The sequence below is a fragment of the Nuphar pumila genome, chromosome 6, assembly GCF_984573655.1.
Source record: "Nuphar pumila chromosome 6, dmNupPumi1.hap1.1, whole genome shotgun sequence".
Taxonomy (NCBI): domain Eukaryota; kingdom Viridiplantae; phylum Streptophyta; class Magnoliopsida; order Nymphaeales; family Nymphaeaceae; genus Nuphar; species Nuphar pumila.
In genome coordinates this window covers 643,769-715,857 of record NC_143254.1, presented here as the reverse complement: position 1 = coordinate 715,857, position 72,089 = coordinate 643,769, and the positions used below count along the sequence as shown (strand labels likewise).

General features: G+C 40.0%; 3 protein-coding genes and 1 long non-coding RNA gene across 4 annotated transcripts; all 4 read right to left on the bottom strand.

Moving 5' to 3' along the window:
• Positions 1 to 4,366: 4,366 nt before the first annotated feature.
• Positions 4,367 to 4,702, bottom strand: LOC149833591 (uncharacterized). The gene has a single exon (XM_090009180.1). It carries the CDS (start codon positions 4,700 to 4,702, stop codon positions 4,367 to 4,369), a length of 336 nt encoding a protein of 111 aa, XP_089865306.1.
• A 12,524-nt stretch (positions 4,703 to 17,226) lies between these two features.
• Positions 17,227 to 41,959, bottom strand: LOC149833590 (uncharacterized). Its single transcript, XR_016432459.1, has 2 exons — positions 41,845 to 41,959; positions 17,227 to 17,464 (listed from the first exon to the last, which is right to left on the bottom strand). It is a non-coding gene; the product is annotated as an uncharacterized LOC149833590 (long non-coding RNA).
• An 812-nt stretch (positions 41,960 to 42,771) lies between these two features.
• On the bottom strand, positions 42,772 to 48,169 carry LOC149833589 (putative serine/threonine-protein kinase PBL8). Its single transcript, XM_090010886.1, has 6 exons — positions 47,605 to 48,169; positions 46,582 to 46,916; positions 46,312 to 46,447; positions 45,101 to 45,237; positions 44,854 to 44,977; positions 42,772 to 43,578 (listed from the first exon to the last, which is right to left on the bottom strand). The coding sequence occupies exons 1-6, from the start codon at positions 47,654 to 47,656 to the stop codon at positions 43,118 to 43,120; spliced, it is 1,245 nt and encodes a 414-aa protein (XP_089867012.1). The 5' UTR covers positions 47,657 to 48,169; the 3' UTR covers positions 42,772 to 43,117.
• Positions 48,170 to 50,328: 2,159 nt separating this feature from the next.
• LOC149833588 (ethanolamine-phosphate cytidylyltransferase-like) lies at positions 50,329 to 71,760 on the bottom strand. The gene is made up of 9 exons (XM_090010885.1): positions 71,039 to 71,760; positions 70,686 to 70,921; positions 70,330 to 70,514; positions 68,704 to 68,775; positions 65,383 to 65,450; positions 52,392 to 52,512; positions 52,166 to 52,231; positions 51,877 to 51,999; positions 50,329 to 50,851 (listed from the first exon to the last, which is right to left on the bottom strand). The coding sequence occupies exons 1-9, from the start codon at positions 71,365 to 71,367 to the stop codon at positions 50,780 to 50,782; spliced, it is 1,272 nt and encodes a 423-aa protein (XP_089867011.1). The 5' UTR covers positions 71,368 to 71,760; the 3' UTR covers positions 50,329 to 50,779.
• Between the last annotated feature and the right edge of the window lie 329 nt (positions 71,761 to 72,089).

The following is a 72,089-nucleotide window of genomic DNA, read 5'->3' as shown; positions in this document are numbered from 1 at the left end:
CGTGCATGTTAGGAGAATTAATTGAATAAAAATTGATGTTTATAATTTTCTTGTGGCTTACAATGAGAGGGTAAGAAGTACACTAGGCTCCATAGGGTTTTGTTAAACACAGAAGGTTGCTTCCCCAGACATGGAGATAGGGGATAGATATCACTGATGTCATGGGGTGGTAGTGAGAATATTTCAATTGAAAATAAATTCTGATATATCAGGTTGAAGGTGTTAGGGTTTCTCTGTTGATAAAAATTGTCTCACTCAGGGCTGGAGAAGATGTGTAAGGTTAGTGTAATAAGAGATAAATTGATTGAATATACCCCCTGGTCATGCCTCTAATCTTGATATTGTTTGTGTTGTACTCTCAGAGTATTGTGTAAAGAGAAACGTAAGTGCATTATGCACGTAGTGAAGTATAACATGTATCATCTAAGAAAAAAAATATAAATAAAAGATATAAGTTACCCATGCATATGATGGATGTTTCACTTGCACTGGTAAGTCATGCATAAGTCAAATGACCATGCATATGATTTAGAATTGTGTTACAATTATTTTGTAACCTATTTATAAGCTGATGATTGTTTATTTGTTATACATATATGAAAAAATATTGTTTCATGTATGTATATCTTATGCATGTATGTTTAGCCATTGTATTCCTAGGAGGCTATTCATATTGACCCCAACAAAATTTCAGGTAATGAATAGTCGATTGGAGTGGTGTCAAGTAGCTAAGACGACATCAAATAGCCAATCATTTTTTTCTTGAAAATTGAATTTTGAATACATGTTATTGATGTTTTGAGAACACATTATTGTTTATTTTGTGTTTGCAATACTCTATTTATGAGAAGTGAATTGTTATGAATAAGAAATGTTCTCCATACTCAAATTTAGTAATATTATATTTGATCGATCTGCTTATGCGCTGATGATTGTTTATTTGTTGTACATATACAAAAAGAATATTGTTTCATGTATGCATGTATGTTTAGTTATTGTATTCTTATGGGGGCTACAAAATTTCAGGTAATGAATAGTCGATTGGAGCAGTGGTAGGAAGCTAAGGCAGCGTCAAAGAGCCAATCATTTTCTTTCTTTGAAAACTGGATTTTGAATATATTTTATTAATGTTTTGAGAACACATTATTGCTTATTTTGTCTTTGTAATACTCTATTTATGAGAAATGAATTGTTATGAATAAGAAATGTTCTTTGTATTCAAATTCAGTAATATTGTATTTGATAGATCTTTAACCTGCCTAAAGTTTTGATGCAAAGATTAAAAAGGTTTCCGTTGGCGATTTAAAAAAAAAAAATCATGTATTTTTTGGGTTAAAATTCTTGGGGGCGTTACGACTATCTTGTTGATTACACTCAATATGCAAGGGCTTGGCCAACTGTGGAATTCTATATAGCAATGGGGGTGCCACGGGCTTAAAAGCAAAGCCTCCCTAATGTTGGAGGCAGGTCTTTCAAATGCACAAGCAATCGCTGGACAAGCTCATGGGCGCAGTAGCACAAGCACGAGGGATCACATAGAGCAAGAGAGAGAAGAATGCAAGAAGACAAGTATAAAACTTGTATTAGCAAAAGAAGGCGTGTACAAAGGAAAGGGTCCCGTATCTCTTATTTCATGGGGAACATAGGGCAAAACTCATTACAAGAACTTAAAGACAGTGAAGAGGTAGGTACATCAGATGAAACAAAGTGAAAAGCATGGCGGCCCGAAACCGGGAGATTGGGCTTTTGAAAAGATGATTAGCTTTCAAGTATTCCAAACTAAACCTCCCCAAGCTATACAGTAGTAGTGTGATCGTCGAAGCACCATGATCTCTGTTTGGGGTGCTGAGTTTTCCTTGTCATTCGTTGAAGGTAAACAAACGTAAGTTTCCCTTGTGATACTAATTAAGTCTATACCGTAAGATTGCCAAAGAAGGTATGAGTCTTCAAGTCGGTCATATATAGTGATGGGCATACATGAGGGGCTTTTGGGTTAATTAGAACGGCACATACTGGCTGTCTCCTAGCTAATGTTGTGGTTGTGCAATGGGGCTTACCCTATTTATGAAAGTGGAATGATCAAGCAAAATTGGAGTTGTTAATGACAACAATGACGTCAATTTAGCATACGGAGAAGCTAATTTAGGAATGCCTACGCTGGTATTTGAACGTCGGTGAGCTCCTAGGAATGAACTTACCTCACTCCCCACCATGTCCAGCACTGCTGCAATGTTATCATCCGATACACATCGTATCAGCAGAAATTTAATACGCTGCAAGCCTGAATCTGCTCTTTTTTAATAAATGTAAAAAAATACCAAAAAACAATTTTTTATATTATTTTAAATTTATTTTAATGATTTTAACACGTGTCACGTTATGATTGACATGTAATAATTTTTTATTATTTTTGGGCCGATACAGAACGATTCAATTGAGTATCGGTATCCGGCCCGATACAGCTGAATCCGTGGCCAAACGATTCAGGGCAGTTAGTTCGCAGCAAAGCAAAGGTGGGGTTTGGTGGAATGGGAAGTAACAAAATGATCTGATGGAGATCGGCCGGCATGTGGGCTTCTTCTTCAAACTCAGAGACAGGTCACATTATCTTTCTTTTTGCTTTTATTTTTTCGTGTATATTCATGACCAAACACATATATTTTAGATGGCACCTAATTTTCAACGCCTTTAGAGATAGTGATTGGAAGCTAGCTTCCTGCTAAGGCTGGTCAATGTTATGAGATGTTCGTGGTTTGCTCAGCTCAACTCGTTAAACCGGGGCTACCCGGCCCTGCTACCATTAGGGGACTATATATTACATCTAATGTATTGATTTTGTGAATGAGCCAGTTTGAGCTTAACTCAATAGGTTTAGAGTTCAGTTTGCTTTATATTTTTTAAATTCAATTTTTAGAAAATGTTTTTTTGGTTAAAGATCCAGCTTGATCAGCTTGGCTCAGTTCAGTTCTTGAACACCCTCTGTTCGGTTTGTTTGGATCTTTTACCAACCCTACTTCCTGCTCTAGGGAATTCTTTGAAAACATGAATAGATTGAAGTGCCAACACATTTTGATAGATATATATATATATATATACTTAGCCGGGCATCTGAATCTAGATTTTGAGAAATTTGGAAAAGTTGCTTTAAGGCCAACCTGATTGCCTTTGGTTCTTGTGAGGTCTTATGCAAACCACAACACGAAACAAAAGACACGTACTTTCACGTTCAGGCACGAGGTACAGAACTCTCAAAACCTAGAAAGTCTAAACTCTGGTAACCAAATCTCGAAAGGAATGAGCTCTATATATGACGAAGGGCATAAAACCCTAGCTGGTACAAAAGGAAAAACTTACAATACTAACCTCATTGTACGGTGGCCAAAACATTTTCTGAATGGGTCATGAATCGGGGAGGGTACAGAATTCAAGGCCCTCACAACAGCAGGGTTTTGGATTGCTGGCCCAGCTAATGTGCAACTACTCGTAGGCCATAGCTTCCATTAATGTAACGAATGGTTTTAACGGAAACGTGGCCCTAGGGATGCCGGATATGCGACAGTCTATGGTTACCAGCAAGAGAATTTGACGTGACTCCAATACCTTCTCTGGCTTTTTCCCAATATCGACAGTCTTAAGCATGTGCACTAGACACATACCATGGATCTCTTGCATAGTCTTTTGAAGAAAGCAAAGCCACAAAATCAAAACAAGCTCTCGGTCCACAACATCGTCGATTATATATATACACACGTTTTTCTGCGATGAAATATTACCCTGAAAGAAAGGAAAATCATAGAATAAATCAGGACCTGCAATTCACCGTTGGAGGAGCGAGGGATGAACGTTCCCCACGAATTATGACAAATTAAGAACGTTCCCCACGAGTTATGACAAATTAAGTAGGAATCTGGTATCACACATGTTTTAACCATCTCAATAAACACCTATATGTCTCTCCTGAGGAAACCAAATACACACACGCACTGAGAGAGAGAGAGAGAGAGAGAGAGAGAGAGAGAGTTTATACAAATGGTTAATAGCACAACCCGAATCCAGAGCACTTATCATTCAATCAATCAATGGTAACAAGGTCGATTTTCTTACCCATCAATTTACAACAAGACTGGAATTGATATATTACCTACACCACCAATCCAAATCCATCTGCATGTGAAACTTAGGAAGGGCTTACAGATGTATATCAGGAAAGACATAATTGTCGTCTCTTAGTTTTTCCCCTTCTCCTATCTTCCACCGCCGCACCTGAAGCTTGACGATAGAACCGGGGGACCTACGCACCAACAAGCTCAAAAGTCTAATTAAGGAGAAGAAAGAGGCCTTTTCTTTTTTCCTTTTTTTTGGATGGTCACACGCCACAAGCCGTGCAGTTGCATGATTTAGGGACGAAGGCACAGACGCCGTAAGGCTTGTCTGGAAGAGCGCAATCTATGCCGAAACAGCAAGGCAGCGTCGCACAAGAGCTGGGGTCTGTGCTACCGGCGCTGCAGCACCTGCATGCCAAGCACAGCTGAAACGGCGCCAGCCGACGGCGGCCATCCGATGCAGCAAACACGCGGTACTTCACCTCCTCAATTGGCCTGTAATCGATCATCGGCGCCCCACCTGACTCCACGGATAGACTCGATAGCATATAAGCGGTGGCGTTGAGACCAGCTGCTAACCGCGAAGGTGTCGACAACATAGCCAGTATGATGGTCAAGACCAGGGCATGCTGAGCTCCAAGGGCACCCATAGAGAGAGAGAGAGAGAGAGAGAGAGAGAGAGAGAGAGACTGAACCTTTCAGTTGGGGAAAGTATTGACGGACAATATTCCTTGTGTTTCCTTAGTGGATTAGTGCGGGATGCACGGCACTAGGAAAGAGTCTATATATATATATATATATGTGTGTGTGTGTGAGAGAGAGAGAGAGGCCTTAAACAAATCACTCTTTAAATACTGGCTTCCAACGATGCCTATCTACTTGGTCCGTTACCTATTTGTTTTGCAAGTGTGGGCTTCGGCCAATGTTGTCTGGCCCTGAATCGTTGGGCCACCGGTTTCAGCTGTATTGGCAGATATCAATACTCAACTGAATTGTTCTGTATCGGCCTAAAAATAATAATAAATTATAATGTATCAATTACACATGTTAAAATCATTAAAATAAATTTAAAATAATAATAAAAAGTAGTTTTTATTATATTTTACAATTATTAAAAATAGCCGATTCAGGCCTGCAGAGTATCCAAATTATGCTGATACTGATAACGTTGGCTCCGGCAAGTCCGTACCTTTCCTCGATACTAATGGCCGTTCTCTCCCTTGAATGGGAAGGTGAAAACTGAAGCGAGTCCTTAGCTAGCCATGTTTTGTAAAACAACAACCAAGCTATCGACTGGATCAACGTTTGCAGCAACTGAAATAGAAAAGAAATTAAATAATTTAGTCAACGCAGATAATTCATACATAGTTTAAGTAGACAAAAACAAGTATTATACTTGTGGATAACGTGACAAGAGGGAAGGCGCCGTTGTTACTGCTTCTTTTGTCTTTGTGACCTTCGGGGTACCCTTCCTCTGTCACCAAAATAAATATAAACGGATTTTCTTCACCATACCTAAGCAGCCACTCCACGAGCGTTTTTGTCGACGTGTGAGGACGCCTTTTTCTTTTTTGCTTTTTTGCGGCCGTAACAAAGCGTGGGTTATTCATGTCTAACATTATCATGATGGCGACCTTTTCTTATATCTTTAACACCACATTCCTTGGTTTGGATGCTCTGAAACGCAACCAAGAAAAGTAAAATAATCATTTCAAAGCTGTCCAGCTCTTGAAAACAGGGGCGTTTTAGGACTGAAAAACTCTCTCTCTCTCTCTCATATTATTTAACTTGCTCACATGCCCGCTGTGATCGAGATCATTTGGACTTTTGGTTCACGCAGTCTGCATTGACACTCCGCTAATCACGATTTCAGAAACCCCTTGTTGCGGAGGAACAAAAGAAAAACAGACGAAAAAAGAAAACCCGAAAGAATCCATCTTCTTCGTACGGTAAACCTCGTCCACAGACTATCCATCATCAGATTGACAAATATGACATACCACTTATTGCTTCGCAACATTTTGATGAGACATTAAAACTCTAAACAACCCGCTATTCGTTGAAAACATTGCAAATTTACCAGCATTCAACCATGTACATACTCGGAAGTATTTCCTTTTTCGAAACATTCTTCAAGTGTTATTGCGTACTACAGTTGTATTCTACACAGGCAGGAAGACGACTTCCTCAAAATGAAGCTAAACTCAGCCAAACCCTACGAAAGGTGGCTCCGACTTGTCTGGTAGCAACAGCTAGTGCACGTCACCTTTTGTTGGGACGTTGCTGGTTCAAAACCCAATGGTTAGTGTGTAACTGGCCCAGCTTGCCTTTCAAAAAAAAAAAAAAGCTTTATCTAACCCTCTCACACGCTTCTTAATTTCGTTGAGGTCTACCGTTTTCTCCCCAACCACACCCCTCTCTCTCTCTCTCTCATCAACAACTTTGAGACTTTAACTCGGGTGCCCAACTTAAGACTGAGAAAAGCAAAACTAGAGATGGATTTTCCCTTGACTAAATTGAATAATTGACATCTCAATCTATAAGGTTTTTTTATATATAAAATTCTTTCAGGTTTTACATATGCAAACTTGGTGTTTTATACTACTTTTTCTTTTAAATTTATTTTAATTATCTACAAGCTTCAAAAGCGAAAGCTTTCAATGCTTTAGGGTCAAAAAGGCTCTCATAACTAGGCTTTGGTGAGTAGTTACAGTAGATAAGGCAGAAGAAATCTGTTTTTTATTAACCAAGACAATTGGATGTGTCATGGGCTAAATTTGAAGGCCAAATCTTTAGCCTTTCAAGCTAAGAAATGCAGCACTACTCCTCACTACCTAGTCAAACTACTTTGCCACAGGTATAGAATGCTTCGTAAACCAACGATGCGCCAAACTGACCAACCTAACGGCCAAAGGCCGCGTACCAATACTTTTTAATGTGCTGAATCATTTCATTGACCCTGCACACCACCTCATGTGCAGTTGCCTAACGGAAGCTGATCAAACATATCTCCAAATACGTATTCTATATAGTCCATGTCACTTAATGCATAGTCATCCCATACTAGTTATCACTTCCGAAAAATGATACAAACTTTGCCTTAGCCTTGTGTGTCATGAAGCGTATTACGACTCCATGCACACGCTACATCAAACATCACCACTGAAGGAATAAGACCTTGCGGCCCTCAGTCCGAAGACTAATTGATGATTGAATACCATAACGAAAAAAACTACCTAGACTCATTCGTCGACGCCTAGGCATGAGTCACCACACTCGATTGAAATCACCTAAGGTGATTCCTGAGGGAATTAGCCCTAATCCACACACACACACACATACATCCAACTGCTATGCATGAGAATTCCTGCAAGCCAAGAGGTCCTTAACCAAATCTCCAAAGGAAACATCCTCTGAACTGCTGTCATTGCTTAATTAAACAATGTTTCACGTCTGTGCCGCCACACAGTGATGCACTAATGATGATATTGTTGCCTATTGCGTGTTGTGCTACCACCACATGTCACTGATCAAGCCAACGCATACCACATATTCCTACACTCAATGCATTTTCCACTCCGTAGAGCTCCACACTGCACATGCCCCATTCTGAAGGCTTGGTCTAGGACATTCTCTCCAACCCAAACCATTGTCATCATCGACAATGCCAATGCAAGTAAGAACACGGTCTCAACTGATATGTCAGTTTTCCTTTGTACTTATCTTTGGTCTACTTCTTTTCTTTACCCTACTCAACTTGTTCTAGTTTCCATCCACCATCGTCGCAACCTTTAACATGCCAAGTCGCATTCCTTAATGCGCCTTTGATCACTTAGACAGAGTCTTCCGCTTCACCAACATCAAACATTCTTTACTCAAGGGACCTCACTGCAGTCCCATACACAAGTGAGTCATCCTCGCCCGTACGACAAACTTGTCATCTTTATGCTCATGGTTGGGGTGTCTTTCGACCCCAGTAAGGGCAATTCTAAGCCCTTCATAGTCCTCGCAGAGAAGAACGACCACCAACACGTGCCGCAGGGATATCAACTCTCTTAAGGCACCAACTTGCAGTTTTTCAACAGTCCAAACTAGTCCTTAGGTAGGGAACGCCTACTTGCGTATCACCCCAAAGCAATCTTTTAAAGTGTCTTCCTGGGCACTCATCCTCACAAGGGCACCTTGAACCAACGCTGCAACTCTCATCCAGAATCAGGACATTTTAACTGTCCCCCAGAGCCAGCAAAACGTTCCAGCATGAACCAAACCAATGAGCCACGAACAACAACTTTTTTTTGTACATGCAATCCACAGAGGAACTGCCAACTCGAGGGACCAAAACAATGAGTATTCTGCTCAAGATGGGCACTCCGCTAACCCACAATCTTGAGAGAGAATATAGAAGTTTAGTTGAGTCTCCCATACTCAAAAGTGTAAATCCATCCCGCTGAATCCAACGTGCATTCTCTGCATGCATAAGGAAAACGTCACACTCTACTTGTGAGCCAAATACACAACTGGTAGGAATCTTTGGCTTATCCACATTTCCTTAGCTAACTGAACAACTTTATACTTCTGCTTACCATGGTCAAGATGTCTCGTACCATCCTGCCAACATCTTGCTTTTGTGTTCGATCAACAACACTTTAGTTGTACAAATTTGTGTAACCAAGATAAATCATTCATATCCACTGTAGTGTCGCACACAATGAACAATACAGTCTCTGTGAATCTTTCTGCTCTGATGTCAATCTGTTACGGGCTAAATTCCAAGGCCAAATTTTTTGCCTTTCAAGCCAAGGAACGCCCATGCGGCACTAGGCCTCGCGACCTAGTCAGCCTACTTTGTCATGGGCATAGAATGCTTTGCAAACTCGTGACATGTCGGACTGCTCAACCTAACGGCCAAAGGCCGCGTACTAAAATTTTTTCATGTGTTGAATCATTTTATTGGCCCTGCGTACCACCTCATACGAAGCTGCCTAGCAAAAGCTGATCAAGCGCATCTTCAAATGTGTATTCTATATAGTCGAGGCCACTTAGTGCATAGTAGTCCCATACCAACTATCACTTTCAAAAAGGGGCACAAACTTTGCCTTAGCCTTGCGTGCTATAGAGTGTATTGCGACTCTATGTGCATGCTACATCAAACCTCGCCACTGAAAAAACAAGACCTTATGGCCTTCAATTCGAAGACCAGTTGATGATTGAACACCATAGTGAAGAGCATCACCCAGACTCATTCGTCGGTGCCTAGGCATTCTCTCGCCTAGCACTGAGTCACCATACTTGGTTGAAATCACCTAAGATGACTCCTGAGGGAACTAGCCCTAACCCACACGCACCCTCATGCATCCAACCGCTACACATGAAAATTCCTGCAAGTCAAGAGGTCCTTAACCAAATCTCTAAAGGCAGCAACATCCTCTGATCTACTAACACTGCTTAATCAAATAATGCTCCACGTTTGTGCCACCATACAATGATGTACTAATGATGATATCGTTGCCTATCGCATGTCGTGCTACCACCGCACATCATCGATCAAGCCAATGTATACCGCATGTTCCTACAATCGATGTATTTTCCACTCAGTAGAGCTCCGCACTGCACGTGCCTTATTCCAAAGGCTTGATCCATGACAGGATGCATCTTTGACAAAAATCTCCTTAGAAAATGAAAGAAAATTTATCTTCCAAATACAAAAAATAAATTAAAAGAAATAGGGACACTATTTATTCCAATTATGCTAAATTAATCTAATTCAAATGATAATTGGTCAGCTTCTGCCTAACCCACACTTATCAAATTAGTAAACAAAACAATGATGACAAAACTGAAAATTTTTCATCTCAAATAAGAAATATATTTCAAGAATGAAGCAACTTACCCATCAATGCAATTCTCCCTCCAAAGGCTAAAGATACATTACAAACACATCTTTTATCCCATATGAGAAAATCAAATTGTTGTTTACAAGCGGTTTAATAAGCAACTGAATAATCCAACAATCTTCTGATGAATTAATCATGATCCTTTTATCATATCAGCAATGACTTGCTGACTCAAAGGCGATTTAGCCAATGAATTCACTGACATCTCATGTTAGTGATCGGTGCATGAGTTCAATTTAGGGGTGGTCATCGGGCCGGGCCAGCCCAATAAGGGCCCGATAGGCCCAAGCCCACCCAACCCAGTTGTAATCGGGCTCCAGCCAAACCCTTTAAGCATGATTTAGTTAACGGGTTGGGCCTGTGCATTTTGCACATGGGCCTAACCTATTTTGGCCCGACCCAAAACTATCCAGCCAGACAACCCTTCCGGCACCAGGCCTGATGGCCACTCCTGGTTCAATTCCATATCAGGGCATACAAAAAAAGGACTAATGCAATAATATTGTCATTAGTACATCTCAAAGGACACACAAGTGAAGGCAAATTGTTACTTGTGATGCCCAAGCAAGTACGTGGAATCGCTACTTTTACGTTCGCCCAACGCACAAGTTTGATGACAAATTTCTTAGATACTCTCATTGTCACGAGCCTATTTCTTCAATAAGTCAGTGCAGCACGATGGTCCTTCCTTACCATCGCAAGCCTTCCGGTCGCTCACTTGCTTGCTGTTGTGGAAGCTTTGATAATTAAGAGTGCAAGAGAGCGATAGAGAATAGAGAGGGAGAGAAATTGTAATCACTTGAAAGCAATCACAACAAGGGTGAACAAAAGAAAGTTCAACGTATTTGCATTCATTCACAATTTTGCTTGCAAGTAGCATTACAGTTCAGATCTACGAGCTAACCCTTCAGGGTATTGATCAACTTAAACCAAAGTACAAGGGTGGCCCAAAGAAAGTTACAAGTGACTCGACACTTGACATCAAGACTCAACCAAAACACAACAGGCTCTAGACAAATTGTACAAAGTAGGTTACAGGGGAACAAGCTCCCCATTCAAATCATGTGCCACCCTCGGCGCTATCTGCATCAAGGTAGGCCCTAACTTCATTTGGATAGTGGCTCTTCATCTGGAATGTTGGCTCCCACGTTGGTTCTGTTGTCTCCTCCCACTACACCAGATACTTCTTCGCTTCACCCAAGTAGTTGACCTTGTGGCAAAGAATCTTGCTGAGATGCTTCTCGGCACGCTATGCCGTCGGGGCCCACTGCATGATAGGAGTGTGTTGTGACACGCTATGTTCTGAATCCCCCTCATCCGCATAGAATGGTTTTAGGTTGCACACGTGAAACACCGAGTGCACCTTGAAGTATGTGGGCAAATCCAGCTTGTACGCTAGGTTGCCCACTTTCTTGGTGATGGTGAATGGTCACTCATACTTCTTAATCAGTCTGCGGTGTCATCCATGAAAGATGCTTATACAATTTAGGTAAAGTTTCACCAACACCTAGTCCCTAACACAGAACCTAGCAAGCCGACGATGCTTGTCCACCCACTTCTTCATCCTCTTAGCCACCTTGTGTAGAAACGCCTTCGTCAGTTCGGTCTGCTTGTGCCAATCTTGAACAAACTTATAGGGAAAGGATGGCCTTCCCTTCTCCTATGCGGCTATAGTGTGCGGGGTTAGTGGTTGCTACCCCGTGACTATCTTGAACGGGTTGTGACCTGAAGACTCATTATTCTGAAGATTGTAGTAGAATTGGGCTACATCCATGAGCTTCACCCAGTCTTTTTTATTAATACTAACAAAGTGCCTGAAGTACTGTTCTAAGAGTTCGTTGATGTGCTCTGTCTGTTCATCGATCTGTGGGTGAAAACTTGTTGAAAATAACATATTAGAGCAGAGTAGCCGAAACACTTCATGCTAGAATTTTCCCATAAAGCAATCATCACAATCGCTCACAATGCTTCTTGATACACCTCAGTGCTTCACAACATGCTTGCCAAACAGCTCTGAAGTCTTCTTTGCAAGACACTCTTTGGAAGCTAGGATGAAGGTGGCATATTTAGAGAAATGATCCACCGCCACCAGGATGAAGCTGAAGCCATCTACCTTCGGCAGGCTAACAATGAAGTTTATGAAAATGCTTTCCCAAGGACATTCTAGGATAGGTAGAGGCTCAAGGAGGCCGACAGTCTTTTAGTTGGTCTCCTTGTCTTGCTGACAGATGAGGCACGCTCGCACATACCCCTCCACATCATCTATAATCTGCGGCCAATAATAGCCGTGCTCAAAGAGTGCTAAGGTTCGCTCTTGACCTGGATGACAGACCCATACTGTATCATGACACTCCTTGAGCAATTCGTTGCAAAGGCTTCCCCCAGCACAAAGATGTGTCTTCCTTTAGTCACGAGGAGGTCATCCTGTAGCCAAAATCGTTGAGTCTTTCTCGTCTGTGCCAGAGAGACAAGGTATAGCGCTCTCATATCTTATTGTATTCCTTCGTGGGTGCAGTCCAACAACGCATCCTTTAAGAGAACTTCAGAAGGTTCTGCCAGCACAACCGCCAGTTCTGCCTGGTGACTCAGAGCGTAAGCGACAATATTGGTCTTCCCCACCTTATACTCTAAAGCGAAGTCAAACTCAATAAAAAACATTTGTCATCGAGCTTGCGTTTCTTCTGCGTCTGAAAATAGCTCGTGGCAACATTGTCTATCTTGATGATGAACTGGGCATCCAGAAGATAGTGCCATCAGGTCCTGAGGCAGTGAACGATGGTCGTCATCTCACGCTCGTGCACAGTATATCACCTCTCTACATCCTTTAGCTTTCGACTCTCGTAAGCAATCAGATGTCCCTCTGATATAATAACTCCGTCAATGGCAAAGTTTGAAGCATCTATGTGGACTTCAAAGGGTCTTGAGTGGTCCCGCAACCGCAACATTGGTTCCCTCACTAGGGCCTTTTTAAGTCATCGAAAGCATCTTGGCAGGCTCCTGTCCAGAGCCATACCCGATTCTTCTTCAGCAAATCCATGAGGGGCGCAACAATGAGGAAGTAGCCTTTGATAAATTGCCGATAGTAGTTTGCCAAGCCAAGAAATGACTACAACTCTGGCACCTTGTTTAGCAGATTTTATTCCTAGATAGTTCTTATCTTTTGCTTGTCCATGCGCAGCAAACCACGCCCCACGATGTGGTCTACGAAATTGATCTTTTCCTGGCCGAAGATACACTTCTCTCACTTGATATAGAGGTTATTCTCTTTCAGCACCTGGAACACTGTTCGCAAGTGCCCAACATATTTCTCTATGTCGCTTTGTAGATCACGATGTCATCGAGATAGACTATCACGAACTTGTCTAAGTAAGTGTAGAAGATGTTGTTCATCGATATTGTGAATGTGGCTAACGCATTAGTCAACCCAAATGGCATCACTAGGAATTCATAGGCACCATAGTGAGTGACACAAGTCGTCTTAGGCTCATCACCATCAATAATCCTCACTTGCCAGTAACCCGATCACAGATCTAGCTTTGAAAATACACGGGTATTGCCTAGCTGGTCAAACAAGTCCGCTATTAGTAGCAACAAATACTTGTTTTTTACTGTGACCTTGTTCAATGTATGGTAATCCACAAATAGCCATTTGGAACCATCATGCTTTACCTGAAAGAGCACTAGGGCATCAAAGGGTGCTTTAGAAGGATGAATAATGCCTGCCTCTAACATCTCGTCTAGCTGCCTACGCAACTCTTTCAATTCAGCTGACCCCATGTGATAAGGGACCATGACAGGGGGCTTTGCTCCAGGGGTCAACTCTATTATGTGGTCGACCTCGCGTCTCGGTGGAAGATGCTTCAGCAATGTCAAGGGCATCACTCTCCAAAACTCAGCCAATAGTGGGGCAAGGGTCGGCGATACTGCTGCTTTCACCTTCCCTTCTTCGGTGCGCACAACAACTAGAAATGTTTGCTCTTTCCACTTGACACCCTTCTTCAATTGCATAGTTCATAGCATTGAAGACTTGCCTCCAAGAGTAAGGCATTGCACCGTGTGTGAAGATTTTGGCCTCATGATTGTCAATGAGTTAACTTTCGGTAGCATCATCATATTGCGACTGCAAAGAAACTTCATGCCCAAAATCATCCAAAAATCGTCTAGGGACACTACTGAGAAGTTGGCTTTGTCGGCCTAACTCCCAATTTGGATAGCCACATCCCTTGCTTCACCAATGATTGACTTAGCCTCAGAGTTCACTGTCTTGATGGTCCTCTTCTTTGGCCCAGACTTCAAGCCCAACTGCTTCACCTCTTCCTATGAGAAATGCTTTCAATTACGCAGCTTCTAACTGCGTTGATGGTCTGCATGGCTACCATCCTAGACTGCACGACTTCGACATCACTACTCTTTGCCTGCACTGCATTGGCCTACCCGTCGTCTCTCACGAGGAGCTTTAGACATTGCTTAGCGATATGCCTATCATCACAGAACCAACAAGTCACAATCGGTCCTTTATTGTCGTTAGTGTTGTACTTTTTATAATTCTGCCTCTTGTTAGAATGGTATTGGGTCGACGCCTCACCCTTATTGTCGCATCGATCCTCCTTCTTGCCCCCGAGGTATGGCTTATTCTCAGCCTTAGTCGATAAAGTGAAGGATTTGCGTTGTGTATCCACTAGTCCCTCAGCCGTCACATATACATCTTCCAAAGTCTCAAGATTGCTCATTTTTGCTTCAGACTGTGCCCAAGGTTGTAGTCCCACAATAAACCAGTTAAGTTTATCTTCATCTGGCATATTGGGTACGTCTAACATGAGCTTCTGAAATGTCCTGATGTAGTCTATCAAGGCTCTAATGTACTTTAATTTCGACACCATCTGATAAGCTTGATGTTATACATTCCTCAGCATAAAGTAGTTTCGTAACTTAGTTTTGAAGGCCTCAAAGATATCAATCACACAATGCCCTCTTTCCATGTCGCTACGTTTCCTTCTCCACTAGGCTATGGCATCTCTATCAAGTAGAGTTATTATTGTCTTCACCCTGAGGTCCTCGGCCAATACATTCTGAATATTCAAGTAGTCTTTCACATGAAACATAAAATTCTCTATGGCCTTGCTATCTCTGAAACCATTGAACTTCGCTAGCCTCGGCATATCTAGCTTTGATGGCCTATCGCCTTTACCGCTATTTAGGGTCACTGTCTGCTACAGAGTATGGTTCTTCAACTGAAGCTCCCCTACTTCAGTCTATAGGGTGGTCATTTTCGGATTCAGTGAAGTAACATATCCCATCAACAAGTTCACCAGCTCTCATTGGCTCGTCACCTTGTCGTCCAGTCCTTCGAACGACTCAACTGCACGTGAAATCGCTTTCTCATGAGAAGTCACATCAGTCACCAGTCTGTTGACAATTCCGGCCATCTGCTCATGGTTCCAAGGTGAACCCATCTCCTCGGTTTCGGCAACTGCCTTACCTTTGGTGCTACACAAGTTGTATTGGGATGCCACAATATCTTGCTCACAAATCGTGGCCTGTTGTCACGTCTCTCAACACCAACTCCTGAGTCCCTTTCTCAGCTTGATAATGGGCTTTGGTACCACTTCTCATGCACCTATTTTTTCAATAGGCTAGTGTGGCGTGATGGTCCTTCCTTACTGCTACAAGTCTTTCGGTCGCTCGCTTGCCACTGTGAAAGTTTTGATAATTGAGAGTGCAAGAAAGCGAGAGAGAATAGAGAGGGAGAGAAATTGCAGTCACTAGAAAGCAATCATAATGAGGGTGAACAAAAGAAAGTTCAATGCATTTGCATTCATTCACAATTTTGCCTGTAAACAACATTATAATTTAGATCTACGGGTTAACCCTTCAGGGTATTGATCAATCTGAACCAAAGTACAAGGGTGACCCAAAAAAAGTTATAAGTGACTCGACACTTGATATCAAAACTCAACCAAAGCAAAAAGAACTCTGAACACAACTGGATAAAGTAGGTCACAGGAGAACACTCATACTATATTTATTAAATGTTGCTTGGGCCACAAAAAGAATGATCGAGTGTGGTATATCTGCAACTTCATATATCCAGTGTAAGCCTTATGTGGGACCATGTTATCAAGCCAAAGGGTTGTGGGTTACAATGCTAAGCCACAACCTCCTTTTCCTTTAGTCAAGTTTAGCAGCCCACTATTACGCTAATCGCTCGATTTTGTGGTGGCTTTTAAATTCCAATGTTGGATCTAGGTTTTAGGCCCAAAAGAAATTCCATTTCAGAGACTAGATGTCAAGAATGTTAGATTCTAGATCAGCCAATACTTGGTTCTGACAGTGTCAACTCGATCTGAGACCCAATCAGCACCTAAATAAATCTAAATCTGGCCCATTTGTCAAAATTCAAGCCCAATAATTCTAATACGTGATTGGCTAGGGATGGGCACTGACCAGGGTCTAATTGCAATACCGACGAGCTATCAGGCCATAAGGAAAAACCAGCTTGGCCGGGTTTATACCGAGTTTTATGGGGCTCAAGCCTATGTCCGGACCTGAGCAAGCTTGAAAAAAAGAATAACGATAAATAAATTATACTGGATCTGGACAACAGAAGAAGGGCGAAGATTTGTGTTTGTGTGAACCGATCCTCTAATTAATCATCCATACAATGCCTTTTATCATGGGTTTAATGCCCTATCCAACCCAATATTCTCGCAGTTGACTATTATAGGCTCAATGCCCAATGAATTGGATGCTCTCAACCATAGTTACCGGAATCTTCTAAAATCCTTGGAAACTCACTTGAGGAGTGAAACCAGGTGCCTGTTTCATGCTTCCAGAACTTTTATAGGAAGCTACACTTCCTCCATTTTCAAATTAAACTTCGGTTGATGTTTTTTTTTTGTCTCACGTTAGAAGAATTATATTTTCTTTGAAAGACTTAATTTTTGTAACAAAACCTACACATAATTGGTCATTTTAGATCAAGATGCGTTAAAATAAAATTACATGATACAATATATTTTTGTGTTTTTATCACAAGAAAATATCAGCAAAAATAAAATAATTAAACAACAAAGCATTTTATGTCCTTTTTCTCTTATGCTAGGTATGGCTTGACACATGGGTGATAAAATGAGCATCTAAATCAGCCATGATATGGTTTTCTAACATAATTTTCGTCCAAAAATATTAGAATAGGATAAGGTGAGAAGAAACTTGGATTGATCCATATTGTCAAATGAGTTTTCTCTTCATCAACTTCAAACATGGGGCAACATGTTTCTCAGGAATGTGTTTGGAATAGGGTTACAGAAAAAATTCTGAAAAATCTTGCAAAAATATAACAGCTAACATAAAGAACTGATGAGATGTAAAAGACATAACAAGCCACAACATTATATACAAAAACTCACTTGCAAAAACAAAAGCAACGGGTTTCACTGGATGGATCATCCATGCTTCATCTGTGCCCTGCAATTTGACGGACAGAAAATAGAACATCAAAGAATCATCCGATTTTTCAACCTTAAAGCATTAAAAATTGAATGCCTCTCTCATATGCTATTAGAAATGGCATTTCCAACCTTAAAACATCAAGAATCCTTGCCAAAAGAACAAAAATGGATTCATAAAGAAATTAATTAGGGAAACGAAAAACACATCAATATTTTTTTGTACAGATGATATTTTCCTTTTTTTCTAATAGGACTTCTACTTCTTTATGGTAACAGCAAAATTGATCCCATATTCTGCTATGCCATCCTCCATCAGCTTAAACTTCAACTGTGACTTCCATGACACTCCTCGTCGTCTTCGCAAAGATATGCATATCCTTTTGCACTTATTGTAAGTAAGCTTGTCTCAATCAAACTCACAAAAACAAACTACCTGTTATAGAAGACCTAGTTGACTGCAATTATTGAAAGTTAAAGACATGGGAGGCTTTCATCAATGGTAACTTTTCCATGCTTGACAAGTTTATATCGATTCTCGACTCTAATGAAACCAAGCAAACAGAAAATCCAAACATTTAACCTGGAAAAGCTCTGATGGACTACCCAAAGGATGCATAACAGGGGAAATACTTGGACTCCTAGTTAGACTTTGCTTGGCATCCGAGGTCTGGAAAGGCACTTGAAGATGCCTTTGCATAAGATTCCCAAGAAAGGGAATTATGCCAGAAGCAATCGATTTGAAGCATATCAGAAGGCGTTACTGATCTAGTAGAATTTATTAGGGTTTTCAGAGGCTAATGTGAGATGAACTTGCTGTCATTGGAAAGCCCATGAGCGATTCCATAAAGGTTTTCCATCTCCTTAATGGATTAGAGCCAAAATACGATGCCTTCTCTACAATGGGAGCGGAACCATTAATTCGGTCATATGAGGTTTTATTGTTACTTAAGGGTTCATTTATTTCATTCCCATGGAAGGGAAGCTTCTTTCATGCAATTTCTAAAAACTCCTATCAGCTCAGATTTCCCATGAAAGTTCTTTCGTGTGGATGGAGGAATGAAGAATTTACAAATGAAAAGAGGAAGAAGGTGACAAAAACTGGATATACTTGTACCAGTGTAGCGCTTTCTTACTATGATGCTTGGATGTTTGTCAACCACGGTGGGGGAGGGAAAGGGATGCCGACTCAGCAATTTCCCAATAAAACTACATAAAACCTTCATCAATATTCATGGATATGAAGTAGCTCTGTGAACCAAAATGTTTCATTTGTAAGAGAAAAAGGGTCACTCTAGGATATGCACGTGGATTCCATCAAGCAGGTTGACGACCTCCAAATACTGTTAATTCTCATAGGAATAGTACTACGCCTCCCCCAAACGAGGGATATGAAGATCATTCATCAAGAAAATTGGAGCAAGGACAAACAAATTTTTCAAATTTGTAAGCGGCCAAATTAGCTGTCCGATGGTTGGTATTACTTCCTAAAGGGAAAGCATACAAAGTTTATACAGAGAAAACATGGCTAAAAGATTTTTTCATTCTTTTTCTATTAACTCACTTTTTTCTACAAAGTCCATCATTCATAATAAAAGAAAATAACAAATGCATAAGTGTTCAATGACAAAACAATAAAAACTATTAAGTACTCTGCTAAAGTAGTCGATCACGTCCTGCCAGCGCTAGTGTGCCTGAAACATATAGTTGTAATTATACAGGGGGTGAGTCTACAACCCAATAAAAAATATTTATAAGCAAATAAGAACTTTAACTTACAACTGTAGCGGGCTCTAAGCCCCTAGTCTGAGTTTAGTTTTTGACACACCACATAAGGTTTATATGTTTTAATTTTCCTTCTTTAACTCTCTCAAACGCTCACTTACACTAACTATAATACTAAGTCAGATATACCGGTCATAATCGTCTATGGGCATATTAACCCACTTAAAACACCCTAATTCTACAATGTTGGCCAGACTATGAACCATATGCACTTAGTGATCCCTAGATCACCAAGTACTGCAGTGAAATAAAAAGAAGACCCCACTGGTAGCTAGCCGAGTGGTTAGACTCAAACAAAATCTCCGTATGGTTCGTGCTACATCCTAACCATGATAGCTTTCAACCATCCATGGTCGTCTAGAATCCCAAGTACAATGTGTATATAACCTTAAGTCACATTTTAAGTTCATTACATTGAACCTTATTCTCAAGCTTGTATTTCACTCGTTCTCTTACGAGTGATATCGTGAAACGATCACGAAGGATCTTACTCTCAATCTCATAACGATATTAGGGTTTACACTTATATCATATTAAGCACACAATGATGTAGAGTCTCTACATCATTAAATCACTGGCGGCTCACTCTTCATGGTGGTTGTAGTCTGTCCGCGAACCAGGTAGACATTTTCACAAGTCACCACTTTCGAAATTTGAGTGTTATGCATGCTAATCTCAATGTAAAATTTACATGACATTACTAGAATAAAAGGACTCAAGTCTAATCAAAATTTTATCACAATGTATGTTATTTGCAAATTATAACATAGATATGCTATCGCAAAAACAATCTCTTTCTAATATGCATGACATATCACGACTAATATGTGCATATAAACATCTCATTGCAATGCATGATCATTTTATGCATATCATGCTCACACTCAAGAGCTATCTTTTTAATCATACTAGCACACAACATCAACAATAACATCCAACGCAAAATAGTTTGTTCACAACTAAGATTACTTATAGTATCTCTTACCTCAAATATGAATGTTGTGCTCTGGTCGCAATCGAGTATCAAGAGGCTCTAACAGTAGAATCTAATCATCACATATACATATTCATATTAACACACATAACTTCTTATATTTTAACAAAATTATGAAAATACCTCTTTATAGTTGGCTCATCAGACCTCGCTTTTTGTGCTCCTAATTTAACCAAAAATAGATGACAAAAAGATTTTTCTCTATGATATGAGTCTAATGCAACAAACCTCACTCAATTCTGAGTTCAGAGTTCAAAGTTACACTACAAGAAAAACATTAATTAGCGACAAAAATTTGCAATAGATTATTTTCGTCGCAAATTTATGACGGATTAGCTAGAGAAAACTAGTCGTCCCTAAAATTGGAATTAGCGATGAAAATATTCTGTCTCAAAATCTAACGCTAATTAGCAACGGATTAGCGACGAAAACATTTCGTCTCAAAATCCGTCGCAACTTAGTGACAGATGAGCGACAAATTTCTTCTGTCGCTACTTAGCAACGGATTTTGAGACAGAATTTTTTCCGTTCCTACTCTTCGATTTAAACTGGCCCATCTAGGGCGCGAAATTCTCCCTCGCTCTCTCCCCCTTTCCCCCATAAAATCCCTAATCGAGCCTTCTCTCTCCCACCCCCCACCCCACATTTCATTTTGTTCTTTCATTGTCACTATGACGCCTCCTCCCCTTCCCCTTGTTCGCAGTCGACCGGAGCGAGGTGCTATCGCCTGCACCATTTCATTTGGTCTTCAGCTTGAAGAAAGAAAAGAGTTCATGTTTTCTTATTGAGTGAGTTGTTTAGAACAAAGGCTTCCTTTCTTCGTTTCTATCTTCTCCCTTTTAGCCTCTTTTATTATTATTATCTGGGTGTGTGGGAGATTCATGAAGGTGTGTTACGAAAACTCTAGTTTCTTTTCTCATTCAATACTATGATTATAATGAGTCACCCTTTTCCATTTTTGTGGATTTTTTTTCTATTTTTTCTTTGCGGATTTTTTTTTGCAACGTTGCTCCATTACCAGATGTTCCAGGGGGATCTGCCTGCCACACGCTTCTCACCATCTTCTTTCGAAGTTCCGCTTTTTTTTTCCTTTTTTTCATTCAATATTGTGGGTATAATGGTTCACCAACTTTGATTTTGATGGGTTTTTTTGTGGATTTTTATTTTTATAGCAGAACATTTCAAGGGGCTCTATCTTCCATCGGCTTTTCACCATCATTCTCAATGAAGGTATGTTGTGGAAGTTCGCCTAGTTTTTTTTTGTTAAATATTATGGGTGTAATGCGTCACCCATTTTGATTTTGCTGGACCATTTGTTTCTATTGCTTTTCTCTATGGATTTTGTGGTGAATTAAGTGTCATTGATTTCTTTTAAATTAATGTATTGGTTTTTTTTGTATTACTGTAGGAAAATGAAGATGGTGTTGACCCTTATCTTTTGTTGGGGTTCTTAATTTATGGCATATGATGAAGTTGAAAGAATGATGGAATGCCCAAATTTGAGTGGTTGGTGGCCTTTTGTGGTGTTTGATACAGTTATGTGAAGGGTGCAGATGTTTTCTTTTTGTCCATTCATTGAGATGTACAAATTTTCTCTTATTTATCTATGAAGTTGCTAAAATTGAAAAAACTTGTTTATTACAATTTGAACAAATAAATTGTGTTTTTGTTTGAGGACATTTGGTTTAGTTTCTGAAGTCTTTTTTGGTATTAAATAATTTAAAATGGGGCATCAAAAGCATCAGGAAATCACATTAATAACATTTCTTGTTGATGTTTTTTTATTCAGTTGCATAGTAACTGCTTTCCATATTCAGGAATTCAATATCAAAGGTGTATCCAGCTATGTATATTGAAAATGTTACAGACCTTGCGTTTGATGATATTGCTCCTCAGGACCCTGACTTTACATCAATTCAAGTTGATCAATAAGATTTGCTTCTAGGACTCAAGGAAGTTCCACTGGGCTTGTTGAAATTTGAAAGTTTTTTATTTTTATGTATATGGCATGGTCACCTAACTGATAATGCACAATACCGGCTTGGCAAAAGCAAGACTTATCTCAAGCAAACTTTCGTGTGAAGGGGAGCAAGATAATTTTTTATTTTTCCCTGACAGGTAGCTTACTTGGTATCTCATAGATATGGTCCTTGTCAATGTGCATTTCTCGTAATCTGCACCTGAAGTTCATAAAACATGCTAGATGATATAACAATCTTCTTTTTTCTTTATTGCATAAACTGATGTGTCTTTTGCTTCCTAACTTTTTCCTTCCACCCAAAGATGCATTACAACCCTCTCTCACGTCAGGACCTAAACATAAGTTATACAAGATTATTTCAACCTGATAAACCAGTTGCAAAAGCACAAGCTGCTATTGCTCTTGCTGTTGGTGATGTTGCAGAAGTTGTTATCGAGGCCCCATTAACTATTTGAGCCTCTCAAGTTTTGTGTGGTTTTTCTTTCTTCATCCTTCACTTCCACTAATTAATAGACCATTTAGTGTTGACTGTTCTCTGAGAACAACTCTTCCCTGTAAAAATGTCCCTTGTGTTTCTTTATTTCATTTTTTGTTAAAGATCTTTTTTTCAGTTACAGCAAAGCATCTAGTTTAGTGATATGTAGATTATCATTTTACAGCGGTAAATATTTCAGGGCCCATTCAATATTCTGTGAGGAAATTTATTTGCCAATCACAATCATTGTTATATTGAAATATTCTTCTTCCAAAGTGATGATAGACTTCATGAACTAAAGGTGAATGCCTTTTTCCTCTGAGCACTTCCAAGTTTCAGCTTTTTTGGATATGGTTTTGAGCATGATTACTTATATTAGGATATTAAAAATGGAGAAAACTTTATTATGGAAAGGGATTTTAGTATTTTTTGAAATCATGAGTACAACACGGCAACTTTGCAAGCAGTCATTGGTCCTAGTACTGCTGTTAGCAAGGGACATTTAACTATGTATTATTGTGGATCTTGTCAACTGGTTTTAGTTGGTTGTTTGTCCAGAACATCAGATGATATTGATAGGTGCATGACCAACTTAGGTCATTGAATCTGGAACTATTTGTGTTTGTATCTTCCTCTCTGTGTGCACAGTAATATTATAGTTTAAGGGATAATTACAAATTTTGACTTTTTCTTTAATTCATCACAGTTTTAAAAGATTTCTTTCAAAAACAATAAAAACTTAAATAAATTGTATAATGCAAGGAAGCGGCTCACTGAAGAATGCAAGGAAGTATACGCAACTTATATAAATTGTATAACAAGAAATTTTTTCTCGATATTTATATTTCAAACATTTTTTTATTTTTTTAAAATTTTGCGACCAATAATATCTGTCGCTAATATTTGGTTTTGTGTAAACACCCCAAATTTTCCTCATCCATTCTCATACACACACCCCTCGTGCAATGCCAACCCTGGTAGGACAGTGTAGGAGTCCAACCCCAAGTTTATGTCAGAAAATTATCATTTTACCCACTTTTATTATGAAAATTATCAATTTACCCCTAGGTCATCCCGGACCCCAGTCAGTCGGAGTCAACCAAGCTCGTTAGTCAGTTCAGAACAGTTAAAATATCAGTCATTTCAAGCTCATTTGAGCTCACAATAAATAGACCATTTCCATTTCTGACCATTCTTGCCAAAACGGGATCATTTCTTCATAAATGAGCTCATTTCTCACTCAAATCCAAGCCAATTGTCTCCGAGTCAGTCATTCTCAGTCAGTCATATTCTCTTGAGTCGAGTTTAAGTTCACCAGGAGTTCAAGTGCTCCAGTTTCAGTTTAAAACCATTTCCAAGTGTCTAAGAACCCATTTCAGCTCATTCAACTGGAATTGAGCTGAGTCCAGTCAGTTGAGCTAGTGTTCGAGCTTCGATTTTAGTTTATCTCAGTATTACTGATCTTTATTTCATCTCAAACCCAGCTCTGGTCTGTGATTCACTTCACTCCAGTAACCATTTCTCTAGAAATGGTAACTTTTCTTGATAATTCAGTCGGGGAGTCTAGTTGAGGCAGTGTCTTATCAATTCACTTGAGTTCTGAAACCCTAAAACCCAACTCAATCTAGTTCATTTTAGTTCAAATCAATTCATACCTCAATTTTCAGTGTCACTCTGGCCCGGTAGAGCCCGAAAACCATTTCTTGAACAATTTTACAAATTTTATCAATTTTAACACTCTTTGAACTGTTACAAGTGTCAATCAAAGTCCAATGTCCAAAATTCTTTATTCAGGGTTTGCATTTCGTATGGCATTTCATATCATTTCTCATCATTTCATCACATTTTATTTCATTTTCAAGATCCAAAACTCCAGTTTTGAAAATTCCAATCTAGATTGAGTTTTTAAAGTTTTCAGAAATCAATTTCAACCCCTGGATTTCCAAAATTAACATTTTTACCCCCAAGATTTTAAATTTGGAAATATTCTCTTGAAAAAAATAATCTAGGTTTCTTTCAAACTCAAATTTTCAAAATCTAAACTGAATTTGCTTCGCAACGGGGTATGAAATTTCAAATTCGGAGCTCATTTCAAAAAACTACCAAAAATAGCTCGTTTTGTCTAGAAAATTTCTAAAAACACTATTTTATCCCTATGATCCTCAAAATGAATTTCAAATTTGAAAAGTGAGCTCACTCTGAGATGACTCCTTCATTTACATTTACATTTTCATTTTAAAATTATATATATATATATATATATATCTTTTTTTTCTTTGTTTTCTTTTATTTTATTTTTTTTAATTTGTTTATTTTTTTATAAGAGGTGGTGGGACCCACAAAAGGGTCGACCCCCCCCCCCCCTTCCTCCTTCTCTCCTTCTGTCCTTTTCTTTCTCCCTTTTCTTTCTCTTCTTTCCTTTCTTCTTTCTTTTTTTTTCCTTCTTTCTTCTTCTTCTTTCTTCCTTTTCTTTCCCTTTTTCTCATTCACGTATCACTCTTCCCTCTCTTCCTTCTTCCTTCATTCTTTCTTCCTTCTCTTCTTCTTCTTTCCTTTTCTTTCTTTCTTCTTTCTTTCCTTCTTTCCTCTTTCTTTCCTTTCTTCTTTCCCTCCTCCCTTCTTATTCCTTTTCCTTCTTTCTAATTTCCCTAACAAGAGACTCTCTCACGGTGGATTCTCTCCACCTCTCATCTCCCATTAACCCTCTCTCATTAGAAACTTAGGTTTTGATTTATTTTTCCCTAAGTTATTAAAAAAGAAAAAGAAGACACACACCATACGGTGGATGATGCTGAGGAATCTCATGCCCAGCCCCTTTTTGGCTCTCTCTCTCTCTCTCTCTCTCTCTCTCTCTCTCTCTCTCTCTCTCTCTCTCTCTCTCTCTCTCCAGCCACAGCCGGTCCAGCATCACCCAATTATGCATCATCATCCTCATCAAAACATCAACAAAGTTGCAGCCACCTCCTCTTCCAACAACAACCCTCCTCAAGCCACAGCTCTAGCCGGATCTCCATCCTTCCAACCACCTACAACAACACCATTAGTCGCTCACACACAGTAGCAACAAACTGCTTCAACTCCCTTCAACTTCAAGCACCTCCAGCAGAATCCATTTCCAAGTTGACGCCCAGCCTCCTTAAGCATCACTACGTCTCCCTTCTCTATTACAATCCCCTGCAGCATCCAACCCCTTTGGAGTATCACCTCTTCCTTGGCTACAGTCCATCAACCTTCATCCACATCTTCTTCAACCGGTGGTAACTAAATCCTCAAATCGCAGCGAGACCAAGGCTACTTACCTCCCTTTCCAACCGGTCGAAGGTAAGATATCCACTTTGCTTTTTCTCGTTTTTCCTTTGTTTCATGCTTTTGCTGTTGAGAGAGAAGGATCCATCCAATCAATGGACTGAACCCTCCTTTCTTATAGCCACAAAAATAAAATAATATGATTCGTATCTCCCTAAGTTTTCATGTTTTATTCCAGGTTTTAGATAAACTTTTATGTTTTATGTTACTTATTTCAATTTATATTGATAGTTTGTTATGTTCTACCTTAGGCATCCAGTCCAATCGTAATTTCATGTTTAATTTCCCACCAATAAATCTTAAAATTTTTGTTGAGAATGTCTATCTATTTGTGATCTATTGTCAAAATCTTGGTTCAATTTGGGTTTTGAAACCCTTTCTAATAAATCGAATCCCAAACTGGGATTTTACCCTTCTGGAAATTCCAGGTTTTGTTTTAGCAGACAAAAACATCTGAGCTCGCCCAGAGAGACGATCCAAATCCTTCTCACAAAAATACAGCGGATACCTGTTGAAATCCATTGTTTTGCAATATTTTTTTAGATTTTTCTAATAAGGTTTAGTTTCTGCCTAAAATCAAATTTCCCAGGCCCCTGTGAAAACCTTGATTTTTCCTTATCAGGGTCTAGACCGACCCTAATCCGTTGTGATGCTTCAATCTGTAGGTTGGATGTCAAAACTTTTAACAGTGAAATTATTCTTCACTATTCCCTCTGTCATTCCCCAAAATTTGAGAATTTTAGGAGCATGCTAGGTATTTTTCCCGAAATTAAACTCCCTGCCTGTCAAATTCCAATGTCTAAGAATTACAGAGATCTAGATCTCAGATAATCCTCTGCTCTCTTCCAAACCATAGCCTGAATCTTAAAACTGTAAAAAGAGGAATTTTTCCTCTGTCTGTCAGGGACATTTTTCCAAAATTTAAGTTATTTCCTCCATTGTCTGCTATTTTTTCTATAATTTTTCCCGAAACCTGTCAGTCTGCCCTAAGTCCTAAAGTCGCTGAATTTCGATCCGACTTGCTGGAGCTGTCAAGCTTTGACCATAGGTCAAAACCAGAATCTGTAAAAGGAAAAAATCTTTGCCTAACTGTCCTCTATCATCCCATAAAATTTGGGGAATTTCTATGGTAGTTTAGTACCCGAAATTCAGTTTAGAGTTAGAATTTTAGGCAAAATCTTGATTTTTAGGATTTCTAGTTAAGTTTTCATATTAAAAAAATATCAAAAATATAAATTTTTGAGCTTAATTCTGTTTTTAGGGTTAGTCTAGGTGTCCATGCAAAATTTGGCTCAATTTCAAGCTCTTTTGCTATGTGTGTTAGTTAATCTTTAAATTCAAAGGCGAAAATCAAGTCAAATTCAGTAATTTATGATATTTTGCAATTTTAGGATTTTTATCATGTGAGTAAGCATATAGAATCATATTAGGGTTAATTTTTATATCATTTGCATCTCACATTTCCCATTTTTGCAAAATTTATTTCATAAAACCCTGGTTTCAAGGCCATAGTCTTGTTATCATAGGCATTTTGGTCATTTCAACCTCAATTTCGAAATTTCAATCTTTAATTCTCTAAATTTTCATACATATCATCATATTGCATCATATTGTGTTTAATTTTATTTCATTTGATTTTCAAATTTCCAAATTTTATAAAAATTCTCTCAGAAAACCTTGATTTCAAGGTCATTAGGGATATTTTGGTCATTTTTACTCCAATTTCGAATTTCCAAGTCTATTTTCGAATCTTGTTACTTATTTGTCATGTTTATATCAAAAGGGGTATGAATCAGGGTTTACATTTGGATAATATCCAATAATTTCTAATATTTTAGGATAAATCCAAATAAACCTACATTTCTGTGCTAATATGTTTTCTAGTTTTGCAGGAACATTCAAGAAGAAGATTTGGTTATTTTATTTCTTTTCTTTTGTTCAATTCAATGTAAAAAGCAATTTAAATAATTTGGAATAAGAGTTACATTTCCTGCATAGAATACGACTGCATTGCATATAGTTTAATTTATGCAAATTTCAATACCTGATATATGACGCATATGCACATTTTTCAAAATCACTATGGTTGACACGAATGGCACATGCACAAGCTCTTAGGGAGTTCATAAACTCGGTGGGATTCGTATTTATGGTCATAGTCAGAATACGAAGAAAACCAAGATTTGTGATATTTGTATTAGCCACATTCAGCCTACACTCTTAGGCTGATTTCAAAAAAATGCACTGCATTTCTCAAAATTTCAAAAGAATTTTCTCAATTCCTCAATGAAATATCTTTCAAATTCATATTTATTCATTCAATTTGCATCATTTTCAAACTCTTTTCCAAATTCCATTTCAGAGAAATTGATTTTCCTAAAAATTTCCAAGTCTTTCTCAGAATTTGATTTTCTGAGAACTTTGAATTTTCAAATGAGATTCCAAATATTTTCCAAGTTCAAATTATGATTTCTCAAGATTTCCACATTCTCAATTTCATTTTAAAATCCCAAAATCGATTTTCTCAAAAACTTTGAATTACTTCTAAAATTGATTTTCCCAAAATTCTCAAATCCTATTCAGAAATCAAATTTCTTAAAAAAAGTAATTCTAATCTCAAAAATCGATTTTCTCAAAGTTCCCATTTTCCTGAGAATCCAGTTTCCAATACAATTTCTGATTTTCAATAAAATTCAATGAGTTTCCCAGAAATTTAATTTTCAAGCACTTTTCCAATCATTTTCCAAGTACATTTCAATTTTCCAAGCAAACATCATCCTTTCAAAACTTGCATCTTTTCAAAATTCCATAACACATGCCTGATTCTCTATGCATTCTAGGAAAATATAACATGATTTAGATATTTGAGTCAAGTTAAAGCACACATTTGATCATTGGTTCGATTACCCCTGGTAAAGGCGCCAGGAACGGTTGAACCTCATACCGATAGGTGGATCCCATTCCATGAAATTTTCTCACAAATTTTCAAAACAGAGGTGAGTAATTTTCAAAACCATTTTCAAAACTTTGGTCGAGTTTGACTCGCAGAATCGTTTTCTCTCTCTCTCGTAGAGGGAGGGAAATTTTTTTTGCGATGATAACATTTTGCGAAGGAATGTAATCCATCGCTAAAATAGTGACGGATGTGTATCTGTTGCAAAACCAAATTTGTGCTTATTTAGCGACGGACTCGCGATGGATCACGTATGTCGCTAATCCGTCGCAAATTAGCGACAGATCAGTTCTGACGCTAATTAGCGACCAAAAAATTATGACGGACGCTATCCGATGCTAACCCATCGCCAATTCGTCACTAAATTGTTTAGCGACGGATAGCGTCCGTCGCTAATCCACATTTTTCTTGTAGTGTTATGCCCATTTTACTTAATCGAATCTTGGGTACACATAAGGGTAATTTGGTCATTTCAACTCTTATGATTTAACCTGACTCATCCTAGGTCAAAACAGGTTTGGTCTAAGCTTAGAGTACTAGGTTTATTGAACCTAGTCTCAACCCATCTGGGTTTGGTTCAAAACCTCAATTGGATTCTCAAAATAAGTAATTAATCACAAACTGGATCCAGATCCATTTCTGATATGGATTCAAATCTCTTAGACTGGATCCAGACCTAGTTCTAATATGGATCCAGAACTGATCCATCCAGTTATGAGTTGGATCTAAATCCAGCTCTGATCCGGATCTAGAACTATCAGACTTGATCCAGACCTAGTTCCTATCTGGATCCAAAACTGATCCATTCAGTTGGATCTAGATCTAGTTATGATCTGGATCAAGCATTGATCCAAACTAGATCCAATTCTGTTCTGTATTCAACACTGATCCGAACTAGATTCAATTATTATCTGGATTCAAACCCAGATTTATTTAAATCCAATTCTATTTGAATTGATCCAGACTGACTGGACCCAGATTTGGTCTAGTCTATATTAGACCAGATCCAAACAGAGAACTGAGACCCAATCAGACCTGACTCAGTCTGGTTCACACCCCGACCAGTTTGGTTCAATTCGGTCTAGGCCAGTTCGGTCTGAACTGATTCGACCCGATACCTTTTTTTTTACTTACCTGGTTTGGTCTAGGTGCGACCCAAACTGCCTGGTTCGATCTGGGTCGCACCCAGACTGACTCGGTCTTATAATATATAAAAAAAATGAAAGGGGGGTCAACAGCCACATCCAGCCCTCACTGTTCCTCTCTGTTACAGAGGGGCCGACCAGCCCTCTCTCTCTCTTCTATTGCAGAGGTTTTTTTTCTTCACCTGTAACTCTTCGACAACCATGGCTATCGGCCTTCTGCTCGCTCAAAAAAACAAGAAGAAGAAGTGCCTTACCTGGTGTCACTGGCAGAGGTTCCGATAAACCTCTCTCCTCTCTGCAACTTTCTCGTTTGTTTTTCTTCACACCTCTCTCCCTCTATCGCTCTCTTGCTTGATCAATGGGTAGAGGAGACACACCGTTTATAGCCCTCACCACCCCACGTGATAAGGGGGAAGGTAGTTTCCGATTTTGGGGGAACCGTCTTCCCCTGTTTGTTTGTTTTTCATTATCTTCCTACTAATGCTAGGTGGTTTTACAATTAGGTTCCAAGAGAATGAAGAGGCTTTGTGTTAGCTCAATTTCAGACAACTAGTGTCGATGCATGGCAACAAAGGCTAATGACGATGGCAACATTCTAGGTGTGAATGAAGGACCTGCTAAAAATAATACCAGTGTAGATAAAGGCAATAACAAAACAGAAGATAACGTTGGAGCTACTGATAAAGGCAATAACAAAATCCCAGCAAAGATACGAGATGACCAAAGAAGAGAATCTCGTTCACCTCATATCTCTCAATGAGATTTATTGGTGATTGGCTGTTGCCATTTCTGTTAATGTAAATTCTGTATTCTATGAATAATGTTCTAAACATAAGGCAACAATTAGAGAGCTTCAGTGCTCCTTTTAACTATGGATGTAGGTTTAACTATTGCACTGAACCATAATATATCTTTGTTCCTCTCCATTGTTTGTTCTGCATATTCTTGCAGTGTTTTTCACATGGTATCAAAGCTCTGTAGTAGTTTCTGATTCACTGCTCATTCGAAGATCCTATTTGTTCTCTTGTTGAATTATTATTCTCTGTGCATTTTTCCATGGCTCAGTTATCAGGTACCACATATCCATATCCAGCTACTCTAAACATATCAAATTTTGTCTCTTTGAAATTAAATCACAGCAAGTTTTTGCTGTGGCGCACCCAAATTCTAGCTCTGTCGAAAGCTAAGACATGCAAGGCTTTTTAAACAGACAGATTGTCATGCCTAGTCTCACTGTTGAGAATGCTCAAAAGCAAATTGTTCCTAATCCCGATTATATCGCAAGGAAGAAGTCGGATCGCCTTCTAAAGGGATGGATCATGGCAACTCTTTCAGAATCAGTCCTGAGCCTTGTTGTAGGGATTGATATCTCCAAAGAGATATGAGAAATTTTGATAAATTCATTTGCTCAAGATTTGCAAGAAAGAGAATTTTGCCTCATACAACAACTCTCAACCCTTAAGAAAGGTTCAGATTCCTTAAATGATTACATCCATCATTTTAAGAATCTCTGTGACGATCTAGCTACTATTGGAAAACCAATTGAGGATAAGGTGAAGGTTTTCTGGTTGCTTCAAGGTTTGGGGCAAGGTTTTGAGCATTTTGTTACTAGCATGCTCAAACCACTTGTTCCCTCATATCGGGACATTGTGGCTCTTTTCCAAAGTCACGGGACAAGAAATAACTTGCATACAACTGAATCTCAACTCAAGTTGCATATTTTGGAAATCGAGGGTCCTTCAACAATAAAAAAAGGAACAACTATCGGTTCAATAGCAAAGGGCAAGGTTTCAATCAAGGAAAAAATTCTAAGACTGTTAACAATAGCCATAAAAAATAGTCTCACTCGACTAATGAAGGAAAAAATAAGTTTCATGGAACAACATGTCAAATCTACGGCAAGAAGAACCATTCTGCCTTAAACTGTTATCATAGGTTTAACCACTCTTATCAAGCAGATGACATACCTCAAGCCCTCACCGCCATGACCGGTTTTTATCCGCAAGAGTCTGAGTGGTTTGTAGACAGTGGGGCATCATAACACATCACTAGGGATGTTGGTAAGCTATCCAATCTTAAACCCAGTAAAGGTCAAGATTTTGTTATGATAGGAGATGAAAAAAAATTGCCTATATCGCATATTGGAGATGCTACTTCACAATCTATCTCAACTAATGCTCCTATTGTTTTAAAGGATGTCTTATGTGTGCCAAAAATAAAACATGATTTGCTCTCTGTTAGTCAACTCACATCAGATTTACCTTGTTTTTTTTAATTTAGTGTTGTTGATTGTGTTGTTAAGGACAGGAGAAAAGAGAAAGTGATGGCAACGAGAAGTAAGAAGGGCAATCTTTACTCGATGGATCAAGGCCCAATGGTGTTTTTCTCAAATCGCAATAAGCAAGCTTCATTTGCACAGTGGCACGCTCACTTGGGCCACCCACAATCATGCACAGTCTCTTTTCTGCATTCAAATAAGATGATTGATGTTTTTAGAGTTAAAAGCAAAAACATTTTTTGTTCTAGTTGTCAAATGGAAAAGGCATGTCGCCTTCCTTTCATTTCAAATAATGAAGTTTGTCATGAACCTCTTTTCAAGATCCATTCAGATCTATAAGAGCCAGCCCCGATTGCTTTAAAGAAAAACTTTTGTTTCTATGCTATTTTTATAGACAACTATAGCATGTTCACTTGGTTCTATCCTCTCAAATGAAAGGCAGATTTTTTTGGAGTTTTTCAACATTTTCATAAATTAGTTGAACGACAATTTGAGAAGAAGATAAAAATCTTTCAATGTGATGGAGGTGGCGAGTATTCTAGCATGATTTTTTTGAAATATCTTGGAGAACATGGAATCAAGAGTCAAGTCTCATGTCCGCACACACATGAGCAAAATGATGTTTCCGAACGAAAACACAAAAATATCACTGAATTGGGTTTAACTATGATGCACCATGCCTCTCTACCAAAATGATTGTGGGTTGAGATTTTCTCTACTGTTGTTTTTCTCATAAATAGACTACCATCCACTTCTTTAAAAATGGATAATCCATATCACCGATTATATCGAAAACAACCAGATTATACTAATTTTCGAGTTCTTGGATGCAGGTGCTTTCCTTTTTTGTGTGACTACAATAATAACAAATTTCAGCCGAAGTCATTGCCTTGTGTTTTTATTGGCTACAACATTGAGCACAAGGGATACAAATGCTTGTATCCACCTACAGGCCGTGTGTATATCTCTCATCATGTCATCTTCGACGAGAATACCTTACCTTATCTCAATCTCAGTTCATTGTTTAAATGTTATTCTTATTGCAATGACTCGGCTTCTTTTGATGAGATACAAAAATTTCAGGACTCTCCCAAGTCGGTGACTAGTGAACCATTTGAGTCAAATAAAGAGGGACAAAATGCTGAGTTATCGTCCACTGATATGCATTGTCAACCTGAAATGGAGACTGCACTTCATCACGCTTCAGCTGATACTCCTCATGACAATACCAATTTTGAGGCATCACAATCTCATGAACAAGATAATGCTCCTTCTAATGAGCTACTTGAGGATCACATGCAACACGAGGATCAGACATCTCAACACCAAAGTGTTTGTCATTCCATTGTCACTCGGAGTATGCACGGCATACACAAACTGAACCCTAAGTATGCTCTTACTACTCTCGATTTGTCAATTCCCAAGGAACCCTCTAATGTCAAACAAGCTCTTGCATATCCTGGCTGGCGGCAAGCCATGAATGATGAGATTTATGTCGTACAACAAAATCACACTTGGGACTTAGTCGACAAACCTCATCATGTCAATATTGTTGGATCGAAGTGGTTTTCAAGTCCAAACGGAAAGTTGATGAGACTTTGGATTGTCTTAAAGCTAGGCTCATGGCTCAGGGATTCACACAAGTTGAAGGTGTTGATTTCCATGAAATATTTGTCCCCGTGATTCGTCCAAGTACCATTCGCATTGTTCTCAGTCTAGCTACCCTTAAAAATTGGGGCATACGACAACTTGATGTAAAAAATGTTTTTCTTCATGGGACACTTCATGAGAATGTTTACATGTCTCAACCACCTGGGTATGAGCATAAGATCCATCCAAATAAGGTGTGTCATCTCAATAAGGCCTTATACGGTCTTCGGCAAGCCTCACGAGCATGGTTTGACAAGTTGAGCTCCTTTTTAATTTCAAATGGGTTCTTTTGTAGTATAGCATATCCGTCCATGTTTGTTCAACATGTTGATTCAAATATCATCATTTTATTACTTTATGTTGATGATATTATATTGACTGGAAATGATCCAAAATTACTTTGACCTTTTATTTCTTCTCTTCAGAGTCAGTTTGCCATGAAAGATCTCGAGCGACTTCATTATTTTCTAGGCATAGAAGTATGTCAGAATCACATGGGTATTTTCTTATGTCAACAAAAGTATGCATGTGATATTCTTAACAAAGCTCACATGCTTGACTCCAAACCAATGAGAACTCTGCTTCCTCAAAAATTCTCTGCTGCAGAAAGTAATTTCATGCCATTCTCTAATGTCATTCGGTACCGCAGTCTTGTTGGGGCACTCCAGTATCTTACCATCACACGAGCAGAGCTTGTCTTCAGTGTTAACTTCATCAGTCAATTCATGCACAAACCGACCGTGGGTCATTTTCAGTTAGTAAAAAGGATATTGTGACATATCAAAGGCACATTGAATCTTGGGATGCAAATTCACTCTCATAGTGATCTTAATCTTTATGCCTTCTCAAATGTAGACTAGGTCGGATGTCTTCTTACTCGTAGCTCCACTATTGGATTTGTCACTTTTCTTGGCAGCAATTCTATTTCATAGAGCGCAAAAAAGCAACCCATTGTTGCTCGCTCCAGCATTGAAGCAGAATATCGAGCTCTAGCATCCATTGCAGCTTAATTGACTTGGATCTCCTTCATTCTTCGGGATCTTGGAATTGCTCAAAGCCAGTCTCCTACTATTTATTGTGACAATATCAGTGCCCTTCAGTTAACCGTGAATCCAGTATTTCACAGCAAATCCAAGCATATACAAATTGATTATCATTATGTGAGAAAAAGTTGCTCAACGATTACTTTTCACCAAATATGTTCCATCACATCTTCAACTTGCGGACCTCTTCACCAAGCCTATTGGGATGGCTCAACTTGCTTCTTTTTTTACACAAATTTAACCTCCACACTTGGCTATGTTTGAGGAGGGGTAATGACAATGGCAACATTCTTGACGTGAATCAAGGACCTGCTAAAAGTAATACCAGTGCAGATAAAGGCAATGACAGAACAGAAGATAACATTGGAGCTACTGATAAAGGCAATAACAGAATTCCAGCAAAGATCTGAGATGACCACAGAAGAGAAGATCCGAGATGACCACAGAAGAGAATCTCGTTCACCTCATATCTCTCAATGAGATTTATTGGTGATTGGCTGTTTGACATTTCTGTTAATGTAAATTCTGTATTCTCTAAATAATGTTCTAAACATAATGTAACGCCCCAAATTTCAAACTTGCGAACCTTTTCAGAAAAACAGGCAAGAGACTACAAATATCTCTTTCCTTCAGAGTTGTTTTATGAAATCAGCGGAAGATTTTGCTTTTGATAACTCATAAGGCAAGCTGGCAACTTTGGGCACGTTAGCTAAAAGAACCAAAACTCACAAGATTCGGATATCCCAAGGAAAATCCGATACAAACCCATAGCATCCAGGACGCGAGCTAAGAGCAGGAAGAAGAAGTCTTGAAGCCATCTTGCAATCGCGTCATCGCCCGTAGTGTACCTAATCATCACCTGTACCCATAGAATGGGTTAGTTTCACGAAAAACTAGTAGGTGCACAAGAGAGACTACGAGAAACTAAATTAAGTACATTTAATTCAGTAGGCTACGCAGTTTAAAGCAGATATGCAGTTAAACAGGTAAGCAATGCAAGCAGGTGAATAGTGCAAACATGTAAGCAGTACAAGCGAATAAGGCGTGCAAGCGAGTAAGCAGTGCAAATGCGTAAGTAGTGCAAACAGTAAGCAGTTCAACGCAAGTAAGCAGTGCAACTGACCAACGCAGCATACGATCCATTTGATCGTAAGCTGTGAACTACTACGCAACTAGCTTGTTCTCGTTCCTAGAACGAGGTCACATCATCTAATCACCATCAGGACATCGTTTGTCGCTCACTACTTCTAACAAACGCGTTGTCCCGAACAACCTTGACCTATTCCCATCTTTCAAAGTCTTACGCGGCTAACCGTCACCGGTTATGACGCACTAAGGCGTCATACCTTCTCAGAAAAGCTCACCCTTCCATAGAAGGTCCAAAACATGATCACTAACTCAAATCGCTAATGATCTGATTCTCACATATGAGTCCTGCATGTAATCATGCTAAAACAGAAAGTCGAAACTATGAATTCATAGTTGGCTATCACAAACAATCTCAGAAGATTGTCACAGCTCACCATAACTTTTTATGGTAAGCGAAAACACAAGATCCACGTCGGATCGTTCGGTCTGAGAGATATACGATCGTACAAGGAATTACCGCCCTAGAGGGTATACCTGATCTTGGACCCTACACTTCCTCACAGGAGTTCACCGTCTTTGCGGCTACCCGTTCGTGGACAGTGTATATCCTCACAGAGAATCTCCCCATCTAGCCGGGTCACCCGATCTGGGAAATGTATAACCTCACAGCGAAACCTTTGGGAAACCGATCCCCAACAGATGTCATATCCAATGAAAATCATTGCGATACACGCATCAACACAAATGATCGCTCTCGGGGTCGATAGCCACTAATACAAAAACAAGATCAACGTCGGATCACCTGGTCTGGGAAATGTATAACCTCACAAGGAATTTCGCCCTAGATGGTATACCTGGTCTTGGACCATACACTTCCTCACAGGAGTTCACCGTCTTTGCGGCTACCCGTTCGTGGACAGTGTACATCCTCACAGAGAATCTACCACTCTAGTCGGGTACCTGGTCTTGATCATACACGCCCTCGCAGATAATCCTTTGGAGATCAGGTGCTTGTCAGACACCCTACTCGGTGATACACGCATCTATACAATCGATTGCTCTGAACAGTTGACTGCTCTCGAGGTCAGTAGCCACAATATGGGCACAAGCATGTATATCAGCAATATGCATTGTATCACTCCGCGCAGAAGCATATAATCCTACGCATCGTATGATTGCCATAAGGAATATTGCAATCCTCAAATAGGCCCTCAAAACATGTGTGAACGACACATGAGAACGCGCAGATATGGCAATCAAGTTGATTCTATGGGCGAAGAGTAACTAACTCTACTCGTCAGCCAAACGAAACAACTGAATAAGACAAGCACACATAACAATGCTCGTAAAACACATAATTACCATAAAATGGCTCAGTCCATCAACAAGTAATTAAATTAATCGTAAGGCATAAACCATTGCATCACAAGCCATTCATAAGCAATCATATGGCAGCAGTTATATCGCAATATGTAAGCAGCTTATAAGACAAGCGGCCACATCAATCCTAGTTGCCACCAGTTCGTAGATTACGAGTTGTATGCAATCACATCAATCATAAGAGATGCAAGCCAACAAGTGCTACGCTACAATAAGCACCAAACAGTTCGACCAAGAGATAAAGCAAGTCACATGCTAATATGTAGCAACTAGCATAATGCTATTATTATAAGCATTTAACTAATATGAGAAGCTCCTTATTACTCCGCAAAGAACTGCGTAAGCAGTTTAACCAACTAGAGTAACGCCTTGACAGACGTGCACAGCTCAACGAGTAGCATACTGAACTATCGAGCAAGCAAGCAAATTAGTAGTGCAAGCGAAGCAGTAGTGCAAGCGAATCAGCAGTGCAAGAGAAGCAGTAGTGCAAGCGAAGCAGTAGTGCAAGCGAATCTCACGACTCAACGACCAGTGTGGACAGACCTTATGCTTCGATAATTATGAACATGCGGGTACGAGCAGGCAAAACGTAGAACCAACTGAGACTAGTTCGGGCGTCTGTTATTCTATGTATTTTCAATAACCCGAATAGCTAGTTGAGTTCGCTTCAAAGGGACGGCTTTAGCCGAGAGAGGATTCCCCAAAGGAGGTTGTGCCACGGACGCATCCAACTTCTGCAGAAGTGTTGAGCTAACTAATGTATCCCCTTTCCCCTAACTCCAATGACTGGGGAGGCTGGATCGTTGCCCGTAGGGTGGTTGTTAACAACCTGTTTATTGGAGTTTGTACTGCTCGGTCCTCTCCCTTGACAGACACAAATAAGCAAATAGGTACGTTAGGGGTTGCTTAACTAACGACCCATTCTATGCTGTGGTATTTAAATCACTCGAGCATCTTGCCTGTGAAGGCGAATGTGAGGCCATTTATGTGATTACAGCATTGTGCATTTAGCACTATTCGAGGTCGCACGACCGTCTCATCCGATCATCGCAGTACTAGACGTGTCGTGCATGACTACAAGTACTCTAGGATGAAGGGGGTATAGCTCCTCAGTAGAAGCCTCAACAGGAGTGTTTCACAAAGATGTAAAGTTTATCAACTTTACTCTATCTTTTGAAACAGCAGTACCTTCTGCCAACATGATGCATGTGATTATCTCGAATCACATCCGCTATCGGGGTATCTACATGTCTCGCATGACTCGATACCGGCCTCGATAGACGGGATACGGGTTTCTCAACAAAACACCCGCTAAGAAGTTCGCTTGAACCCCCAATTCGGGATCACCTGAGATATGCCAAAAAGGCGAGCAGAACCAGTCAGTCACATCCTTCCAAATGCTTCGATTTGGAAAAGTCTTTGATGCTTTTGCGCAGCTCCCTAAAACCTCAAGTCGACTCTGCAGGACTGCGCGCACGAAGAGCCAGGATCCTTGCGAGGTATCCCTCTCCTTAGACGAGGATGTGTCGCTCGATCCCGACTGAACTCTTGTCGCAAGAGGGAGAGGGGTAAATGCCCCTTGTATCCTCCACGAGGATGCCTTTAAAGCATACGCAAAGATCAAGGACATGCACCTCTGCAATAGCAAGGCAATACCAACACATATGCAAAAGCAAGAGCCTAGCGCAAAGCGCGACGGCAAAGTAAAGACTGTAAACAGAAGTGCAACGCATATCCTTCGCGCGATGCGCGACGGCAAGGTAAAGGAACTGTAAGCGGGAGTTCAACGTAGAACCCTTGCGTGATGCACGACGGCAAGTAAGGGAAAAGGATCGCGAAACCGCGTCCTTGAGTTAAATGTGTACTCGTATAAATATATATGATATATATGCATATATATTTATTTAATTATCCCTTTTAGTTAATTGAACTCAATTCAATTATCCAAGTCTTTTGTGCAATCTTCCCCTACCTTTGGGAGTTGCAAGCTTGCTGTCGTCCGCGGATGTACGCGATTGACGGCTTGGGTCGCGGAGCGCGAGTGAGATCCGTCATACGAGCTGCAAAAACAACGATCTTAGCAAGCTAATACTAAAATAGAAAGTCAGGGGCACAATCGTCGTCCTGACGTAAAGGAAACAGAGGTAGGGCATCGTGCACATGCGCACCTGCTATAAGCGCAAGAAACAGGGGCAGGGCCACGAGCCCCTGCTGACATGCTGTCAGCAACCAACGGGGAGGCAGGGGGTCGCACCCTTGCCCGAAGAAGACAACGAGGGAGGCTTCGCCCTGCCAGCCAAGAGAGCAAGGAAGTGAGGCCCTTCCCTGCAAGCCACTAAGGGGGAAGCATGAGGCTGCACCTTGCCTTTCAACAACGAACGGACGCCCGCTTGATGCCAGGGAAAAACAAGGCGAGGGGGCTTGCCCCGGCCTGCCGAAAAACAGCGAAGGCAGGGGCGATGCCCCTGCCTAACGAGAAAAGAGGCACAGGGAGGGCTCGGCCCCCTCCCTTGCCGTAACAACGAGCTGGGAGGGGGCTCAACCCCCCTCCCCTGTCAAAACAAAGAGCAGGGAGGGGGCTCAGCCCCTCCCCTACCGAAACACGAAGTAGGGAGGGGGCTCAGCCCCTCCCCTGCCAATCAAAAGGGCAGGGAGGGGGCTCGGCCCCTCCCCTGCCGATCAAAAGGGCAGGGAGGGGGCTCAGCCCCTCCCCTGCCGATCAAAAGGAACAGAGAGGAGGGGGGCGAGCCCCTCCTCTGCTGTAACAGGAGGCAGGGAGGAGGGGCTCGGCCCCTCCCCTGCCGTGACAGAGGGAGCAGAGAGGAGGGGGCCGAACCCCTCCTCTGCTGTAACAGGAGGCAGGGAGGAGGGGCTCGGCCCCTCCCCTGCCGTGACAGAGGGAGCAGAGAGGAGGGGGCTGAACCCATCCTCTGTCGTAACAGGAAGCAGGGAGGAGGGGCTCGGCCCCTCCCCTGCCGTGACAGAGGGAGCAGAGAGGAGGGGGCTGAACCCCTCCTCTGCCGTAACAGGAAGCAGGGAGGAGGGGCTCGGCCCCTCCCCTACCGTGACAGAGGGAGCAGAGAGGAGGGGGCCGAACCCCTCCTCTGCTGTAACAGGAGGCAGGGAGGAGGGGCTCGGCCCCTCCCCTGCCGTGACGGAGAGCAGCCGAGAGGAGGGGGTCGAACCCCTCCTCTGCCGTAACAAGAGGCAGGGAGGAGTGTCTTGCCCCTCCCCTGCTAAAAAGGGGGCACAGGGAGGGGATTTGACCCCTCCCGTGGCCACAGAGAGAGGTGAGGGAGAGAGAGACGGGAGAGGTAGAGAGGAGAGAGAGAGTGGCGAACGAAAGAGGGGGAGGTGCGTACCTGGTGGTCGCCGGCGGTGGCATCGTCGGCGTCGGAGGGAGGTCGCAGGTGGCGGCAGCGTTGACGTTGGGTCGACAGGGGCCTCCAGAGGGTGCAGAGACGAGAGAGATCGAGAGGCGGTGAGGGAGAGAGACAGTGAGGGGGGGGGGGTCGTGAACCTCCCTTGCCTCGACCTTAAAAGGCACGGGAGAGACGGTCGGGGTGCCTGACCGCCTGTCCCCCCTTTGTATCCGGGTCGGGTCCAAAACTGGATCCGACCCGATCCAATTTTTTTTTTTGTTTATTACACATAAGGCAACAATGAGAGAGCCTCAGTGCTCCCTTTAACCGTGGATGTAGGTTTAACTATTGCACTGAACTACGTTATATCTTTGTTCCTCTCCATTGTTTGTTCTGCATCTTCTTGCAGCGTTTTTCACAAAGGCATGGGCATGTTCATGATAAGATTGACCATCCTAGATGAAATAAGGTGTTTCTTCCCTTTTGAAACCAGAAATAAGGCCATTATCTGTCACTCCAGTAAGAATCATAAAAATCGTACTTAATTGCTGCCAACTTGGAAAAGCACATCAATTCCTTTCTCTTAATTCTTATACTTTTAGCGATGAGATACAATGTAGTCTACAGGGTCCGGCTAGCATCGAATCTATCAGTCTGAAAATTTTAACATTATGTCTTGCGTTCATGGATGAAGGGATAAGATTTTTACGGTTGTATTGCGTTTCACTAATTCTTGTTAAGTCTGTCTAAAAATCTGACTGAAAAGCCAGATGGAGGAGAGTTTCAAGCAATCAATTCCAAATTTAAAATGGTGCCCATCATTTTTCGTTTGCATTCAAGTTAGTTGAAGTGAAGGAAAGCAGAGGAATGTTACAGAGCTTGAGCTAACAAGGATGTTTCATGGAGACATATCCAAACGCTTTTAAAAGGAGGGGAGTCTCTTAAAATGACAGCTTACCTCCCCCTCTGGCCTCAGCCCTGCTGGTTGATTGGTTGGCTGGTTTGGGGGCGTGAGAACAACGTAACTTGGCATGATGAAGGAAAGAGGGCTCATCGAATCTGACCCTCAAGGCGAGCGCTTCTCGGACTCATATCCCCTTAGTCTGGTTTGCTTCGACCATCTGACTACCACCATCAAACTCCTACCGTTGCATTGGTTTATGGGCCTTCTTTCATTCTTACGACCATATCATGAGGAAAAGGAAAAAGTGATCAGGCGAAGGTGTGAAATTAGGTGGCATCCAAACCTTTTACCTATTGAAGTATCGATGGGGCAAAGCAGCGCATATTTCTAAAAACCAATTTCACCATAACACATTGAAAGTAGCGTTGTTTGTGTGGTGGCAATTTGCCGTTTTTTCTATGATTATGTACGGTGAGACCTCTACATCCACGGGAGGGATCGATATATGGCCTGGTCTTAACAAGTCTTGAATCAACTTGGCCAGACTGAACATACAAGCGTTTCGCTCAAGGATCACCTTATTAATCTAGAATGTATATTGTTCAAATAGAAAATGGGGGAAGTTGCGATTCCCAAATGGTAGGAACCCTAGCGACCACTACCCATTAAAGATCCCATCGGCAATCTTCCGAAGAGATGAAGTTTAGGGAGGGCAAGTTGAACCAACTAAAAAGGCCAGCCACCAGTCCCTATCAACCTAGCCAACTAAGAACTTTCGATTACCTTGTAAGCCAAGCATAAGTCAGCTGGTCTGTGCTCGAGGGTGGAGACCCGGAACCTGTTATGATCATAGACTCCGGGCTTAATGAAATTAAAATTAGAAGAAAAAAAAAGGACGTTCTGGTGCACTACGTTTATTTTGTTTGCGCATGCGCAAAAAGGGAGAGGAACTTCTAAGGCTAACATAGGGAACTTTCCAAGTACAGTCAACATCTACAACTCTTGAAAAAACAACCATCACGAAAACACAAGACATCAACATGCACGAGCATGTGCATGTTATCGAGCATGTATATTACATAGGCATATGACACCCCGAGAGCTCACATGGAAACAACAAAAACAAAAAAGGGAAACATGCGCTCTCAAGAGTCGACAGTCAAGAGTCAAGACTAGGGGAAGCAAGCCACCGTGTGTATAATGCACACCTTCGTGGATGGAGCGAGACGAAAAAGAAAAAAACAGAAAAAGAGCATCAAAACTGGTCGCTGTAAGTTTGTAACATCATGTGGCCGGTGGTGCAGTACAGGAGCTCGCCTGGCTCCCTTCATCTGACCCTACATGCAGGAGGCCCTCTGGGGGAATTATTGCCATGAGGAGACCTGCAGGTGTTAAGGCCACCACCAGGGCTAGCATATGCATGCCTCATGCGGTACTCGACGCCCTGCATCGAACCCAGCATGGTCGTTGCTTCATCTGTACCAGTGCTCTGGAGCGGCTCAAGGGTTTCCACAACATCACTCATGAGGGGCCTGGCTTTCGGGTTCTGGCTCAAGCAGTAATAGGCCAAACTGCATGCCTTCTGTGCAGCCCTCACAGAGTACTGACTCTCCAGCCGAGGGTCGATTATCTGCAGAAGTTTCCTCTTGTCATTCAACTTGGGGCGAGCCCAGTCGACCAAGCTTTGCTCTTTGGGAGGCCGTGTCTTGTCGACAGACCGCCTTCCTGTCAGCAACTCCAGCAGCACCACTCCGAAGCTGTACACATCGCTTCTGGCTGTCAAGTGGCCTGATACCAAGGTGCCAACCAAAAACAAAGAACGAAATCACCATACATTTGCCTAAACTGCTTAACTTACATAATCAATTGCAACTCAAGTAGGTTACAAGCAGACATGTCGTTATTCAAAAGCTTTTTTTTCGATAGAGAAAGCTGGGGTTAGGCAGACCCCTACCAGTTATACAACCATACCATTTGGGGTTCGAACTTGCTACGTCCCAACACAAGGTGACGTGCACTAACTGCTCCTGCCCCTGTTGGTCATTATTCAAAAGCTTGCTAAATATGCAAGGCAGACAATCGTGACCACACGCAGAAATTGTGAACAACTCCACAGACAGAAACCCACCAGAGCAAGATTCTGATTTTCCAAACAAGACAACCTTGAGGACAATTGAAACAAGATAAAGAAACACCAGTAGAAGGAAAGATCCCTGCTCCTGCTGAACACAACTAAGAACACTAATTTTCAGCATGATCCAACAGTTTCACAAATCCTAAGACAAGTGATGGTTTAATTTTTTTTGCCACTTGCTCGATTGCCAGAGCAGATCAGGATCTGTGTGATAACCACTACGGTGCAATAGTCATTATAATCAACTATCATCCCCCCTAATTAAATTAATTGTTTAATGCCCACCATCATGGGTTTAGACTAAGCCTGCTTGATCACCCTGTCACATGGCTCGGTTTCACCTTTGTGCCCCATGTTGACCTCAACTGACAGAGCTAAGCACTCTTGACTGTGCATTGACAGGAACATCTTTGTGTTTGGTGCCATGGGAGACTCAGGCCAAGTCGCCCATTTGCATGCCATGTATGGCTATCATGATTTAATCATCGGAAGAAACATGACAAGTAGCAAAACCATAATCGGTAACCAGGGCCCATCACTATTCAACTGCAATGTGGGAAATGACATCATGTTGTAACTGACCATGTGTATTTAATACGGCCTCTGATGCCCTTTTGGTGGGTGGAGTACCCATGCTTGTAAAGTATTTGTCTGCACACGGAACAAATAATTCCAAGCAAGTCAAGGCTTGCATTTATTCTTATTTTAGAAACCCTGATATCTTTGCCCGTCTGAAAAACATTGCAATGTCAGGATGTAGCGAAAGCACAGATGGTGCTACTTGCACTTTCTAAAACAGGTAACTTGTGATTCTCCCGATTATAATCTAAGATATGACTGAACAGCAAACTACTAGAGCTACTGGATGGAATGCAAAGCATGTAACAAGGTCAACTGGCTAAAAAAGCAATCACTAGGAGAAAACCCACCAGTCATGACATACTCAGGAGCTGCGTATCCATAGGTACCCATCACACGTGTGGAAACATGCGTCTGGTCCCCCTGTGGCCCTGCTTTGGCGAGTCCAAAATCAGAAAGCTTAGCTGTATAATCCTGCACGGGATGGCAAAAAGAAGGCAAAAGTAAGATGTTCGTTTGACACCCTAGTTAGCTGTGGAAAATAATTCCATGGAATAAGGATATCTAGCATATGTTGTTCTAAGAAGCACTACTAACAGAGTCCAATAATATATTTGAAGTTTTGAAGTCCCGGTAGATGACTGGCTTTTCAGCATTATGCAGGAAAGCAAGCCCTTTTGCAGCCCCAAGTGCGATCATCATTCTTGTTGCCCAAGACAATGGAACAGATGCCTCTGAAAGTCTCAAGAAAGAGATGCAAATCAGTTCAAAGTAAATGCATCAAAATATCTGAATGCAACGAACTAACATAAGATTGAAAAGAGGGAGAAAAGATGATGAAAAACAGATGCAGTTGTAGAAACATAATTAAGTAGCATGAAGAAAGCTACCCCCCTCCCCGTGTTCTTGGATAGCAAGCCACAAGGAAAAAGCAGAAGGTTATATCTGCAGATGCATCCAACAGCAACAAGGTTACAATAAAATGGCACAAGGAGGTCTATTCATCATTTTGGAAAAGGTTCCACAACATGGTAAATGGAAGCCTGCAGGGTTCTCTGAAATTCATGTTAAGCCATATATCCAAGTGCACAGAATTGAAATTTTGACTAGTTGTCCAACATGGAGCATTGCCCAAACCCGCTATCTACTTTCATGTCTGACACAAAAGAAACCAACTGCAAGCACAAATATCTCAACTATCGAATAGATCTCCCTCAAATTCCCAAAGAAAAGATAAACAGCCCCTCTGCCAATCGAAAAAATAAGGTATTCTAATTAATTTTACCCAAATGCACAAGTTGTTCATGGACATACAGGGCAAGGGCACAGGAAATGTCTGATTAAAAACAATAGCTTTTCAGATGTTTTGAGGCTCGACAAACAGAGAATTTACTGCATGTTAAGCTTGACAAATGAATAGAACTGGGCCAAGAGTAGATGATGACAAGAAAAGCAGAGCCGCTTGCCAGAAAACAGACATGATGGTATTCTATTTTGGTTTTATCTAATAGCTGCAACATTTTTTTCTCCATCGGCTCCGCCATGAATAAACGAACCAAAGAGTAGCATATCACTTATTGGCTTCCAAAGGAAACCAAGTTAGAGACTGACTTAGCGTTGATAACAAAGGACATAGCCAGCTAATAGAAGTGAAATATGACCACAAAGCTTAAAGATTCCAGAAAATAGAAACAGCAACAACAACTAAGATTGTTGATGTGGTTGAAACAGAGAAATCGTGCATCTATGTGGTTGAAACAGCACATAGAGTGTAGTGAAAATATACAGAGGGGGAGAGAAAAACATACTTCGGAATAAATGGTTCTCAAGGCTACCCCGAAACATGAACTCATAGACAAGCAACCTGTGATCGTCCTCACAGCAATATCCAATCAGCTTCACCAAATTGGGGTGCCTGAGCTGCCCCAGGAAATTAACCTCCGTCTGCAAGCATCAATCATCAACCACAAGGTACACTCCGTGAGTCAACCCAGACAAGAAGCAGCGAAACATTGTTACATCAACATTGACTGCCAATGAAGCGGAAAGCCAAAAGCCCAAGAAAGAATCACACTTACGAGCCATTCTCTGTGGCCTTGAAGACCCTCCTTGTTAAGGACCTTAACAGCAACAGGCAGGGATTTCAGACCGACCCTTACATTCTCATCAATGTATCCTTTATACACCGTCCCAAACCCTCCTTCGCCAAGGATGTAATCAGAGCGGAAGCTCTTAGTGATCGTTTCTAGCTCAAACAGCGTGAAGGCAATGACTTTGGCCGACGCCACATTGTGCCTTGGATCATCTGCATTTCTTGGTGTTGAAGAATCGCTCAATTCCGATAAAGAGCGTTTGTGTCTCTTCTCAGAAGGAGCATTTTTGGCCGGTAATTGAAACATCTGGAGCTGTTGAACTGTTTGTTAAAGAACAGAAAAGAGAAGACTGTTAGGTAATCGAGGAGACAAAATGGGCTTCTACGAACTAACAGAATGCACCCTCCGAACGATTATGAAGAACAAACAGAAAAAGAAAATGACAAAATTTGGAAATACGCAGGAAAATAAAAAAAAGGGTATCTTTTTAAACGGAAGATATCAATCAAGGAAGTAATTTTTCATTTTTTTTTGGTAATGAGAAAGAGGATGAAAATGAAAGGGTTTTATAGCATAAGGAAGAAAAAGAAAACTTGAATTTACGGATAAAATAGCCGCCCTCAGAGAGAGAGAGAGAGAGAGAGTCACGAGAACCCCATTTTTAGGAAAGCAGAAACACATGAGGTTCCCAATCCCATTTCCATCGGAGAGCGGCTTGCTTCAGGAATTCTTCCATACAAAAAGGAACACAAATAAGGTCACAAGAATTACATAGTAAAGTCCCCTATCAAAAGAAAAGAAACGGGTTTTCATTTTTTTTATGGTTCCCATCGAAAATTACAAAAAAGAAGAAGGGCAAGAAAGAGGGTGGTTTTGTTAGAGGATGGGGTGGGGTGGGGTGTCGAAGCATCATGAGATGAAGGAAATTGAAGTAAAGCCCAGTTGGGGGAGAGGGGAAGAAAACGGGATAGGATTTAATTTCACACATTATGCGGATGGTGGGCTTACCTTGGGCATGGGTAACGACTGCCGATTCCTCTCTGGTTCCACAGTTCCCCATCTCACTCTCATACTTGTTGTAGAACTTTCGCTCCTCCGTATCCTACTCGTCCCCAACAATACCACAGCGTCACGCTCCAAATAATTAGGCCGGAACACATCCACAGGCGACGACGATCCGGGGACAGATCTTTACAGAGGCTGAGCAGATGCTGGTTTTGGTCCTGAGAGAGAGAGAGAGGGGTGGCGGTCACCCTCACTTCAACCCCATTTCAATTTCACTCAATTCAGTCCCGTTTTCACTCGTTTCAGGTTGTTTGTTGAAGTGAGCCGAAACCAAACAAGAAGATTTCAGTCTTCTTTTTCCTTCCCCTGTGCTAATTTCCTTTTTTTACTCTTTATTGGGAGGGGCGTAGTTGGAAAAAAAAAGAAATAAAAAAGGCAAGGAAACTAGTTGAGGAAAAGCAACTGCTCTCTCTCGCACACACAGAGTGGCTTGGCCGGGACGACGGGTCACGGCGTTGTCATTGGGTGAGGTCGTGATAGAAACTGGAATGGTACCTGCCTAACTGGATTTCCCCACCCCCTTTCTTCTTTCTTTTTTCTTTTTTATCATATTATATTATAATTTTATTATATTATTACTGAAGCAGTCCTTTCTGTCACGTCCCCTCACTCATCTGCTGCCCCCACAAAACACATTGCTAGTATGACCAAAACGCCCCTGGAAACATAAAATTACGGACAGGAATTAGTTAGCTTGTCACTTTCCTTGTATCTGATCTGAGGTACTAGTAAATATAAAATATATAATAATAATAATGTATTTTGCTTTGAAAGAGCCTTGTGTGGGCTTTCCGAAGGCCGCTCCACTCAGTAGGGACAAGCTACATGTGCTGCTCAACAAGGCCCTTCTCCCCCCTAATAAATGAGAGAGTTCCCCATATCTTCTCTTAATTTAATTTTCTCCATACTCCTCGTCATTATCTCTTAAAATAATAGTCAAGAAGAGGTTTACCGGAGGAAATGACAGTTGACGCAAGTAAGAAGGTTCTACAGTAACTTAACAGTTTTCTAAGCTTTTGTTGCTGTGCTTCCATGTTTCTACCTTTTCTCACACAGTTCAAAACCACCTCACCTTGCGCCATCCGGTCTCACAGTGCTCACTATTGGTTTCTTTCTTTTCAAGTCAAAAGAAAGGGGAAAACATTAACTTTTTGATGAAAAAAGAAAAATGAGAAGCATCTAAAAGCCTTCCGAGGTTATTTTTGTGACTCGATGGAAAATACGTTACCCTTCCCCTACTTTGAATAACTACGGGAGTGACAAAAAAAAAAATGAACGAACGAATGAAAGAAGGAAGAAAGAAAAGCAGGGGAAAAGGAAGAGGGTGGCGCTGTGCTGGGGCCAGTCAAAAGTTAGTAATAAAGAAGATTGAAGAGAAACAAAGATATCTTGTTAGCACGTGGTTGCGCTGCACGCGTGTGCGCATGGGCACACACAAACATGCAATTGTCGGTTCCTGGATTCCAATCATCCACCCTTCTTCACATTTCAACACCACCGAGCCTGTTACTACTGCCTCTGACCATCACCTTTAAACGGCTTTTTCCTTTTGCTTTTTTTTTCCTTCGACTCGGATTGTGCTTGTGAGCCGTGTCAAAGATAATCCTGTTTCCTAAAACCCAACTCGCCCAAAGGCCCAAACCCACTCTTTTTCTTTTGTTCTTTATCCATCTATTAACCTTCCGACTCCAGACGACGAAGAAACCTTCCTCGCAAGCAACAAGCAAACCGTAACGGAGAACATCATAAACTCGTGACGACTAGTTCGGTTAGGCTTCTCAACCCAATTTGACGGCAATGTACCATTTTAAAATTCAATACCTAAATGAGGCTCACAGGAGTTGGTAACACGTTGCAATTCAACGAAATATGAATGCATGTAAAAGACGGAAAAAGAACAAGATCACATGTGGTCCCTGCCCCAGGGGCTACTAAAGTCTGTCCACCATGTCTACCATCTTCTTTTCTTCTACTATTTACTTGAGAAGCAACTCTTTCACAACATGGATGAACGAGCCATTCAGCTCAAGGCCATGCGGTTTTAAAGGACCCCACAAAAGGACATACTGTGGCATAATCTAATCTCTATCATCGCCTCCATGAAATCAACAGTAGGGAAAGGCCATGTGGGCCAAGATCTGGCACCACCACCATGAAAAAGGGATCACGGATGTATCCCTTACAAGACAACGAGAGAGAGATGGAATGCCACTTACAGAACATCCAGGATAAGCTAGAGTTGACAATAGTTCATCGGGCTCCCAGAAATAAATAAATGCATATATATCATAATAAGAACCACTATTCTTATTTTATGGAGCAGGGGTGTTTGAAGCTCACGTTGTTTACTTTAACAACAATTTCTTCCAAATATGATATATGTTCCATGAGCTGGTTTCGAACAAAGATTTATTTATGAACTGTGAAAGCCAAGCTTTGAAAAAGAAAAAGAAATGCTCAAGAATGCAAGTTGCTCCGATGCAATAAATGCTCAGAAAACGAAGTACAAGAATTTGATGTTACTGTACATTTTGTTTACTAGTCTGCAATCTCAAGTCAGCCAAATTACTAGACAATGAACCAGCGATCAGCCCATGCATGACAGAATAGACCAGGGTTTCAATTAAAAACTGACCAAATATCACCCAGGAGACCATGACCATCTTCTTGAAATCAAACATCAGATAATATATACCTCACCCATCCAACGCAAAAATATTATTTTTCTGAATTTGAAACTTATCCCCGGGAAGCACATTTCCGGCTTCCAATATCTTCTAAAACACGTACAGTGGTCTACAGAATGAGGATCAGTAACTACCCTAAAACTCATACAAAAAGATTAAATTGGAGGAAAAAAAAAGAAGGAAAGAAAACCATGGTCACGGTGATATCCATATCCCCGTCACAAGCAAGCAACGCTGGCATAAAGGGGCTAAACATTAGCTCCGAAACCTGCTGTAAGTCTGTAAAGCACCTTAAAAATATAGAAGGGCAGACTGCCAAACTGTGCACCCACAAATATCTGACAAGTAAGCCCCTCTCCACATGAGGGAGATACAAGGGATTCCCCGATGCCCCAAAAAGACGAGTTTCCTCTCCAATGAGCCTGCTAAATTTAGTCACCACCAACATAGGTCTTTCCCTCATAGTACCTCTTCTCACTTTCTGATTTCTTCTCATTCCGCTTCTGTGCATGTCGATAGAGTTTGATAAATACTGTTAGCCTTGCAAGATTCAAGTTCCAAGCATTGAGAAGAAAATAAAACTAATAGTTCACATCCATAGAAAACAGAAAACCAAAAGACTATATGACAAGTATCTAATAAGATCAAAGATACAGTAATCTCATTTTAAAACCTTGAAGGAATATACTAGGTGGAGATGCTAGATAGTAGACCAACTTGGTGTCTACAAATATATAAGAATGATAGCAATGTGTAACTCACAAAGCCAACCTCATGCAAACAGGCCAAGGCCTGATGATGACGATGATGACAACAATGACAATGATGATGATATGCACAACCACAATCCTAAACTACTGAGAAGCGAAATGTGCTTTAAATAAAGGAATGTTTACCAGTCCACCAAAATTAGAGAGATCTGCTTAATTTGCCAGAAAATAAATTGAGTGTTTTGTACGATATGAAAAATTTAGCATTACTTATGGTCTACACCTAAAATACAAGCAGTTATCACAAATTTTCTAAAAATGAAAGGGTATCCATGAACTACTAATGATCCCTTTTCAGGTTAAGGTCAAGCAAAGAAATCATAGAGTAAGTTTCCATAAACTGGTCATTCTTGTCATAAATCATCCCTTCATTTTTTGAGCTATTTCTCAATAAGCAAATGCATTTCTAGAAAGTAGTATATTATTCTATCTACAGTGTCAAAATCATCAACACACTGACATTACAGTGGCCTAGCTCCCATCACACAACTCATCTCAATCTTTCAATAATGAAGCATAACAGGAACTGGAAGAATGAGAATCTTGAGACCAAAGAAATTTGACAACCTTTTTATTGTCCTTCCTAGCAAGCTTACTCTAAGCAAAGCTCCAAATCCATCACTGGTACTATTATTTGTTGTGATAATCTCTTATGATGGGGGAAAAAAACCCAGTTTCAGAACACAACACAGTGTCACAATGTTTTACATAGAATTTATAATAAGATAGAAAAGGTGAATTGAGGGAAAAAGGAAAACCTGGTAGGCCTCATGATTGGCAACAATCCTTTTGATGATTGTAGTAGTTGTGATGTCCAAAGGACTTTCTAACTGCTTGAAGATACCCATACTAATTGGGATAGCATATGGATTACAGTTTCCCTGCTCACGAGTTATGTTATATCAGCAGCTGTCAGCACAGCCTCACACTGCTTTTATTGTTAATTAAATGGAAATACATGAAAAATAAGCTTTAAATGCAAAGGGTAGTAGCATAAGTAATATTATTTCAATCCACAAAAACAATAAACAAAAATTTACAACCGACCTTCTGATAATCATTGTTCTCAGCAACTGTGCCACGAACAACCAAGGAAATGTTAAACGTAGTGATCTGCAGCAGTGAAAATAAGACATGTTTTTAAAACCATATGCTATAATCAAGTCATGTAGGAAAGCTTTCCAACCAGAAAAATAACAAACAAGATGATTTTCAATAAAGAAAAAAAAAGGCCAACTTCAAAAATAGACAGAAAAGACAAACAGGGACCAACCATATCTTTGGACACCTCCCAAGGAGCACCAATTATCACCTCATCAACATATCGACAAGCCAAAACACTTAAGCTTCTTTCATGCAGATTCATGATCGGGCGATGTGCCCCTCTGTTAGTACTGCAATAATCACCATGGAGTCAAAGGCAAGAAGTTAGCTAATAAAAAATGTCACATCCATCACTATTAGGGAAAGAAAACACCAGAAGAAGATATCACATTCTCACTGCCACAATAAACAATGAACTGTTAAATGAACAAAAAAAACAATACAGAAATAGCAATAGAAGAGAAACAAAGTAATTGGACCAGAAATAGCTCACTTAAGAGAAAGCAGAATGGATGACTCCCAAGGCTTTATGAAGAGAAACAAAGGATGCACTCAGATTTCCATCAAAATCCAATCAAAGGAACAATGGAGTTCAAAGACATAAAACATGACTTGGGAAGTGTTTCAACTTTCAAACAGATTCATTTATTTTTTAATGAAAATGAACCCGTGCTTCCATCATCTCTTGCAAATCTTAGTTTCTTCATTAACATCATAAGCCCAAAACCAACCTTTCATTTCAAGATAGTTTATTGTAGAATTGGATAGTTTCTGCATTACAATTATTTTTTGGTTGTGATGATTGATATACTAGTTTAGTAGTCACTATTAATTGGATCAACCTACATTCTATAATTCATATTTTTTGTTGAAGAAACAATTCATATTTTTTAATATTTAGGTAGTATTTTGCATCAGTAAATGTTAGTCAAGTACTACTTAGATGTTAATATTTCGATGACGCAAATATTTTTGCCATTGTATGCAGGGTTTAATTATATAAAAATGAAAGTTTACATAACATCTAACTCACTAAGTTGACCCAGCTGAATCCTGGGTTGGGACCAATGAGGCCAAGGCATGTGATGGCTTTTCAAGCAATGGTGATACCATGCAGACAAGGGGGGGCTCCAATGGGTAAGTATAAAGGTAAACCTATCTTAAGTAATAAAACAAAAATTGGTGGCCACTTTGTTCTCAAACCATTGATTTCTCTTCTCAGGCAATTGAGCTCCTAAATTTAATATAGCAATCTTCTTTGTTTAAGGAAACGCACAAGTTGAAAGTGTAATGAAATGAGCGGAAGATAAATACGAGCCTACTAAGGGCATACAAATGCACAATTTAATGTGCACAATCACAAGTCCACTAGGGACAATACAAAGTGTAATGAAGTGGATTGAATCCGATACACATGCAAGAACACACTTTCAATCAAGTAAAAATACTTGATTGAATCATGAAACCACCCACACAAGGGTCTACAAACTTGTTATTGCATAGAAGCACTCAAGAATGAGTTGAGAATACAAGGCCACAAGAGACCAATATATAATACAATGGAGCCAATAGGGTGCAGCTCCATATGGCTGTTGGGGCAGCTCCAACAGCTATATGGAGCTGTCCCATCAAATCTGAAAAAGATAAAAGGTGAAAAAAGAAAAAGACAAACAATAAATATATGAAATAAAATATAGAAATGTCAGCCCCTAATGGGCTGACGCCTATTACAGAGAAAAGACTAAAATACCCCTAATGAGTATTTCGGTTAACAATAAACACATATACATATACAGAAATGTATATATACATATATATACACACATATATGTATATCTTAACACCCCCCCTCAAACTCATGGTGCAACAATTGAGAGTTTGCCAAGTAAGAAGTGAAATCTGGGTGAAGGAAGTGCTTTGGTGAAGAAGTCCGCGAGTTGATACTCTGATGGAACATAAGGCAGTGTGATAGTCTTCTGCAGAAATTCTTCTCGAACATAGTGGCAATCCATTTCAATGTGTTTTGTCCTCTCATGAAACGTATGATTGTTCGCGATATATACAGCACTCTTGTTGTCACAGGATAATCTGGAAGGTTCTGTGGTGTGAATTCTCAAATCCTCTAGTAGTTGTCGCAACCATACTAACTCAGACGTAGTCGTTGCCATAGTACAATACTCAGCTTTAGTTGAGAAGAAAGACACCTTCTGTTGTTTCTTGCATCGTCGGGAGATTAGGGAGTCACCTACAAAAACACACAAACCAGTAGTTGAGCGTCTATCATTTACATCCTCTCCCCAGTCAGAATCTGAGTATGCAATGACTTCTAATGAGGAAGAAGATGATAAAAACAATCCATGACTTATAGAATTCTTAATATATCTAATAATTCTCATTACAACACTCATATGTACTGTAGTGGGAGTATGCTGAAATTGACTGGCAGAATGAATAGCATGAGAAATATCAGGACAAGTAATAGAAAGGTAGGACAAAGCTCCAATCATTTGTCTGTATGGGGTTGGATTTTGCAGAGGTTCTCCATCATCTTTCTTCATTTTTGCATTTATGACCTCTGGAGTGTCAACTCGTTTTTCATCTGAGAGTCCTGATCTCTCTATGATCTCTGCGGGATACTTAGTCTCTGACAAAAAAAAACCACGAGGTGAGTAAGCTACTTCAATTCCAAGAAAATACCGTAAAAAGCCAAGATCTGTCATATCAAAGTTGTCTTTAAGCACATCTTTGATATGGTTTACTCCCTGCTTATCACCTCCTGTGATTATCATATTATCTACGTAAAGCAACAGTATAACCATCCTTGCATTGAAAGACTTAACAAACAATGCAGTGTCAGTAAACAACAACAAACAACAACAACAACTACGCCTTCATCCCAAAACAATTGGGGTCAGCGATATGAACCAAAAAAGAAATTCATTTTGGGTCTTCCACATGAATCCTTTTCCTCCAATCATTTCTATCCAATGCCATGTCCTCGGAGAGGTTCAAAGCATTCATATCCTTTCCTATCATCTCCCTCCAAGTCTTCCTAGGCCTACCCCGACCTCTTTTAACTAATATATTTTCCCATTTCTCCAACCTTCTAACTGGAGCATCATTAGGCCTTCGCCGAATATGTCCAAACCACCGTAAACGATTCTCTCGCATCTTATTTTCAATGGGTGCAACACCTACCTTCTTACGTATCTCCTCGTTCCGAATCTTATCTTTTATTGTATTTCCACACATCCATCTAAGCATCCGCATCTCAGCTACACTCATTTTTTGAATATGATGTCTCTTGGCAGCCCAACATTTTGTACCATATAGTAAAGCGGGTCTAATAGTCGTCCTATAAAACTTTTCCTTCAACCGCAATGGCATTCTACGATCGCACAGCACTCCAGTTGCACTTTTCCATTTCATCCACCCAACCTTTATCCTATGATTTACATCTCCATCAATTTCTCCATACTTTTGAATGATGGATCCCAAATATTTGAAATAATCATTCACCGGTATTTCTTGCTCACCAAGCTTCACTACACTCCCATCACTACTTCGTTGCTTACTAAACCGACATTCCATATATTCAGTCTTACTCTTACTCAACTTAAAACCTCTAGCTTCCAATGTCTGTCTCCATAATTCTAACTTAGCATTAACCCCAGCTCTAGACTCATCAATCAAAACAATATCATCAGCAAACAACATACACCACGGTACATTTTCTTGAATTGATCTCGTAAGCTCATCCATCACTATCGCAAATAGGAAAGGGCTTAAAGCAGATCCTTGATGTAACCCAACCGTTATCGGAAAATTAGTTGTCACAAACAAGATTTAAAATGCAGTTGAGTCATCAGATTACTAAATCTATCATACCAAGCTTTGAGAGCTTGTTTTAACCCATACAAGGCTTTTCGTAGATGAAGAGTTTTCTCATGTGCTAAATTCAAACCTTATAGAGGATCCATATAGACCTCCTCATCCAGATTACCATTTAAAATTGCATTTTTCACATCCATTTAAAAAAATGGCCATTTTTGGATTGATGCTATAGAGATGAGAGTTCTGACAGTCGTCATTCGAGCAACTAGGCAAAGGTCTCATCATAGTCAATTTCATATTCTTGACTGCATCCCTTAGCTACTAGTCTAGCTTTATATTTTTTCAATGTCCCATCCCATTTGGTTTTAATTTTGTAAACCCATCTACATCCTATAGTTTTTCTTCCTTTAGGTAATGTTTGAATTTCTCAAGTTTTTGCCTTTTCTAATGCTTTTAATTCATTGTTCATGGCTTTAATCCATTATTGATGATTTTTATCTTCATAGTAGGATGATGGTTCAGAATATGAGTGTATGGCCATTAAGCATGCTTGGTATCTTGGTTTAAAGGAATCATAGGATACAATTCTACTAGGGGCTTTTGAAATTCTTACCGATTTTCTAATACTAGCAGAATCAATATCTTGATTTTGAGAATATCTTCCTAAAGCACATGGTGGGTTCCCTTCGGTCCGCCAAGTATATGTTTCTATGTTACTATGAGATGGGTCGATATTGTTAAGATTGTTGTCTATATTTTCACTTGCATCATGAGAGTCTTCATGTTCACTCTCATGCTCATTATGAAGATTTTCATATCCTTCATGTTCATTGATGAGATAAAAAAGAAACGAATAATCATAGTTTTCTTGGATTTCCTTGCTAAAAACATCTTCATTTTCAAAAAATATAACATTTCGTAAAACATATAATTTGTTTCTTTCCCTGTCATAATATCTATATCCCTTTTGATTTTTGGTATAGCCCAAAAAAATACAAGGGATTGTTTTTGGAGAAAGTTTGTCGTTCTTATGGGTAAGAACAAAACACTTGCATCCAAAGACTCTCAATCTTTTATAATCGGAGAGAATTTTAAGCAATTTTTCAATAGGAGATATATTTTTAATAGCTTTTGAGGGCATTCTATTTATCAAATAGACTGCCGTAAGAGCAGCTTCGGCCCAAAACATTTTTGGAACATTTCTTGATACAAGAAGTGTTCTTTTGGTCTCAACAATATGTCTATGCTTTCTTTCAGCTAGTTCATTTTGTTGAGGAGTGTAAGGGCAAGATTTTTTATGAATGATACCATTTGAATCAAGAAAATTTTTAAATTCTTTTGATATAAATTTCTCCCCAGAATCAGATCTAAAAATTTGAATATTGGTTTTGAATTGCGTCTTTACGTAGTAGAAAAATATTTTAAAATAATCAAATACTTCTGACTTTTGCTTAAGAAAAAAGATCCAAGAATGTCTACTATAATCATCTACAAATATAACATAGTAAGATACCCCGCCTTTATATATAACTAGAGTCGGTCCCCATACATCCGAATGTACTAACTCAAATGGATTTTTAGATATAAATTGTCTTTGCCCAAAGGGTAAAACTTTCATTTTGCCAAGAATGCAATCTTCACAAACCAAATTTTTTTCTTTATAATAAGTAAGAAATGTAAACAAGTGTAATTTGGTCACACTAGGATGTCCTAGTCTTTTGTGCCAATTTTCTATATCTTTTTTTTCACAAAATTATAAAAAGATTGTTTTGATAACTCAAGATTGTCCAAAAAAAGGATCTCCTCTTCTAATGGCCTTGCCCAATCGGCTTCCCGGACTGGAGATCCTGTATTAAACAATCATTAGAAGAGAATAAAACTTTACAACCATGATCCGTAATTTGTGAAACCGATAAAAGATTCAAATTTAATTTTGGCACAACCCTAATATTTGGTATGTGAAAGTTTGGTTGTTTTTGAAAGATTCTAAAACTTTTGATTTTTAAGGATGTTCCGTCGGCGGTTGAAACAAAAGAATCATTTGAGTTAGAATGACATTCGGATAATATTGACTCATTTGGAGTCATATGAAAAGAGGCACCGGAGTTCAAGATCCAAGAAGTCTTACCAAGGTCACCACTTGTAGATACGGCCGCCCCCGAAAAGGAAGAAGCTTGAGTTTTGAACATTGGTTGTAGTGCCTCCATTAATTGAGCTAAAGATAGGGAGCCAATGTATTTGGAGTCGTCAACATCATTCCTTTCCACCGCAGCAACTCTCTTATCATTTCAGTGATCTTCTTTCTTTTTTTTTTGGACAAAACGGCTTGATGTGTCCCCGGTTCATAACAATGATAGCATATGATTTTGCCACCTTTTTTGTCATTCCTCTCATAGTTGTTAGGATTTCTCCCATTCTTATTTTTCACAAAGTGGAGGTTTATAACTCCTGGTATGATTACCGGGCTTTGACATAGCAAGCATGGTTTCTTCATCCTTTGAAGTGGATGGCTTCTTCAATCTATTTTCTTCCATAGTCAATTCTTCAAGAGTTTCGACTATGGATGGCACACCTCCTCTATGAAGGAGACCGATTTAGTTCCCTCAAATTCGGGTATAAGCCCATTCACAAATTGGTAGAAATGCTCTATTTTAATTTGATTTTCATGGAGTTCTACATCTTGAGGACAATGTCATTTTGGCTCAAGAAGAGCCAATTCATCCCAAATGAGAGAAAGAGCATTGTAATATTCTCTAATACTCATTTCTCCTTGGGTCATGGTTCTCACCTTGTTTTGGACATTGCATATGTGTGGAATATCTTTAAGACTATACATGTCTTTAAGATATTTTCATGCATCACTAGAGAAATCAAATTTCGCTAAGCTAGAACAATTGTGGATGTTTACACTATTGATGAGTTATCCAATTATTTTGGAGTGGCCCATCCTCCACTCTTTCCATTTTTTCTCATAATCAGAAACGGCTTTACCCATTTTCTCTCCTTGAAAAGCGACCTCTTTCCCATTCTCAATTTTCGTAAGAATGAGCTTGGGTTCTCTTTCAGTATCGTCCACCAAACCCCATAATCCCTTTTCCCATATTTTTTGTTTAACTATGGATGCCTACGTCACATAGTTTGTATTGTTTAGGCGTACGGGAATGGAGACCATTACCTCTCTTTCATTCTCCATTTCCTTACAAGGCTAAGAAAAAGAGTAGAGAACGAAGAAGAAAAAAAAAGAGTGAAATACAAGACTTATTTGAGAGATGGCACGCTTATCGATGCAACAATCCTCGATTTGTTGAATCCCCTAAGCGTACAATTCTCCTCTTGATATTGTCACGAACATTCTTCAAAAAACTTGCCTTTGGACCACCAAAGCTCTGATACCATATAATGAAGTTGATTGAATCCGATACACATGAAAGAACACACTTTCAATCAAGTAAAAATACGAATCATGAAACCACCCACACAAGGGTCTACAAACTTGTTATTGCATAGAAGCACTCAAGAATGAGTTGAGAATACAAGGCCACAAGAGACCAATATATAATACAATAGAGCCAATAGGGTGCAGCTCCATATGGCTGTTGGGGCTGCACCCAACGGTCATAAATATAACTGTTGGGGCAGCTCCAACAGCTATATGGAGTTGTCCCATCAAATATGAAAAAGATAAAAGGTGAAAAAAGAAAAAGACAAAAAATAAATATATGAAATAAAATACAGAAATGTCAGCCCCTAATGGGCTGACGCCTATGACAGAGAAAAGACTGAAATACCCCTAATGGGTATTTCGGTTAACAATAAACACATATACGTATATGTATATGTACACACACACACACACACATATATATATATATATATATATATATATATATATATATATATACACACACGTGTATATATATCTTAACACAAAGAACCTCCACGGGCTTTACAACAAACATAAAAAATATGGGATTTTATTGATAATATGTTTAGCAAAAGCATTGAAGAATGAAGGGGGACAAACACCCCTATTTCTAGACTTGTCTAAATTTGGAGAACCCTATTTGTGGTTTAGGTTATTTTTGGAGAACCTATTCTTGGCCTAGGTCTATTTCTGGAGATCCTAAAAGAAGAAAAGCTCTAACTAGCCCAGGTCTATTTTTGGTGAACCTAAAAGTAGAGCACCATATTTCGGGAGGGTCCTGAAATAGACTAGTCAAATGAGGTTAACTAGATTTAGCTTTAGTCTATTTAGGTTTTATCTAGAATTAGGATTTACATTTAAAATATTTTGTGATTTGTGTAAGGCTTTATGAAGCGCCTCTTGGCCTATATATAGGCCTTATTATTCCCCTTTGAAAAATATCATATGAATGAAAAATTAGAATTGAACCTCTCTCTCTCTAGCTCACGTTCCTCTCTCTCTCTCTTGGGCTCTCTCTGGCCCTCCTCTCTTTCTCTCTCAAGGGCTCATCCCTCCTATTTAGGTGTGTGGGTCCCTTGTGGGTCTAGCTCACTAAGCAGACCAAGGTTGCTGCCAAGGCCCACTCAATACGGCATGGTCAAAACCAAGTCCATGACGATCTTCACCTTCCCAAGCCAATCTCATGGTGCAACTGACCTCTACCAGCCTACCCATCTGCTGTAGAAGACTCTACTTCTATCAACCTCAACCCAGTAAGTCGACCAAGCCATTCCCTTAATCCAAACCTAGGTTAGAACCTACCTAATTCTCTTAAGCCCAAACCTAAATTTTGATGAACTCAGAATTTTGTTAGACTTCTAAAATTCACCCAGCCAAAACCGTTAGGATTCTGAGTTTGAAATTTGGACTCGGTGTTCCTTAGGGTATCTAGTTTTAATCCTTTGAATTTCATGATTTATAGATCCCTTTATACAGAGAACTTTATTTTTCAATTCGGGTCTGCTAGTCCAAAAACCCAGTATGCCCTACTTAACCCTAAAAAATCTGCAACTTCCTAAAATCATATCTCCCTAGTTATGAGTCCTCTGACCTTCAAATTTGGTCAGAACTTAGTTTAAGGTGTCTAGAATCATCCCGCAAAATTTAATATTTTTCTTTGGTATCTTTTGAGAGTTCTGATTTTTCTCCTCGAACCTGTCATAAACCCAGACCCTGTCTACCCGAGTTAGCCCATTTGACTTGTCTTGACCAAACCAAGACTACCCCTGCCCAAATTTACGTACCTTAGGCCTAGGCACACATCAATATCATTGTGAAAGGGAATTCAAAAGAGGATATTAAAGAGATCAAGATTGTTCTTGCCATGAAGTTTCAAATGAAAGATCTCGGAATGTTGAAATATTTCCTGAAGGTAGAAGTAGAATGGTTTCAAAATGGTGACCTTGCTATGACAACACAAATATGTTATGAATCTGCTTGCTTAAAACTGGTATGAAAGATTGTAAACCTATCTCTACACTATCCAGTACACTAGAGATTAAGGTGCACTGGAGGGTTGTATGGGGATACAAGTGAATACAGAGGAATAGTGGGAATGCTTCAATACCTCACTTTTACTAGGCCAGATATAGTATATGTTGTAAACTAAGTATCTCAATTCATGCATGAACCAAGGGTCGGTCGTATGAAAGCAACAAAAAGGATATTAAGGTACTTGAAGGGCACAACAGGAGATGGGTTGGTATATAGGAGGAGATCACAAGGAAAGGATATGTTAATGTTAATGGCATGTTCTAATGTTGATTGGGCAGGAGATCTGGTTGAAAGGTCTATTTTTGGGTATTGTGTTTACCTTAGTGAAAATTTTGTCTTGCAATAGTAGGAAGCAAGGAGTTGTTGTTAGGTCAAGTATTGAAGCAGAATATAGGGCTATCTATGACAATAGCTACATCAGAATTGAGTTGGATAAGTTATCTTCTGATTAAGCTAAGGGAAAAAATACCAAGGTCAATATTATTTTGTGACAATCAAAGTGCTATAAGAATATCTTTAAATCCAGTTCAGCATGGTAGAACCACATTGAGATTGGTCAGCACTTTATCAGAAAAAAATTGAAGATAGAGAATTAGAAGCAAAGTTTGTGGGAATGGAGAATTAAATAGTTGATTTATTCACAAAAGGCCTTACAACACAAAGATTCTGGTATCTCAAGAACAAGTTGTCCATGGTGCAGACTATGTACAACTTGAGGGAGGTTATTGTGATGTGATTGGGTCTGGATCTAGATCTAGAACCAACACATTCAGCCTGGGGCACTATGTTTATTTACATGTGCCTTTAGTATTATTTTATGTTTTCTTTATTACCCCTATTAGTTGTGTATTCTCTTTTGTATTGATGGGGTAATGTTGTAACATTACAAAAAGGAAAGTTCATATATAATAGAAGGTAGACCCACACATTCCCACATTGGGAAATGTGTTTCCACAATTCTGTCCAGCCCTATTCTCCTCTTCCTCTTCTCTACAACATCTTTGCAACTACAATATACCAAAATCTTTCAACATGCAAAAAAATGACATTTAACACCTTTAGCGGTGCTTCAAAAGTGCCATTAAATGTCTTTTTTTTTCCATGTTGCGCAGCATGCGTCCATTTCGTGAGGCACAAAATGCATTAAGCAGCTACCACTCACTCATATACATATATACTATATACAATTATGTAAGTGTATATACATATATAATACATAAAATACATATATCACACATAGATACATAAAAACATATGTAAATAAATACTTTTTTTAAAGGCAAGTTGGGGTTAGGCAGACCCCTACTAGTTCATTAATTAAAAAAAAAATCTATTACAATGATCTTCCTGTAAGGAAGCTAATCCACAGAATAGAAGGTATAATTCTCCATAGATAAACCCCCGAAATAAAAATCCAAGACCCAAATCTAATAATACTTTCTTATAATGGACCTTGATTTTTATTAATAGCTCTAGATCTAAGATCAAGAGACCCGAGACCTATGACAGGTTTCCCAATTAAACTCTCTAAAGTTCTGACTTTCATTGGATGACCCACTTGTTTAGGAGTGGGAGATAAGAAACCTTTCTTAAGCATGGAAACTTTGCCACCAATTTTAAAAGATGTTTCCTTATCAGATTCCTCATTAAAGGAATCTATCTTCTCTTTCTCAAATGGATTCATCTCATCATTAGGTGCCAAATCAGCTGTGGGATCCTCTTCTTGAATTTGAGAATGCCTTCCAACCCTGGATTCCCTAGATAACAAAGAATCCTCATGACCACATAAAGTCTTAACTCCTACATCCATTTTTGCAGTCCTATCCAAATTAAGAAGTTTATCATTAAGATTCCCTTGAGGACTCTCATTGACCATCTGATCACGATTCTCATTAGGAGAGTTCTCATAAACCTCTGAACCACCCAAATCAGAAAGTGCATCCTTTCCTGCCATATTAAAAAATTGAAAACAAACCACCATTAAGCATCTGCTTCGAGCTTACATTATGCAGGCAGCGATCATCAGCATGGAATCTAGATCAGCATCGATAGTGGATCTTCGATGAAGACTCAAACTCAAGGTTTAAAACACCATTATACTCATCTCCCAATGAAATAGCAATATTATCACATAAATCAGCATTAACTGGGAACTCCAATAAAATTTGAGTATAATGCAAATGCTCCAAGGTACTAATTTTAGGATCTATAGCTATGAATTTACCCTCAAGACGTCAGATATCATCCAGTAAGTATCTGATCACCACATAGCCGTAGGCGACCCCGTAACGCGAACCCAAATTAATAGGGGATGCAGGCCATTAAAAGATGGTATTCCTGAACCGCCCCATGTTTTCGTCATAAGAGTTCTACCTGCTAAATACGAAGGTCCTGCATGAAGAACAACACCCATGTTTATTATTAAAGACAATGAGAAACTCACTTTTTGGAAGTGCATAAATCCTGGGATTGTTCTGAAACTTCCAAAGCTTCAAGAGCTCACACATGTAAAAAGCACGTTCCATAGATTTCCCATCCCATTTGCAAATTAATGAAAAAGAAAAGTTCTGTTTCCTCTCCTCATAATACGTTTGGGGAAAGTGAATAGATTTACTTCCATCATCTTCCTCTATTGGGGATGAAGGCGTAGTTGTTGTATCTTCCTCTATAGGCAGAGGCAGATTAGGTTTTGGAGGAGGTAAAGGTGACACACCAACAATATTAGACCAGCTACAAACTCTACCTTCACCATCTTCCTTGAGAGACCACAATCAAACCTATCAAGGAGGTCTCTCAAAGAAGGCACAAAAGGAGTACCTCCAGCAACATAAGCCCACGACCTAGCATGAACAGATGCCTCCACATGACCTCTCTCTCCAGATCTAGCGACCCCCAAAACACCAGAAGGGATTTGATGCTCTTCAAGATCTAGTAGAACCCCTGTGCAAAGGAGGGAGGAAACCCTAGTGGACAGACCCCTTAGAGTGATTGCCCATACCCACTTCCTACGTCGTATTTTCAAGTAAATAAATAAATATATCAGGTTTTTAAACACTGATGTACATACATATATATTATGTAAAATATGTACATCACACATGCATAAATAATATATGACTCACCAAGTCATAAGTTGATCCAACTGAGTAATGCCCAAGTCATATAAAAAGTTGGCTGACAAGGCCAATATTGTGTGATGTCGGGTTGTTCACTGAGTTGATCCAGTGAATAGCTGAGTCGACAAGTCACCAAGTCGACTCGGCGAGTTTTTAAACACTGGTAAACAGAAATAGAGATCATTAAAACTACTAAAATTACCCCAAGACAGTTACAGAAACAATTGGAACAAAATATCTTTTAACTTTCAATACACTGTGTTTCTGTGAAAATGTAGTACTTAGTATGTTCCAGATGTAGTACTCAATATGTTTAAAGAAATTCAGGTTTTATTTATGAAAAACATTTTTCACTTTCAGATTAGTTCCACCGAATTGGATGATTACCCATTTTTAGTGAAATCTAATTTATTTGGAAATTGTACAAGATTTACCAAGTTCAAAAGTAATCTACAGCCTATAGATCATCATCCCTGTTTGACAGTTTTATAGCAATACTCATGAAAATCCAACAATAATGAAATAGACATACCCTTTGAGAAGAACAAATAAAAGACACATAAACTACTGGTCAATGTTATGTGATTCAAGACCAGGACAAAGTTATCAGCATTGGTCCACTTTTTCCATGTTACATGCACACATACTAAGCAGCAGGGTTTTCAAAGGCTTGAAATATTAAAAGGTGTTTTGTTATTTAACAAGGTGAAACCCAATTGCATGGTCAGTGGAATTCAAAGCCTTCTCCTCACCTGACTGTTTGATCTGTGTGGATACCAACAAGCAAAAAATCTCCAAGACCACGAGCAAGCTGCAGTATCTACATAGAACATGACAACAATGTTGAAATAAATACAAGATACAATAGCAAGAGAATCCTGTCAAAAGAATTTCATGTCAGAAAATTTTACATAACCATGCCTCGAGCTCAGATCTAAAGACTCATCAATAAGATCACAATGAGTGCACGCTATGGGCTTGTCCAATCAAAGAAAAGGAAAATGTTAACATAAATGGTGCAAGTGCTTACATGCTAAAATGCAATGATGATGCCCCTTTTTCATAATGAAATCGAAAAAACCTGTTTATAATGACAATATAACAAGGCACAACCTCTCTACCAACAAAAAATTGGCATGTTAACACATGCATGCACACACAAAGACAACGTATGTGTGCATGCATGTGCATACATGTATGTAGGGATGGCAGTGGACCGGGGGAAAACGGGGCCCCGCCCCACCTCACCCCGTTTGGACCGGGGAAGGAGGACATGAAACGGGGAATGAGCTGGAGATGGAGGTTAAAATCAAAACCCGTGCAGGGATGGAGGCGGGGATGGACTTACAGTTGCCCCTGCCCCACCTCGCTCCGCCCCGTCCCCGATCCCGTTAAGGAAATTATTATTATACCCTTATACATATTATAAAATCTTATATATATATATTCCTAATCCTAACATAAAACTCTTTCTCGAATGTCTCCTCTCTACTTCCTTTCCTTCCTCCAACGAGCCGCGTGAGCTCCCATTTCTCTCATCTCCTTTCTCTCCTTCCTCTAACGACGAAAGGACCGGGGAAACGGGGCCCTGCCCCGCCTTGACCCGTTTGGACCGGAGATGGAGAACATGAAACGGGGAATGGACCGGGGATGGAGGTTAAAATCAAAACCCATGCAGAGATGAAGGCGGGAATAGAGGGCAAAATTTTGAGATGGGGCAGGGGTGGAGACCTTGTCGCCCGCATCCGCCCTGGTCCACTGCCATCCCTACATGTATGTGTGTGTGTGTGTGTATTTGCACATACACACACATGTCCACGAACATTGTTATATCCGTAAATTATATACTGATGGTTCAAGTCCTTCTGGCTTGTTAATAAAGTGGAACTACAACTTGAAATTCCTGATCTACAGAAGAACTTTTTTGTTGTCTTTGGTATGCCCTCTCAAACCTTCACCTCACCCCCCCACCCCCCCACCCCCCCTGCAAACGAGAGAGTGCATGACACATGGAGAGGGGGAGGAAGAATATGATACCAAAGACAAAATGAAATTTCCTGAATATTAGATGCAAAATGTAAACAGTGAACTAAGACCACACACAATCAATGCAGAGAGTTTAACAAGTTATAAGGACCTGAAACATCACTATATAATTGTGGGTATAACAATGAACACACTCGTACACACAAAGAGACAAACATCACCCAAAAGGGATGTCTTATGGTAAATCTTAACAAGTTATCTTTTATCGATGCTAAAAATTTTAACCGACCTAGGATATGTCTACATTTACAAATTGCTGGCTTCCACAGCCCATAGCAAACATTAACAAGTTCACTAACTATTGTTGCCCCCTAAGAAAAGATCAAGCTTCCATGATGATGACTATCGGAGATGGGAGGCTTTATCTGCCTCAAGAGATTTCTCTATGAAATTACGGATCATTACATGTGAACTCCTCACTAGTTTATATTATCAACTTAGGTTTATTTTGAGGTGGAAATTCGATGCTAGCACAATAATGGAGGGATTTTTGTCAGCCCAAATGAAATTTGAGATATATTGGCTCTTCGGATCTTCGATGTTCACAAAGAAACAACCATCCTATCCTACAATTACCAATCTGTCAGTTTTATCTTTTGAAAGGCACTGTAATCATTTGAAACTTGAAAGTCAGTTTTAACTTGCTATAAAGATTTTAGTAAAAGTTGAGATATTGAACATAATTGTATGTTATGCCCTATAATGTTCATATTCTTAATTTTTCTTCAAAACCCGGTTGAGTTTATTTGATTCATAAAGAACCGAAAACAAAAATGAGCAATCCGATAGTCACACCCTTAAACATAATCATGAGTCTATTTTGTGGCATGACCAAAAATCAAGTTTGATGTCCTAATATTGTCAGTGTGCCTACTTTTGGGCAGATAATCAATAAAAAGGAGGGGAAAAGTAAAACAAAAGGACTAGAGAGAAATATGAATTAAGATTAAACAAAAAAAAAAGCAAAATGCATAGAGGAGATTGGTTTCTATGTAACACAAAAAATGTATTTGTTTCACTAATTAAGTGGGTAAAGGAAAAATTATGAAGTTATTTGGTTACCACAGTTAACCTCCTGATATGCCTCCATAAGTATGAAACGGTCTCAATTAAATGCATAACAGGATACAAAACTTATACGGTCATCCTCCCACACTTTGCAGTGATATTCTATAGTCACCAAGGTCGTGGACCGCCCAAGTGCTCGAAGTCCCCAGCATGCTGTATTTTGATCATTTCAACTGAAAAGGCCACGTAATCTGGGGTATGCCATGTAAATGGGTTGTCCTTTGCAGCCCAGACTAGAGAGACAACAGTGATTTAGCACTTGCTTTGTCCAATACAACCAAGTGCCTTTGTGCATGCCCACTGATATTGCACGTAAGAAATGATACATGGCATTTTGATAAGGTGATGAAAAATGTCTCATTCAACTGCCAAGTGTCATTCATAAACATGCAACTGAAACTAAACTGGAAATCCCTATCTTGTCAATGATCGAGGAAAATATACTGCTGAATGGAAAGCAAATAATCCATCAATTACCATCACTACATAGATATGACAAAGTTCAAGAAGCACATCCAAGAAGCAAACTCTGCCATATTATTTAAGGTCCATCATATTGGGATGAAATTTGACCAAAGCAAGTCATGTTATGAAAAACTGTTTGTGTTTGAATGTCCAGTACTTCTAAGGGCACTTCTGACAGAAGACAAGATCTTACTGCACATAGAACAAAATCTAGATGTCATTATGTGCATAAGTCTATAACCTTACAAATGGAAGAATTTATTGCATCACTAAAAGAAGCACATGGTTCACCAAGAGAATACATTGGCAAAGTGCAACTACTGTTCAAGACATCATGTCCTAAAAATGTACCTCAAAGTTCATAATTATTTTGATTAGCCTTATATACGTCTATCTTTACCATATGTAACAGTTGTTACACAAAATTTCTTATCATTGGTATTTCATTTCAACATCACATCTTAAGCTTTCAAAGTGCAAGGTGCAAATTCTACCTCCACATGTCCAGCATGGAAGAGATCAAACGCGCCATCTATGTAAACTATGTGTGCATCTGGCCCCGGCCCCTACATCCATAGTCAAAATGAGTCAAAGAATCATAAAGGAAGGAAAATTCATCATCAGACTCTAAAGGCAATATCAAGCAGAAAATGTTTCCAGCATTTGCATGTGTGGGTTGCATTAATGGAGCAGATGGATTGCAAAGCATGCACAACATAAGAACAATTCAGCAGGTTTTTGGCATCAGACCAAACTAAAACTGTGTGCACCATATGGATTGTTTGCCACTGGATTACAGCCTTACCAGCGCCAGTAAGCCCCAAGTAAGGATGTTGAATGCATATAATTCATATATACAAGTACATATATATGTATAATGCACATATGTAGATATATATTAGGGAAGCAAATCAGTCGGCTCCAGGATGAGGGTTTAATGTTTTTTGGTTGTTCCATGCCAATCCGGATCCAACTCTCTCATGCATTTAGCTGATCTGGATCCGATCCGTTTGCATCCCTAATATATATACAAAAAATTTTATCACCCATTCTATGATAGTGCTTTGTCCTGGATATATTAGTATGGTTTACCCTTTTAACAATTTTATATAGTATAAATGCATCTATTGATATCAAATTTCAAAAACAGGGAATCTTATTCAAAAAAGCTTACATGTGTCAAAAAATTACAAGTATACCCTTGATGGTGTCATTCAAAAGAGAGCAGTAGCACTGGCCCATGGAATTTTGCAATTTGATAGGGGTAATAAAAGTTTATGAACTTGTTCAAGTCCACAATAACACAACATAAAGACACACATCTGCACATGCTCGCATGGATAGGCACCTGTATGAAGTTGTTTAGCATCCACAACCTTTGGCAGTCCCTAAAAGATCACTAATGCATGTATAGTTACATACATGTCTCTGTGCATTAAAAAACTTTTGCCCCTAAATAAGTGTACTGATTGTTGGCCCAGCGAGAGTCGATATAGGAATTTCATCTTATCCTGGATATAGAATTAGTTTCATGCATGTTTATGTGTATAAGGCACTGCAATAGAGCTGCAATTTTGATTAATAATTGCAAGAACAGGAATATACTATGAAAATAGAACAATGGTCACTCTTAAATCATGCCAAATAGCAAGCTTGTGATGCAACTACTGAAAACAATATTGCAAAAATATGAAAAAATAAATAAATAATGTATCCATTATTTATGATCAACAAGAGTTGCTTCAAGGATCACAAAACCGCCAGTGTTTGTTTCTAGTTTAGTGTAATGAGAAACATACGATCATGCGGACCATAGGAATAGTTCAACAAGTATCAGATCAAGTTAGATAAAAAAACTTATCAAGGTCAATGAATAGTTCAGATCATCACTTTAATCTTGCCTCATGTTTCCCCCATATATTATCTTCCTCAGATTAATAGACATAGTTCGTTATCAAGACCACCCTGTGGTCATCGCTGTACACAAAAAGAAACAGATATAGATGGCCAGGGTTTTTACATGGACTATCAGCTGCAGAACAAGTAAGAAAACATGTAACAAATAACTAAAATGCATACAGAAAATTGGAAATTTGCATACGAAGAATCAGAGCAACTACCTTCCCGTTGGAGAATTGTACAATCCTTCGAGATGTTGGTAGGAAATGTGATATTCGAGTTGCACTAGCAGTTACTCCTCCATCTTCAATCTTATGGCTATGCCCATGGCTGAATTGCCGTTGCAAGGACGCATGGTTATGACTATCGCTGGTCGATCTCTCCCTCACACAAAGAAGCATACGGCCTGTCCAGAAAACAAGATGTCGAAGTTCATTAATAGGATCAAACGCTACGCTGCAGGCCTAAAAAACTAGCCATGGGCACAACTCGTGTAGAACGAGACATCGGTGCATATTTACGACGATCGACAACTCAAAGCATCGTTCAGCTGGAGAGGACGAGACACGAAGGATACCAACAATGTCAGTGCTCGAGACTCCTTCGGTCCGCTTGATCTGCTTATACCGACCAGCTTTCTTGGCGAGGGCGTACGCATCGGATCCGTCGGGAAGTAGGCAGGGATCATCTCCGTGAATTATGTAGTCGATTTTGTATTCATCAAACAGCTTGTTCATGAATTCTTCCGTTATTGCGTAAGGAGCATTCGGAATGACCTCATCCACCCATTTCAAAGCGTTTACCATTATCATCCTGAGGTGGATCGGGAACCGGAGTAAAGGAAATCAGTGAAGGACCGATCGGCAAAATGGAAACAAGGAGGCTTCTTCTTGAAGAAGAAGAAAGAGGAGGAGAAACACTTAAACCCACCTTTCGTGGAGAGGAGTAACGGGCGGGCCTTTGTTGGCTGTGATCTCATCGTCGCTGACAACGCCGACGACGAGCTGGTCTCCGAGAGCGCGAGCTTGGCGGAGGGCGTTGCAGTGGCCATAATGCATCATGTCGAAGCAGCCGTCCATGTACACTCTGACGGGTTTCTTCTTGTTCCTCTTCCTCCACCACCCGCCCAGCAGAGGAGGGTTGGGTGAGCCCAAGAAGAAGCCTATGGCGGACGCCATCAGGATGAATCCCCCGAGCAGACCGGTAGCTAACCACCTGGAGTTCACCTGATTCTCGAGGCGAGAAAAATCGGAACCCATGGGGACAGGAGCGAGCGATTCCACCCAAACTCGCTCCCAGGCCGGTCGGATAATCAGCAACTCTGTCTCGGAGGGAGAATAATCCGTTAATATCCCCTCACACTCTCTCCACTGTGCGATCCAAAAGCCACCATAAAAAGTAAAACAAATACTTGTTCAATCAAATTGCTCGGCCCTCTTTCAACATTAGTAAGGCCTTCCCTTCCCTTCCCTTCCCTTCCTCCACCCAAACTCGCAAAAGGCAAAAGGAAAAAGAGAGCACGTGCTTCCGAGCTTTCTCCTCCGTTGCACAGACGGCCCAGCCACTCTGCCTCTGGTCGCTATTGAATGTTGGATGATGACCGGTGACAACGAACAACGGGCGGACGGAGTCTGCCTGCCTGCCTTCAACACACACACCTCCTTAAAAACCGAAGCGGCAATTTAAAGTCATTTCGCGCTGCCTAAAGACTCGCAACGCAACCCACTTCCTGTCTCTATGCCTTTGGAGGCACCTCGCCATTGACTCGGGCAGCTCACCCCAATTTCAAAGCACTAAACAACGGCCGGCCACTAGTGGCCACACACAACGATTCAAACTTGAACCGAGACACGATGTGAGTGTGGGGACGCCTGGAGACCGGCTGGTTCCGACTCTTTAGCTAGCCCCATCGCATATTATTAAACGTCTCTTACCAGCCAAAGTTGCTACTTGTTGGGGACACGTGCTCCTTTTACAATGT

What these genes read in the sequence shown, in the direction of transcription:
- LOC149833591 (XM_090009180.1), bottom strand. Translation starts at nt 4,702, where the DNA reads ATGTTGTCGACACCTTCGCGGTTAGCAGCTGGTCTCAACGCCACCGCT.
- LOC149833589 (XM_090010886.1), bottom strand. Translation starts at nt 47,656, where the DNA reads ATGGGGAACTGTGGAACCAGAGAGGAATCGGCAGTCGTTACCCATGCC. An exon ending in AGTCGTTACCCATGCCCAAG is followed by an intron (nt 46,917 to 47,604) that starts GTAAGCCCACCA and finishes TTTAACAAACAG; the next exon opens with TTCAACAGCTCCAGATGTTT. An exon ending in AAGGCCACAGAGAATGGCTC is followed by an intron (nt 46,448 to 46,581) that starts GTAAGTGTGATT and finishes TGATGCTTGCAG; the next exon opens with ACGGAGGTTAATTTCCTGGG.
- LOC149833588 (XM_090010885.1), bottom strand. Translation starts at nt 71,367, where the DNA reads ATGGGTTCCGATTTTTCTCGCCTCGAGAATCAGGTGAACTCCAGGTGG. An exon ending in TCCATGCTGGACATGTGGAG is followed by an intron (nt 65,451 to 68,703) that starts GTAGAATTTGCA and finishes TGTTCTATGTAG; the next exon opens with ATACTGCAGCTTGCTCGTGG. An exon ending in GGGAGGTGTCCAAAGATATG is followed by an intron (nt 52,232 to 52,391) that starts GTTGGTCCCTGT and finishes TCACTGCTGCAG; the next exon opens with ATCACTACGTTTAACATTTC.